We start from the raw sequence: 72,089 nt of genomic DNA, 5'->3' as shown, positions 1-72,089 counted from the left end.
TAATTTGACCCTCCCTGCTTTATAAAGGTCTTTTAAACTTGTCAGACCCCCAGTATCCAATGCAGGCTTTCTGTTTATATATTTTAAAGTCTCAAGCCTGATGACAGTACTATCACATCATACAGGATCCAGAGTCTTCCTTAGAACAGTAAGTATCTTATTCAAAACTATATTAAAGTTCGACAAATTAGAGACATACTGACAGGCCAATGTGCATCACTAGAAACAGACCCAGGACTCTGATATCACATATCATATAACTCACTAAAAGAAAGCAGCTGACTAATAGTCACAAAAGAAAGCCTGAGAACAGAGAGTCAGCTCGATTTATATTCTTGCAGATTGTTTAGAATTTGGCATGAGAGAAAACCTTAAAGCTATAAAGGGCTTCCTCCCCAGGCTTCTACTGCTCCACTGAAACTGCTCAGTGGCAATGAACAGACAGACTTTGGTTGTTCTGGGCAGTCCTGCAAAATACAAATGTCAAACTGTGTGAATGTCAAGTACGGCATTGCTGAAAAAAGAATCCATCCTCTGTAAATATTCCCCATCTAAAAATATAGAGGAATGTCTATAAATGTCTCACCAACAAAAACAGCCAGTCATTCCTGCAATGTGCTGAAATATGGATTACAGGCTGGTCCTGAAATAATGGGGTCATTGTAGTTTGTGTAACATCCAAAAGATGGTTAACATGATGATGTTTTTTTTTTTTACTTACAGTGGGTAGACAAAATCACAAAAACACACTCTAATGAAAACATCTTAAAATAACGCTATAAGCGGATTTAATAAGATTACTGCTTGTCAACTGGTATTGACAACACATGTCCATTATATCCTTGTCACGTACCTTTAAATACATCTCTTCTGCTCCTCTTTGTTAGACTAGTAACCATTTTGCATTTGTGTGAGTTATACACCTACAGCTTGTCTCTGGAGCTCTGTTAAGTGTTTTCTGTTGCCATGAATGCCTATTTCATGCTTCTAAATTGCAATTAAATGCATTTGACCCACCTTTGTAACGTGGTTTATAATTTAAGAAGAACCAAGAACTAAAGGAGCCCATCTTTTTTTAGGAGAATAAAGGTCAATGTATAAAATTAAATCAAACCACCAACGTCTCCCATCCACCAACCCACACAAACACACACTTTTATTTATTACACACCAGTGCTACCTCTAAGTTGTGTTTCTGCAGTGGCTGGATAGGCTCATATGGGTGTGACTGACACAATACTTTAACCGGAGAGGAGGTGGCTGGATAAAACCAGCAGTCCCTAACAGACCTGTGCTTACAGGAGAGCCTGAACAGGAAATAAAGTAGAGAAGAACCCATGTAGTCACATAAGGCTTTCACACTTCTTGTCATTTCCCATTTCTATCCATAGCTTTTTTCTCTATTCCTTTACATTTCTTCATTTGGCCTACACATTTCTATTATCTGTGCTAAACAGCACTATTGGCATTATTTTGATGAGATGGATCTGTGAAATGAATTACCTTTTCCAGATTGCCAATTTGACTGGGTTTGTAGTCACTACTGTCACTCAGTTTTTTGGGAAAGTAACCCCAAATGCCAACTGGTTCCATAGGATTGTCTCAAAGCATTTTCTGACCCCTGGTGACAGGAGCCAGTATTGCACCTCCACATCCAGGCCTGCAGAAGGGCAGAAGGCTTCAACAGGATGCAATTGAGGCCCATTTAAAACACGCATGTTTCTGATGGGGTTGAAGTAAGTGAGTTGAATATTTGCTGATTTTGCAGCTTTGACATAGAGGATTTATCCTCTATGGAGCTCTGATAGTCATCTTATGTTGCTGTGAACACTTGCATATCAAAGTGCAAATTGCCAGATATCCTTGACAAATGTTGCTAAAAAGCATTCATCCTAATATGACTTACCTTTGTTATCCTTCTGTTATCTTCAGATCAATACAAATAACTTTATAAAGGATCAAAAACCCAGTAAATTTGCATTGCATCATTCTGTAATAATAGCTCTGCAGTTTTCCTCATTCCTAGACAGTCTGATGGCTCGTGGGGTACGACTGTTAACTGCTCCTGTCAGATGAAATAGTTTCGGCACACATAGATGATGTAAATGTCTGAATAATTAGCAAGTCATCATCCAAGCAACAAGGAATGGAGACAAAGGATTTCCAACTGCAACACTGCTGATTCATCTCTAACAGGAGATTCTAGTTAGAAAAAATAGATTTTACTCTCTACTGTGGGAGCTGAAAAAGTCTAGTATGTCATTGAAAATGATAAATTTGTCAACCTTAGCCTTAACAGATATAATATGTGAATTAAAAATGAACAGTTTGATGTTTCTTTTATAATTTAAACAGGTCCATTGCTTTATAATTCTACTAGATCAAGTTTAAATGCAGCTAATGCCTTTATTTGTCTGGCAGTTGACTACCTGTTGTTGAAAGCAGATGTGGGTTTGAACCCCAGACCGCCAAAGTTGTAGGTACAGTTGAATGCTCCATGCCATGCAGCTGGAGCTGCTGTTCCACCTAGCTCACTAAAATGACGAGGAAAAAACAAGTCAGAATGAGTTCATAAACAACGATTTTGAAATGTAATAATTCCACAAGCAGATTTGTCTCATTACAAACCAGATTAGCCTGTAGGCATCCTCAAATCCTATTGGTTGAATTGGAATGGGAGGGATCCCTGTGATGTTCTCGGGTTGAAATTCTGTAGGTTTCATCTGCAAAATAATTTATTATTTTGAAGAATTTATAGAAAAGTGTAACTTTTTAAATGACCTGATTTAAATGACCTGATTTAATCTTTGTATGGATCTTGGAAGATGTTATAAAAGTCCCACCCTGGATTGTATTGGAGTCGAAGTGCAGCATTAGTAGAATAAGCACACAATAAAAAAGAAAAAAATATTGTGTTCAATTTTTACACAAGTCACGGGTTACCTTTGGCAGCCAGGTAGGGTGTGAGCAAGTCTCCATAGCGACTGTTGAAGGAGCCTCTCTCCACTCCAGACGGCGGCATGTACCAGGAGTGAGGATACGTCTCATTGATGTCTGACATGAGACCATCGTTGATGTCCAAAGGGTCTGTGTAGACAAGCACACCAATGACTCCGTAGGGGGCTGCGTTGAAGGCCTGCATGAGACACACATGGCATTTGATTAACAGCACAATTTTATTAACATGATTCATTAATTTAAAACTTGTAATGAACTTATTTTAACAGCCATTTCCACCTGGAAGCATTACACTGATATTATTCTTCTACTAATGGCCATTGAACTCCATTGAAAACCTCTCTGTATGTACGCTTCAACCAACCTTATATTTTGTGCTCAAAATGTGTGCATATTCTTTTTTTCTGTTCAGTGTTGACTCATCTGGCCATTTAACTGTCAAAAAAAATACCCTTTAGCTGATAGGAAGTGGTTCAAACTGTGGTGGTACAGACTAACATGGTGTCGATTGCTGATTGGTGCACTACAAACTTTACAGTCTGTAAGGAGGAGGAGGTTTCCTTGTGTTGACTCCTACTTATTAGGGTGTTTTATACTTCAATTACTCTTTGTAAAATTCATGTATACATATGTTTCACAGTGTTATTGCTACTTTTGACTATCTGTGTAAAGTTCCTCCATCTCTTCTAATATGTTGTTCAAATTTGAAATGACTGTCTTTTTATTAAAGCGGAAATAAAAAATAACTCTCGTCCACCGTCGGAACTTATCAGTGTGACATCCAGCGGAAGTAAACAACACAAGCGCCTGTATCGTCAGCTGCTCGCACGTGTGGAGCTGGCTGTAAAAAACGATATTGTAGACGTTGCGGAGGTAATTATTCCAACAATGTCCTCAGTTGAGTCTTTGAGAGAGTTTGTCACCGAGCGACTCACTGCCGCTGCTCAAGAAATATTCGGAGTCTTTGAAAAAACTATCTTCCAGTACGAGGAAGAGGTCGACCGTCAGCGCAGACTGCTGGATGTCGTTTGGAAACCTGCAATAAAGCTACACAGGATAGGTGTGTACAACTCAATCATTTAAAAACACTAAACAGAGTCATTCTCATTCATATTTAACAAAGTAATAACTCCTACATTTCTACCTTCAAATAGGTAATTTCTTTCATTTTTAAGGTGCTATATATATATATATATATATATATATATATATATATGATATTTTTCTAAATAATTCCAGACAATAACTGATGTTCATGTGTTCGCTCAAACTAAAAGTCAAACATTTTTATTGTACCAATTAAGAGATCTTTAGTCCTACATTTGTGCATTTAAAAAGATAATTTATGAATATTTAAGTTTCTACAACAATAGTTTTATCAATAATTCCAGACAATGACTCATCCAAGTGTGTTCACGACATCTTTGACTGTACATGTAAAGAAAACCAAACATTTTTACTGTACTAATTAAGAGATCTTCAAAGTAAAAGTCCTAAGTTTTTACCGAGAAATATCAAATTTATGAATATTTAAGGTGCTATTAAAAGAGTTTTCTCAATAATTCCAGTCAATGACTACTGCATATTTGTTAAGGATATCTCTGAATATACCCTCACTGAAAATCTGACATTTTTACTGTACCAAAGAAAAGATTTTACATGGTAAAAGTCCTACATTTATACGAAAACATATCTAATAACTGAATATCTTTGGGTGCTATAAAAGGTATTTTCTCAATAATTCCAAACTGACTGATGAATACAGCGGGTAAAATAAGTATTGAACACGTCACCATTTTTCTCAGTAAATATATTTCTAAAGGTGCTATTGACATGACATTTTCACCAGATGTTGGTAACAACCCAAGTAATCCATACACACAAACAAAACAAAACAAATAAATTCAGGAATTAAGTTATGTGTAATAAAATGGAATGACACAGGGAAAAAGTATTGAACACATGAAGAAAGGGAGGTGCAAAAAGGCATGGAAAGCCAAGACACCAGTTGAAATCTATCAGTAATCAGAAAGCAATCCTGACCCTTGTAAGTGCAAATTAATATCAGCTGGTTCAGTCCCGACTGATGGCCTATAAAAAGGTGTCTCATTACCAAGGTGTCCCACAAGAAAATCTCATGATGGGTAAAAGCAAAGAGCTCTCTCAAGACCTTTGCAACCTTATTGTTGCAAAACATACTGATGGCATTGGTTACAGAAGGATTTCTAAACTTCTGAATGTTCCCGTGAGCACTGTTGGGGCCATAATCCGGAAGTGGAAAGAACATCATTTCACCATAAACAGGCCACGACCAGGTGCTCCTCGCAAGATTTCTGACAGAGGAGTGAAAAGAATTATCAGAAGAGTTGTCCAAGAGCCAAGGACCACTTGTGGAGAGCTTCCAGTGATATATCCTGGTACAAATTTAGGACTTTTACTTTAAAATATCTCGTAATTGGTACAGTAAAAATGTTCGATTTTTAGTTTGAGTGAAGTCAGAGATTTCCTGAACACATATACATCAGGTATTGTCTGGAATTATTAAGAAAAATATGCTCATAGCACCTTTATAAATTAAAGAAATGACCTATTTGAAGGTACAAATGTAAGAGTTAATACTTTGTTAAATATAATATACAATTGGTACAGTGAAAATGTTAGTCAGTCACGACATGCAGGTAACTGGGTTCCATATATTTGGCTTGTTTACATCTTATTTTGAAAACCGGAAGTTATGTCACGTTGATCCTTCCGCCAACTTCACAAAGTCAATCGCACACTCCCGATTTGGGCCGTTTGAATGTGTTTACCATGAGTGTTAGTATTATAGGTGCACTAAAATTGCAGTGTCTGCTAACTTGACCACGGAGATCCGAGAGTCTGACGAGTTGACCGCAGTTCGTCTACTGTCGTGGTATCCAGGGTGCTGGATGGCTGGTTTCATGTGATAGCACTGTTTGCATTCTCTTCTTTACCGTCAGAGTATTCTCATATTTCTTTATGCTTCTTCCCTTCCAGAGCTCCCAAATAAACATGTCTGTAAGGAGGAGGAGGTTCTCTCTGACCAGCAGCTCTGTATTCAGGAGAGGAACTCCAGTCTGGACCAAGAGGACCCAGAGCCTCCACAGATTAAAGAGGAACAGGAGGAACTCTGCACCAGTCAGGAGGGAGAGCAGCTTGAACTGAAGCAGGAGACTGAGACCTTTATGTTGACTCCTAGTTATGAGGAAAGTGTGACATCCAGCGGAAGTAAACAACACAAGCGCTTGTATTGTCAGCTGCTCGCACGTGTGGAGCTGGCTGTAAAAAACGATATTGTAGACGTTGCGGAGGTAATTATTCCAACAATGTCCTCAGTTGAGTCTTTGAGAGAGTTTGTCACCGAGCGACTCACTGCCGCTGCTCAAGAAATATTCGGAGTCTTTGAAAAAACTATCTTCCAGTACGAGGAAGAGGTCGACCGTCAGCACAGACTGTTGGATATCGTTTGGAAACCTGCAATAAAGCTACACAGGATAGGTGTGTACAACTCAATCATTTAAAAACACTAAACAGAGTCATTCCATTGAAATCAAGTTGTCTAAATAAGTACTGGTATTAATTAATGCTGCATTTACATGAATTCAGGCAGATGATAGACAGCAAATCAGAACAGGTTGGTCAAATTATAATACATGGAAATAAGATTAAGTAAATTATATTCACATAAAAATGAACCCAGTTACCTGCATCTCGTGACTGACTAACATTTTAACTGTACCAATTGTATATTATATTTTATATTCAACAATGTAATAACTCCTACATTTCTATCTTCAAATAGGTAATTTCTTTCATTTTTAAGGTGCTATGAAAATATTTTTCTAAATAATTCCAGACAATAACTGATGTTCTTGTGTTCAGGAAATCTCTGACTCCGCTCAAACTAAAAGTCAAAATTTTTTGCTGTACCAATTTAGAGATCTTTAAAGTAAAAGTCGTACATTTTTGCATTTAAAAAGATCATTTATGAATATTTAAGTTGCTACAACAATAGTTTTATCAATAATTCCAGACAATGACTTATCCGAGTGTGTTCACGACATCTTTGACTATACTGTCAGTGAGTCAGTATCCAACAGATGGGAGAAGAATCCTGCTGAGATTCCATCCATCCATTTCCTTCCGCTTATCCGGGGCCGGGTCGCGGGGGCAGCAAGCTAAGGAGGGTCTTCCAGACGTCCTTCTCCCCGGCAACACTTTCCAACTCCTCCTGGGGAACCCAGAGGCGTTCCCAGGCCAGACGAGATATATAATCTCTCCAGCGTGTTCTGGGTCTACCCCGGGGCCTCTTACCAGTTGGATGTGCCTGGAAAACCTCTAAAGGGAGGCGTCCAGGAGGCATCCTGATCAGATGCCCGAGCCACCTCAGCTGGCCCCTTTCGACGCGAAGGAGCAGCGGCTCTACTCCGAGCTCCCTCCGGATGTCTGAGCTCCTCACCCTATCTCAAAGGCTGAGCCCAGCCACCCTACTAAGGAAGCTCATTTCGGCCGCTTGTATTCGCAATCTCATTCTTTCGGTCACTACCCAAAGCTCATGACCATAGGTGAGGGTTGGAACGTAGATGGACTGGTAAATCGAGAGCTTTGCCTTACGGCTCAGCTCCTTCTTCACCAAAACGGTCCGGTACAACGCCTGCATCACTGCTGACGCTGCACCGAACCGCCTGTCCATCTCCCGCTCCATTTTACCCTCACTCGTGAATAAGATCCCGAGATACTTGAACTCCCTCGCTTGGGGCAGTGACTCACTCCCAACCCAGAGGGTGCAATCCACCGTTTTCCGGAAGAGAACCATGGCCTCAGACTTGGAGGTACTGACTCTCATCCCGACCGCTTCACACTCGGCCCAGTCCGTGCTGAAGGTCACGTTCTGAAGAAGCCAACAGAACCACATCATCTGCAAAAAGCAGGGATGCGATTCTGAGGTCCCCAAACCGGAAACTCTCCTCCCCCGGCTGCGCCTTGAAATCCTGTCCATGAAAATCACAAACAGGATTGGTGACAATGGGCAGCCCTGGCGGAGGCCAACACGCACTGGGAACAAGCTCGACTTTGTGCCGAGTATCCGGACACAGCTCTCACTTTGGTCATACAAGGACCGAATGGCTCGTAGTAACGAACCAGGTGCAGCGGGGTGTGATGTCATTTCGCCGTGCGAGCAGAGGTTTACCCCATATTCCCGCAGTACCCCCGACAGGACTCCCCGAGGGACACGGTCGAAGGCCTTCTCCAAGTCCACAAAACACATGTAGACTGGATGAGCAAACTCCCATGCACCCTCCAACAGACCTGCAAGGGTAAAGAGTTGGTCCGCTGTTCCACGTCCAGGACGGAATCCGCATTGCTCCTCCTGAATCTGAGGTTCGACAATCGGACGGAGCCTCCTTTCCATTACCCTGGAGTAAACTTTCCCGGGGAGGCTGAGCAGTGTGATACCCCTATAATTGGAGCACACTCTCCGGTCCCCCTTTTTGAAAATGGGAACCACCACCCCGGTCTGCCACTCCACAGGCACTGTACCCGACTTCCACGCGACAGTGAAGAGACGTGTCAACCAAGACAGCCCAACAATGTCCAGAGCGTTTAGCATCTCCGGTCGAATCTCATCCACTCCTGGCGCTTTGCCGCTGAAGAGCTTTTTAACTACCTCAACGACCTCCGCCAGGCATATGGACGAGTCTTCCCCTGAGTCTTCAGACTCTGCCTCTTCCACAGAGGACATGTTGGTCGGGTTCAGGAGTTCCTCAAAGTGTTCTTTCCACCGCTCGACAATATCCCCAGTCCGGGTCTGCAGTTCTCCCCCCCTGCTGAGCACAGCCTGAGAAAAGCCCTGTTTCCCCTTTCTGAGTCGTGTCACGGTTTGCCAGAACTTCCTTGAGGCCATTCGAATGTCCTTCTCCATGGCCTCGCCGAACTCCTCCCACACCCGGGTTTTTGCCTCAGCAACCGCCGCAGCTGCAGCCCTTCTGGCCAACCGGTACCTGCCTGCTGATTCAGGAGACCCCTCGGCCAACCAAGCCCGAAAGGCCTCCTTCTTCAGCTTGACGGCCTCCTTCACCGCTGGTGTCCACCAGCGGGTTCTTGGATTGCCGCCACGACAGGCACCGATCGCCTTCCGACCACAACTCCTAGCAGCAGCTTCCACAATGGAGGATTTGAACATGGCCCACTCGGATTCCATGTCCCCAGCCTCCCCGGGATGCACGAGAAATTATTCCGGAGGTGGGAGTTGAAGACCTTGCGGACAGGATCCTCAGCCAGACGTTCCCAGTTCACCCTCACTACACATTTACCGGGTCTGTCCGGCAGCCTCCCCCGCCACCTGATCCAACTCACCACCAGGTGGTGATCAGTTGACAGCTCTGCTCCTCTCTTCACCCGAGTGTCCAAGACATACGGCCGCAGGTCTGATGACACAACTACAAAGTCGATCATAGACCTTTGGCCTAAGGTGTTCTGGTACCAAGTACACTTATGAACCTCCCTATGCTCAAACATGGTGTTTGTTATGGACAGTCCATGACTAGCACAGAAGTCCAACAACAAAGCACCACTCGGGTTCAGATCGGGCAGGCCGTTCCTCCCAATCACACCCCTCCAGGTTTCTCCATCGTTACCCACGTAAGCGTTGAAGTCTCCCAGAAGAACTATGGAGTCCCCTGGGTGGCGCCCTTTCCAGAACACCACCCAAGGACTCCAAGAAGGCCGCGTACTCCGAACTGCCGTTTGGTGCATAGGCACAAACAACAGTCAGAGACTTTCCTCTTGCGATTCCCTGTCGCAGAGAGGCGACCCTCTCGTTCTCCGGGGAGAACTCCAGAACAGCGGCGCTCAGCCGGGGGCTTGTGAGTATCCCCACACCCGCCCGGCGCCTCTCACCCTGGGCAACTCCGGAAAAGGAAAAAGTCCAGCCCCTCTCCAGGAGTTTGGTTCCAGAACCGGTGCTATGCGTGGAGGTGAGACCAACTATATCTAGTTGGTAGCGTTCCACCTCCCGCACCAGCTCCGGTTCCTTCCCCGCCAGAGAGGTGACATTCCACGTCCCTAGAGCTAGTCTGTGATGCCGGGGGTCAGCACACATTGCACCCGACCCCAATGCCTATCCCTGCGGGTGGTGGGCCCATAGGGTGGCGGCACGATGTAGCTTTTTTGGGCTGGGCCCCATGTGCCAAGGCCCAGCCACCAGACGCTCGCCGGCGAGCTCACCTACTGGGTCTGGCTCCAGGAGGGTGCCCCGGTTTCCCTTTTCCGGGCGAGGTGCCACTACCTTGCATCGTCCGATTCATTGAGGTTTTGTGAATCGCTCTTAGTCTGACCCCTCCCCCGAGACCACTTTGCCTTGGGAGACCCTACCAGGAGCTATTGCCCCCGACAACACAGCTCTCAGGATCACTGGGGCACACAAACCCCTCCACCACGATAAGGTGGCGATTCATTACATTACATTACAGTCATTTAGCAGACGCTTTTATCCAAAGCGACTTACAGGAAGTGTATTCAACATAGGTATTCAAGAGAACTACTAGTCACCAGAAGTCATAAGTGCATCTCCTTTCTTAAACAAGCATCAACCAGAGCAAAAGTATAGTGCAGAGGCAAATTACTACGAAAACAATAATTGCAACAGACTAATACGAATATAATAAGTGCTACAAACTACTACGAATAGGATAAGTGCAGTAAACGAATATGAATTCAATAAGTGCAGCGAACTGATACGAATACAGTGAGTGCAACAACTAATACGAATACAATAAGTGCTACGAGGAAGGCTCAGGGTAGTGCTTCTTGAAGAGGTGAGTTTTCAGCCTGCGCCAAAAGATGGGCAGCGACTCTGCTGTCCTGACGTCAGTGGGGAGTTCATTCCACCACTGAGGGGCCAGGACAGAAAAAAGCTGTGACCGGGTGGATCGGCCGCAGGGACCTCTGAGCGACGGGGCAACCAGTCGCCCCCGAGGCAGCAGAGCGAAGTGGTCGGGTGGGGGTGTAGGGCTTGACCAATGTCTGGAGATAGGAAGGAGCTGTTCCTTTCACTGCCCTGTAGGCTAGCACCAGAGTCTTAAACTGGATGCGAGCTCTTACAGGGAGCCAGTGTAGAGAACGGAGAAGGGAAGTTGTGTGGGAGAACTTGGGGCGATTGAACACCAGACGTGCTGCAGCTTTCTGAACAAGCTCCAGAGGTCTGATGGCCGACGCCGGGGCTCCGGCAAGTAGTGAGTTGCAGTAGTCCAGGCGGGAGATGACCAGAGCCTGGATGAGCACCTGCACCGTCTCCTCAGTGAGGAAGGGGCGAATCCTCCTGATGTTGTAGAGGAGGAATCTGCAGAAGCGTGTGACCTATGCAATGTTTGCTGAGAACGACAGTTGGTCGTCCAGGGTCACACCCAGATTCCTCACAGTCCGAGTTGGCGTCACCACGGCATCATCAATGGTGATGGACAGGTCTCGGTGCGGGCAACCCTTCCCCGGGAGGAACAGTAGCTCGGTTTTGTCCAGGTTGAGCTTCAGGTGGTGTGTCGCCATCCACTTCGAGATGTCAGCCAAGCACGCAGCAATGCGTGCCTCCAGTTGGGTGTCACCGGGAGGAAATGACAAGACCAGCTGGGTGTCATCGGCATAACAATGGTAAGAGAAGTCATGCGAGAAATAACAGAACCCAGAGATGTTGTGTAGAGCGAGAAGAGAAGGGGGCCCAGAACTGAACCTTGTGGAACCCCCTTAGTCAGCATGCGTGGTTCCGACACGGCCCCCCTCCATGTCACCTGGTAGGATCGGCCTGTCGGGTAGGATGCAAACAGGGAGAGTGCAGAGCCTGAGACGCCCATCTCCGCGAGGGTGGAGAGGAGGATCTGGTGGTTCACCGTGTCAAACACCGCTGACAGGTCCAGGAGAATCAGGACAGAGGAGAGAGAGTTCGCTCTCGCGGTGTGAAGCGACTCTGTCACCGCAAGGAGGGCCGTCTCTGACGAGTGACCCACCTTGAACCCGGACTGGTGGGGGTCCAAGAGGTTGTTCTGATGGAGGTGGAGGTAGGAAGACAGGTGGAGGTAGGAAGACAATATTCATTGGAGGAGTTTTGACTATACTTGTAAAGAAAATCAAACATTTTTACTGTACTAATTAAGAGATCTTAAAAGTAAAAGTCCTACATTTTTTCCGAGAAATATGAAATAACTGAATATTTGAGGTGCTATAAAAAGTATTTACTCAATAATTCCAGATAATGACTGATATATTTCTTTTCTGGACATCTTTAACTCCACCCATAAAGAAAATCAAACGTTTTTACTGTACCAATTAAGAGATCTTTCAAAGTAAAGGTCCTACATTTGTGCACTAAAAAAGCAAGTTTCTGAATATTTAAGGTGCTATTAAAAGAGTTTTCTCAATAATTCCAAACAATGACTGATGTATACAGCGGGTAAAATAAGTATTGAACACGTCACCATTTTTCTCAGTAAATGTATTTCTAAAGGTGCTGTTGACATGAAATTTTCTCCAGATGTTGGTAACAACCCAAGTAATCCATACATACAAAGGAAACAAAACAAATAAGTTCAGAAATTAAGTTATGTGTAATAGAATGGAATGACACAGGGGAAAAGTATTGAACACGCTTACTGAAATTTATTTAATACTTCGTACAAAAAGCCTTTGTTGGTAATGACAGCTTCAAGATGCCTCCTGTATGGAGAAACTAGTTGCATGCATTGCTCAGGTGATTAATAAAATGGAATGACGGGAAAAGTATTGAACACATGAAGAAAGGGAGGTGCAAAAAGGCATGGAAAGCCAAGACACCAGCTGAAATATATCAGTAATTAGAAAGCAATCCTGACCCTTGTAAGTGCAAATTAATATCAGCTGGTTCAGTCCCAACTGATGGCCTATAAAAAGGTGTCTCATTACCAAGGTGTCACACAAGAAACATCTCATGATGGGTAAAAGCAAAGAGCTCTCTCAAGACCTTTGCAACCTTATTGTTGTAAAACATACTGATGGCATTGGTTACAGAAGGATTTCTAAACTTCTGAATGTTCCCGTGAGCACTGTTGGGGCCATAATCCGGAAGTGGAAAGAACATAATTTCACCATAAACCGGCCACGACCAGGTGCTCCTCGCAAGATTTCTGACAGAGGAGTGAAAAGAATTATCAGAAGAGTTGTCCAAGAGCCAAGGACCACTTGTGGAGAGCTTTAGAAAGACCTGGAATTAGCAGGTACAATTGTTTCAAAGAAAACAATAAGTAATGCACTCAACCGCCGTGGCCTGTATGCACGCTCACCACGCAAGACTCCAGAAAAAGCATGTTGAAGCTCGTTTAAAGTTTGCTGCACAACATTTAGACAAGCCTGTGAGATACTGGGAGAATATAGTCTGGTCAGATGAGACCAAAATTGAACTCTTTGGATGCCATAATACACACCATGTTTGGAGGTCAAATGGCATTGCACATCACCCCAAAAACACATCATGGTGTGGGGCTGTTTTTCAGAGTACGGCACTGGCAAACTTCATCTAATTGAAGGAAGGATGAATGGAAAAATGTACCGAGACATTCTTGATAAAAATCTGCTGCCATCTTACAGGATGATGAAGATCAAACGAGGGTGGACATTTCAGCAAGACAATGATCCCAAACACACAGTCAAGGAAACTCTCAATTGGTTTCAGAGAAAGAAAATAAAGCTGCTAGAATGGCCCAGCCAATCACCTGACTTGAATCCAATAGAAAATCTATGGAAAGAACTAAAGATCAGAGTTCATAGAAGAGGCCCACGGAACCGTCAAGATTTGAAGACTGTTTGTGTGGAAGAATGGGCCAAAATCACACCTGAGCAATGCATGCGACTAGTTTCTCCATACAGGAGGCGTCTTGAAGCTGTCATTACCAACAAAGGCTTTTTGTACGAAGTATTAAATAAATTTCAGTAAGCGTGTTCAATACTTTTTCCCTGTGTCATTCCATTCTATTACACATAACTTAATTTCTGAACGTATTTGTTTTGTTTTGTTTGTATGTATGGATTACTTGGGTTGTTACCAACATCTGGTGAAAATTTCATGTCAATAGCACCTTTAGAAATGTTTACTGAGAAAAATGGTGACGTGTTCAATACTTATTTTACCCGCTGTATGTGTTCAGAACATCTGACTGCACTTATACAAAAAATGTTTACTGTACAAAGTGAGAGATCTTTCAAAGTAAAAGTCCTACACTTATACCGAGAAATATCCAATATTAATAAAAAGACTTGCCTCAATCATTCCAGAATAAGACTGATTCACATCTATACAAGATATCTCTGACTACACCCAAACTGAAAGTCAAACATTTTTACTGTACAAATTCAGCGATTTTTCAAAGTAAAAGTCTTACATTTGTACCGAGAAATATCTTATGAGTGAAAATTTGAGGTGCTACAAACATGTTAATAATAATTCCAGACAATGGAATTTAGTCAGAAATTTCGAACATGGTTTTATAATTCAAAGAAAGAGATTCAAACTGTTTCTTCTTGACTGGAGTTGCTGTCTGTCAATAATGATTCCACGAAAAGTCAGTTTTTTTTCTCTGCTACCCTTTTACCTTTTTATTTTGCAAGTGTTTTAATTGCTGCGTTCAATTTTTTTTATTTCATCATTGGTGTAGTCAGAGATGTCCTGAACAAAAATGAATGTCATTATCAAGAATTATCAAGGAAATAATTTTTATAGCATCTCAAATATTCTTAAATTGGGACTTCTACCATTGTAATATCTTTAAATTAGAACATTAAAACTGTTTGACTTTTTGTAAGCCTGTTGACAGAGAAGTCCTGAACACAACTCTGGAAATATTAAGAAAAAGTTATTTAATAAACACCTCAAGTATTCAGAAATGAGATATTTGAAGTTAGAAATGAAGGACTTTGGTACAGTAAAAATCTTTGATTTTCAGTAAAGGTGAAGTCTGAGACGTACTGAACACATATGCATTGGTCATTGTCTGGAATTATTGAGATAAGTATTTTTATATCACCTCAATTTTTCAGTTTTTAGATATTTCTCGGCACAGATGTAGGACTTTTAATTTGGAAAATCTTTAAATTGGTACAGTAAAATGTTTTGATTTTACATATCGGTTGAGTCAGAGATGTCCTCAAAAGAAATATATCAGTCATTGTCTGGAATTTCTGAGAACATACTTTTTAGAGCACCTTAAATATTCAGTTATTAGATATTTCTCCATTCAAATTTAGGACTTTACCTTTGAAAGATCTTGTAATTTGTACAGTAAAAAGGTTTGATTTTCTTAACAAGTATAGTCAAAGATGTCCTGAACACATAAGGATCTGTCATTGACTGGAATTATTGAGAATATTTTTTTCTAGCACCTTAAATATATGGAAATTAGCCTTTTTAAATGCACAAATATAGGACTTTTAATTGGAAAGATCTTCTAATTGCTACAGTAAAAATGTTTGATTTTCTGTATGGGTGGAGTTATAGATCTCCTGAGCAGATGTGAATCAGTCTTATTCTGGAACTATTGAGATAAGTTATTTGGATTTTCGATATGGGTGTAGTCAGATATGTCCTGAAAAGAAATGTACAGTCATTGTCTGGAATTATTGAGAAAACTAATTTTATAGAACCTAAAATATCAGTTATTACATATTTCTCAGTTCAAATGTAGGACTTTTACTTTGAAAGATCTTGAAAGAGTTTTTTTTTTTGTATAAGTGTAGTCAGAGCTGTCCTGAACACATATTAAGTAGTCATTGTCTGGAATTATTCAGAAAATTATTTTAATATCACTTATAATATTCAGAAGTTAGTTTTTGGAATGTACAAATTCAGGTCTTTTACTTTTGAATATATCTTAATTGGTAAAGTAAAAATGATTGATCTTTCTGTACAAGTTTAGTCAGATGTCCTGAACACGTATACATCATTCATTGGTTGGAATTATTGAGAAACTTTATTTAGAGCCCTGAAATAAAAAATTTTTTTAAAAAAAGTTTGATTTTCAGTATGGTTGGAGCTAGAGATGTCCTGAAAATAAATATATCAGTCATTATCTGGAATTAATCAATTATCAATTATCAATTATTTGATATATCCTGGTACAATTTTAGGACTTTTACTTTAAAATATCTCGTAATTGGTACAGTAAAAATGTTCGATTTTTAGTTTGAGTGAAGTCAGAGATTTCCTGAACACATATACACCAGGTATTGTCTGGAATTATTAAGAAAAATATGCTCATAGCACGTTATAAATTAAAGAAATTACCTATTTGATGGTACAAATGTAAGAGTTAATACTTTGTTAAATATAATATACAATTGGTACAGTGAAAATGTTAGTCAGTCACGACATGCAGGTAACTGGGTTCATTTTTGATGTGAATGAAATAAAATTAATCTTATTTCCATATATTTGTACATACGCTTTGTTTACATCTTATTTTGAAAACTGGAAGTTATGTCACGTTGATCCTTCCGCCAACTTCACAAAGTCAATCGCACGCTCCCGATCTGGGAAGTTTGAATGCGTTTACCATGAGTAATTGCAGTGTCTGCTAACTTGACCACGGAGATCCGAGAGTCTGACGAGTTGACCGCAGTTCGTCTACTGTCGTGGTATCCAGGGTGCTGGATGCCTGGTTTCATGTGATAGCACTGTTTGCATTCTCTTCTTTACCATCAGAGTATTCTCATATTTCTTTATGCTTCTTCCCTTCCAGAGCTCCCAAAGCAACATGTCTGTAAGGAGGAGGAGGTTCTCTCTGACCAGCAGCTCTGTATTCAGGAGAGGAACTCCAGTCTGGACCAAGAGGACCCAGAGCCTCCACAGATTAAAGAGGAACAGGAGGAACCCTGCACCAGTCAGGAGGGAGAGCAGCTTGAACTGAAGCAGGAGACTGAGACCTTTATGTTGACTCCTAGTTATGAGGAAAGTGACCACGGTAAAGATCAGACTCTGTACATAAGTATCGATGAAAATCAGAGCGTGGTGGAAGAAACACCTCTAGGCTACACTTCAGTTGAAAGCTCTGTAGTACCGGAACCAAACGAAGACCACCAGCTCCTCTCACACAACTCTCATGCAGATAAAGGCCAAGATCAGAAAGGAGGCAAGCATGGATACTCTGAATCCACTAGTAATGCAGAGCCAAAACCGTTATTCCAGTGTGACACATGTGCAAAAGAATTCAAGTTTCAGTCTCATTTTTACAGACATCTGAGAACACACACAGGTGAGAAGCCACATTCTTGCAAAACATGTGGGACACGATTCAGTCAGAAAGCAACATTGAAACTTCATATGAAGATCCACTCAGGTGAGAAGCCACATTCTTGCAACGTCTGTGGGAAACGATTCAGTCAGACAGCAACATTGAAACTTCATATGAAAATCCACACAGGTGAGAAGCCACATTCTTGCAACGTCTGTGGGAAACGATTCAGTCAGACAGCAACATTGAAACTTCATATGAAAATCCACACAGGTGAGAAGCCACATTCTTGCAACGTATGTGGGAAACGATTCAGTCAGAAAACAACATTGAAACTTCATATGAAGATCCACACAGGTGAGAAGCCACATTCTTGCAACGTATTTGGGAAACGATTCAGTCAGAAAGCAACATTGAAACTTCATATGAAAATCCACACAGGTGAGAAGCCACATTCTTGCAACGTATGTGGGAAACGATTCAGTCAGAAAGCAACATTGAAAATCCACATGAGAACACACACAGGTGAGAAGCCATATTCTTGTAACGTATGTGGGGAAACGATTCAGTCAGAAATCAGCAGTGAACTTTCATATGAAAATCCACACAGGTGAGAAGCCGTATTCTTGCAAAACCTGTGGAAAAGATTTTCGACGTAATAGTCACTTGATGAACCACATGATAACACACACAGGTGGCATCTTGAAGCCACATTCTTGCAAAACATGTGGAAACACTTTTCAAATGAATGGTAACTTGGTGGTCCAAATGAGAACACACACAGGTGAAAAGGCATTGTCTTGTGAAACCTGTAGAAAAGATTTTCGAAATAACAGTAACTTATTGTATCACACGAGAAGAGCCCACAACGGGGAGAAACCGTTCATCTGCAAGACCTGCGGGAACAGATACTTCACGGCGTTTCAATTGTCAAGGCATGTAAGATTGCATACAGACAAGTAGCCTTGTATTTGGAAAATACATGGGAGCTCACTCAGTTCTTGAGTACATAATTACTGCAAATGTTAGACCAATTTGATTTTTCTTTTGGTTTTAGAATTGGTATATACTTCAGTAATATGAATGGATTGTGAACACAGATGTTTAGGCTGAGAAACACTCTCTGTATTGTTGAGTCAGTTATGTTGTCATCACTACAATGAGACAACTTTTCTTTTTTTGTCTATAATGTGTCATTTATTTTATAATTTTGTGTTTTGGATTTTATAGGTGGCACAGAAATAGAAATTGTAGATGGAGTGCTACATTGTGCTGTCAAAAATCAGCCTCTACAATAGTAATGAAAAGTGAATGAATTGTAATGATCAGTGCTCAAAGGGAAGTGAGCAATGAAACAGTGTTTTTCGATCTCTTGTATGTATTCTAACAATAAAACTTCATGAGGTGATGAGGTAAGAATTCATGATTCACACTGAGGTCTCAAACTTTAATTATATTCCGTTCATCAAAGCTGCAGATGTGTTTCACTCACATCAAGAGTAAAAACAGTCATTGTGAAGAAGTGTCCTTTTACGAGTGTCTAAATACGTACTGGTATTAATTAATGCTGCATTTTCATGAATTCAAGTAGATGGTAAAGAGCAAATCAGAACAGGTTGGTAAAATTAGGTGAGGCAGGCAGAGAATACCGGATACGGTACACTTGCCTTCCAAAGTTAATATATTTTAACTTTTTGCAATCATCAAAGAGGATATATTTAATACAATTATTCCCTGTCAGTTGTGTAATTTATATTTTTAGGGAATTTACCGTTATATAACAAGATAGTTGTGCTTCCCCTTGTTATTCTATTGCAAAAAAGTAACTAATGTGAGGGAGCTACGTAACATCTGTTTGCAAATTCAGATGGCAATAAGTTAAAATATTTTATCCAAGACCGATGTTATTCTCTTCCGGGTTCACCTAATTTTACCGTCGTGTCCTCGTCTACTGTCGTGGTATCCAGTGTGCTGTATGCCTGGTTTCATGTGATTGCACTGTTTGCATTCTCTTCTTCACCATCAGAGTATTCTCATATTTATTTTGGTGTCTTCCCTTCCAGAGCTCCCAAAGCAACATGTCTGTAAGGAGGAGGAGGTTCTCTCTGACCAGCAGCTCTGTATTCAGGAGAGGAACTCCAGTCTGGACCAAGAGGACCCAGAGCCTCCACAGATTAAAGAGGAACAGGAGGAACCCTGCATCAGTCAGGAGGGAGAGCAGCTTGAAGTGAAGCAGGAGACTGAGACCTTTATGTTGACTCCTAGTTATGAGGAAAGTGACCACACTAAAGATCAGACTCTGTACATGAGTATCGATGAAAATCAGAGTGTGGTGGAAGAAACACCTCTAGGCAACACTTCAGTTGAAAGTTCTGTAGTACAGGAACCAAACGAGGACCACCAGCTCCTCTCACACAACTCTCATGCAGATAAAAGCCAAGATCAGAAAGGAGGCAAGCATGGATACTCTGAATCCACTAGTAATGCAGTGCTTAAACCGTTATTCCAGTGCGACACATGTGGGAAAGAATTCAAGTTGAAGTATAATTTTTACAGACATCTGAGAATCCACACAGGTGAGAAGCCATATTCTTGCAACGTATGTGGGAAACGATTCAGTCAAAAATCAGCATTGACCTTTCATATGAAAATCCACACAGAGGAGAACTTCAAGCCATATTCTTGCAAAACATGTGGAAAAGATTTTCGACTTAATAGTTACTTGGTCAACCACATGAGAACACACACAGGTGAGAAGTTGTATTCTTGCAAAACCTGTGGAAAAGATTTTGGACGTAACATTCAGTTGGTGAACCACATGAGATCACACACACGTGAGAACTTGAAGCCACGTTCTTGCAAAACATGTGGAAAAGAATTTCGAACGCATAGTAACTTGGTGCGCCACATGAGAACACACACAGGTGAGAAGCCATATTCTTGCATCGAATGTGGGAAACGATTCAGTCAGAAATCAGCATTGAAAGGTCATATGAACATCCACACAGGTGAGAACTTGAAGCCACATTCTTGCAAAAAATGTGGAAACACTTTTCGGACGAATAGTAACTTGGTGGTCCACATGAGAACACACACAGGTGAAAAGCCATATTCTTGCGAAACCTGTGGAAAAGATTTTCGACATAGCAATGTCTTATTGGTTCACACGAGAAGAGCCCACAACGGGGAGAAACCGTTCATCTGCAAGACCTGCGGGAACAGATACTTAGCTGCGTTTCAATTGGCAAGGCATGTAAGATGGCATACAGACAAGTAGCCTTGTAGTTGGAAGATACATGGGAGCTAATTTAGTTCTTGAGTTAATAATTCCTGTAAATGTTTGACCAATTTGATTTTTCTTTTGGTTTTAGAATTGGTATATACTTCAGTAATATGAAGGGATTGTGAACACAGATGTTTAGGCTGAGAAACACTCTGTATTGTTGAGTCAGTTATGTTGTCACTACAATGAGACAACTTTTCTTTTTTGTCTACAATGTGTCATTTATTTTATATTTTTATGTTTTGGATTTTATAGATGGCACAGAAATAAAAATTGTAGATGGAGTGCTACATGTTGCTGTCAAAAATCAGCCTCTACAATAGTAATGAAAAGTGAATGAATTGTAATGATCAGTGCTCAAAGGGAAGTGAGCAATGTAACAGTGTTTTTCGATCTCATGTACAGTGGTTACGGGAAGTATTCAGACCCCTTTAAATTTTTCACCCTTTGTTTCATTGCAGCCATTTGCTAAAATCGAAAAAGTTCATTTTTTTTCACATTAATGTACACTCAGCAACCCATCTTGACAGAAAAAACCAGAAATGTAGAAATTTTTGCAAATTTATTAAAAAAGAAAAACTGAAATATCACATGGTCATAAGTATTCAGACCCTTTGCTCAGTATTGAGTAGAATTACCCTTTTGAGCTAGTACAGCCATGAGTCTTCTTGGGAATGATGCAACAAGTGTCTCACACCTGGATTTGGGGATCCTCTGCCATTCTTCCTTGCAGATCCTCTCCAGTTCTGTCAGGTTGGATGGTGAACGTTGGTGGACAGCCATTTTCAGGTCTCTCCAGAGATGCTCAATTGGGTTTAGGTCAGGGCTCTGGCTGGGCCAGTCAAGAATGGTCACAGACTTGTTCCGAAGCCACTCCTTTGTTATTTTAGCTGTGTGCTTCGGGTCATTGTCTTGTTGGAAGGTGAACCTTCGGCCCAGTCTGAGGTCCTGAGCACTCTGGAGGAGGTTTTCTTCCAGGATATCTCTGTACTTGGCCGCATTCATCTTTCCTTCAATTGCAACCAGTCGTCCTGTCCCTGCAGCTGAAAAACACCCCCATAGCATGATGCTGCCACCACCATGTTTCACTGTTGGGATTGTATTGGGCAGGTGATGAGCAGTGCCTGGTTTTCTCCACACATACCGCTTAGAATTAACGCCAAAAAGTTCAATCTTGGTCTCATCAGACCAGAGAATCTTATTTCTCATAGTTTGGGAGTCCTCCATGTGTTTTTTGGCAAACTCTATGCGGGCTTTCATATGTCTTGCACTGAGGAGAGGCTTCCGTCGGGCCACTCTGCCATAAAGCCCCGACTGGTGGAGGGCTGCAGTGATAGTTGACTTTGTGGAACTTTCTCCCATCTCCCTACTGCATCTCTGGAGCTCAGCCACAGTGATCTTTGGGTTCTTCTTTACCTCTCTCACCAAGGCTCTTCTCCCACGATTGCTCAGTTTGGCTGGACGGCCAGGTCTAGGAAGAGTTCTGGTCATCCCATACTTCTTCCATTTAAGGATTATGGAGGCCACTGTGCTCTTAGGAACCTTGAGTGCTGCAGAAATTATTTTGTAACCTTGGCCAGATCTGTGCCTTGCCACAATTCTGTCTCTGAGCTCCTTGGGCAGTTCCTTCGACCTCATGATTCTCATTTGTTCTGACATGCACTGTGAGCTGTAAGGTCTTATATAGACAGGTGTGTGCCTTTCCTAATCAAGTCCAATCAGTTTAATTAAACACAGTTGGACTCCAATGAAGGAGTAGAACCATCTCAAGGAGGATCAGAAGAAATGGACAGCATGTGAGTTAAATATGAGTGTCACAGCAAAGGGTCTGAATACTTATGACCATGTGATATTTCAGTTTTTCTTTTTTAATAAATTTGCAAAAATTTCTACATTTCTGTTTTTTTCTGTCAAGATGGGTTGTTGAGTGTACATTAATGCGAAAGAAAAATGAACTTTTTCGATTTTAGCAAATGGCTGCAATGAAACAAAGAGTGAAAAAATTTAAAGGGGTCTGAATACTTTCTGTACCCACTGTATGTATTCTAACAATTAAGCTTCATGAAGTGATGAGTTAAGAATTCATGATTCACACTGAGGTCTCAAGCTTTAAGTATATTCCGCTCATCAAAGCTGCAGATGTGTTTCACTCACATCAAGAGTAAAAACATTGTGAAGAATTGTTTTTTTATCAGTGTCTAAATATGTACTGGTATTAATTAATGCTGCATTTAAATGAATTCAGGTAGATGGTAGACAGCAAATCAGAACAGGTTGGTAAAATTAGATGAGGCGGGCAGAGAATACCCGTAACGGTACACTTGCCGTCCAAAGTTAAAATATTTTAACTTTTTGCCATCATCAAAGAGGATATATTTAATACAATTATGCCGTGTCAGTTGTGTCATTTATATTTTTAGGGGATTTACCATTGTATAACGAGATAGTTGTGCTTCCCCTTGTTATTCTATTGCAAAAAAGTAACTCTAGTGTGAGGGAGCTACGTAACATCCGTTTGCAAATTCAGATGGCAAAAAGTTAAAATATTTCATCCAAGACCGATGTTATTCTCTTCCGGGTTCACCTAATTTTACCGTCCTGTCCTCGTCTACTGTCGTGGTATCCAGTGTGCTGTATGCCTGGTTTCATGTGATTGCACTGTTTGCATTCTCTTCTTTACCATCAGAGTATTCTCATATTTATTTTGGTCTCTTCCCTTCCCAAGTTCCCAAATCAACATGTCTGTGAGGAGGAGGAGGTTCTCTCTGACCAGCAGCTCTGTATTCGGGAGAGGAACTCCTGTCTGGACCAAGAGGACCCAGAGCCTCCACAGATTAAAGAGGAACAGGAGGAACCCTGCACCAGTCAGGAGGGAGAGCAGCTTGAACTGAAGCAGGAGACTGAGACCTTTGTGTTGACTCCTAGTTATGAGGAAAGTGACCACGGTAAAGATCAGACTCTGTACATGAGTATCGATCAAAATCAGAGTGTGGTGGAAGAAACACCTCTAGGCTACAATTCAGTTGAAAGCTCTTTAGTATCGGAACCAAACAAGGACCACCAGCTGCTCTCACACAACTCTCATGCAGATAAAAGCCAAGATCAGAAAGCAGGCAAGCATGGATACTCTGAATCCACTAGTAATGCAGAGCCAAAACCGTTATTCCAGTGCGACACGTGGGAAAGGATTTAATGTTAAGTCAAATTTTTACAGACATCTGAGAATCCACAAAGGTGAGAAGCCACATTCTTGCAAAACATGTGGAAACACTTTTCGAGGTAATAGTCGGTTGTTGGTCCACATGAGAAAACACACACAGGTGAGAACTTGAAGCCACATTCTTGCAAAACATGTGGAAACACTTTTCGACTTAATAGTCAGTTGATGGTCCACATGAGAACACACACAGGTGAGAAGCCACATTCTTGCAACCTATGTGGGAAACGATACAGTCAGAAATCAACATTGAACTTTCATATGAAGATCCACACAGGTGAGAACTTGAAGCCACATGTGGAAACACTTTTCGATGGAATAGTGAATCGTTGTCCCACATGAGAACACACACAGGTGAGAAGCCATATTCCTGCAAAACCTGTGGAAATGATTTTCGACATAGCAGTGCCTTATAATAATAATAATAATAAATGTAGCCTTTATTAGTCCCACAATGGGGAAATTACAATTCTCTGCATTTAACCCATCCCGGAGGAGCAGTGGGCTACTAAGAAGCGCCCGGGGAGCAACTGTGGGTTAGGTGTCTCACTCAAGGAGACCTTGGCATGTTGACTGTAGAGGGATTCGAAACACCAACCTTGTGGTTACGGGACAAGCGTTCTACCTCGTGTGCCACAGCTGCCCTTTTATTGGTTAACACGAGAAGAGCCCACACCGAGTAGAAACCGTTCATCTGCAAGTCCTGTGGGAACAGATACTTCACGGCGTTTCAATTGTCAAGGCATGTAAGATTGCATACAGAGAAGTAGCCTTGTATTTGGAAAATACATGGGAGCTAACTCAGTTCTTGAGTTCATAATTCCTGCAAATGTTTGACCAATTTGATTTTTCTTTTGGTTTTAGAATTGGTATATACTTCAGTAATATGAATGGATTGTGAACACAGATGTTTAGGCTGAGAAACACTCTCTGTATTGTTGAGTCAGTTATGTTGTCATCACTACAATGAGACAACTTTTCTTTTTTGTCTATAATGTGTCATTTATTTTATATTTTTATGTTGTTTTGGATTTTATAGGTGGCACGCAAACAAAAACTGTAGATGGTGTGCTACATGGTGCTGTCAAAAATCAGCGAAAGCAATAGTAATGAAAAGTGAATGAATTGTAATGATCAGTGATAAACGGGAAGTGAGCAATGAAACGGTGTTTTTCGATCTCATGTATGTATTCTAACAATAAAGCTTCATGAGGTGATGAGGTAAGAATACCAGATTCACACTGAGGTCTAAAGCTTTAAGTATATTCCGTTCATCAAAGCTGCAGATGTGTTTCACTCACATCAAGAGTAAAAACAGTCATTGTGAAGAATTGTTCTTTTACGAGTGTTAAGTTATACCACGCAAGAGGTGTTTTAATGTTGCAAATCACCGGCTTTAGATTGTTAATTTTTTATTTTAATACCGTAGCTGATGCATATCAATAGTTTGAGCAGTGGGGCTGCCTCGAGTTGAACAAGCTGTGGTGGAATGTAACTGCATGTACGCAAATGCTGTATTGATGAACCTGGAAGCATTACACTGCTATTATTTTTCTACTAATGGACATTAAACTCTGAAACCACTCTCTACGCACGCTTTACCCAACCTTATGTTTTGTGTTCAAAATGTATGCATATTTTTTTTCTGTTCAGTGTTGACCTATCTGGGCATTTACTGGCAAAATAATAGCCTTTAGCTGATAGGAAGTGGTTCAAACTGTGGTGGTACAGACTTAAATATTGCCGATTTGTTCACTAACAACTTTACATTCTGTAACGAGGAGGAGGTTCTTTTTATGTTGACTACTACTTATTAGGGTGTTTGTATGCTTCAATAAATTTTTGGCTGGTAGTAATTTGTTAAGATTACTAACATGTTTAATTCATGTATATTTTTCACAGTGTTATTGCTACTTTTACCTACCTGTGTAAAGTTCCTCCATCTCTTCTTATCTTTTTTATTATTAATTTAAATGTTTGCCTCAAAATAACAAAAAAAAAGACATCAGTTGATGCAGAGAGAAAATAGATTCATGTCCCTGTGAGGTGAAACCAGACAGATGTTCAAGCACAACCTTTTTTGTTTTTTTATTAAATCGGAAAGATAAAATAACTCTCGTCCACCGTCGGAACTTATCAGTGTGACATCCAGCGGAAGTAAACAACACAAGCGCCTGTATCGTCAGCTGCTCGCACGTGTGGAGCTGGCTGTAAAAAACGATATTGTAGACGTTGCGGAGGTAATTATTCCAACAATGTCCTCAGTTGAGTCTTTGAGAGAGTTTGTCACCGAGCGACTCACTGCCGCTGCTCAAGAAATATTCGGAGTCTTTGAAAAAACTATCTTCCAGTACGAGGAAGAGGTCGACCGTCAGCGCAGACTGCTGGATGTCGTTTGGAAACCTGCAATAAAGCTACACAGGATAGGTGTGTTTAATATGAATGGTTCTTGAATTTTTTTTTAAAATTTGATTCATATATGATCCTGATAGTTAAAATAGAACACGCATTGCATTTGTTTGTTCAGTCAAATTTCTATCATCCCAGTAGTATCCTATTTATTTTGTTTTCTGTCCCTCCAGAGCTCCCAAAGCAACATGTCTGTGAGGAGGAGGAGGTTCTCTCTGACCAGCAGCTCTGTGTTCAGGAGAGGAACTCCAGTCTGGACCAAGAGGACCCAGAGCCTCCACAGGTTAAAGAGGAACAGGAGGAACCCTGCACCAGTCAGGAGGGAGAGCAGCTTGAACTGAAGCAGGAGACTGAGACCTTTGTGTTGACTCCTAGTGATGAGGAAAGTGACCACAGTAAAGATCAGACTCTGAACATGAGTAACGATGAAAATCAGAGTGTGGTGGAAGAAACACCTCTAGGCTACACTTCAGTTGAAAGCTCTGTAGTACCGGAACCAAACGAGGACCACCAGCTCCTCTCACACAACTCTCATGCAGATAAAAGCCAAGATCAGAAAGGAGGCGAGCATGGATACTCTGAATCCACTAGTGATGCAGAGCCAAAACCGTTATTCAAGTGCGACACATGTGGGAAAGAATTCAAGTTTAAGTCAAATTTTTTCAGACATCTGAGAACACACACAGGTGAGAAGCCACATTCTTGCAACGTATGTGGGAAACGATTCAGTCAGAAAGCAGCATTGAAACTTCATATGAAGATCCACACAGGTGAGAACTTGAAGCCACATTCTTGCAAAACATGTGGAAACACTTTTCGATGGAATAGTCACTTGGTGCGCCACATGAGAACACACACAGGTGAGAAGCCACATTCTTGCAATGTATGTGGGAAACGATTCAGTGAGAAATCAACATTGAAAGATCACATGAAGATCCACACAGGTGAAAACATGAAGCCACATTCTTGCAAAACATGTGGAAAGACTTTTCCATCTAATAGTCACTTGGTGGTCCACATGAGAACACACACAGGTGAGAAGCCATGATGAAGATCCACACAGGTGAGAAGCCATGTCTTGGGAAACGATTCATGTGGAAATCATTTCAGTTACAAATCCACACAGGTCATTGACGTATGTGGGAAACATTTCAGTTACAAATCATCATTGACATTTCATATGAAATCCCACACAGGTGAGATCTTGAAGCCACATTCTTGCAAAACCTGTGGGAAATGTTTTACCCATAATAGTGCCTTATTGCGTCACACGAGAAACGTCCACACCGTGGAGAAGCCGTTCATCTGCAAGACCTGCGGGAAGAGATGCTTATCTGCGTCTCATTTGGCAAAGCATGTAAGATTGCATACAGACAAGTTATTTTGTATTTGAAAAATATATGGGAGACAATTCAGTTCCTGAGTTGATGGTTCCTAAAAATGTTTGACCAATTATATTTTTCTTTTGGTTTTAGGATTTGTATATTCTCTAGTAATATGAGTGGATTGTGAACGTTGTTGTTAGCGAGAGAAACCCTCTCTCTGTATTGTCATCTGTTGTCATCATTACAATGAGACAACTACTTTTTTATCTACAAAGTATCATTTATTTTATGTTTGTATGTATTTTGTAATCGTATGAACTTGATGAAATTGTAGTTGTTTTTGATTTTAAAGGTGGCACACAAACAAATATTGTAGATGGAGTGCTACATGGTGCTGTCACAAATCAACCAAAGCAATGATAATGAAAAGTGAATGAATTGTAATGATCAGTGCTCAAAGGGAAGTGAGCAATAAAACGGTGTTTTTCGATCTCATGTATGTATTCTAACAATAAAGCTTTGTGAGGTGATGAAGTAAGAATACCAGATTCACACTGAGGTCTAAAGCTTTAAGTATATTCCGTTCATCAAAGCTGCAGATGTGTTTCACTCACATCAAGAGTAAAAACAGTCGTTGTGAAGAATTGTTCTTTTACGAGTGTTATACCATGCAAGAGGTGTTTTAATGTTGCAAATCACCGGCTTTAGATATTTAATTTTTGATTTAATACCGTAGCTGATGCATATCAATAGTTTGAGCAGTGGAGCTGCCTCGAGTTGAGCAAGATGTGGTGGAATGTAACTGCATGTACGCAAATGCTGTATTGATGAACCTGGAAGCATTACACTGCTATTATTTTTCTACTAATGGACATTAAACTCTGAAACCACTCTGTACGCACGCTTTACCCAACCTTATGTTTTGTGTTCAAAATGTATGCATATTTTTTTTCTGTTCAGTGTTGACCTATCTGGGCATTTACTGGCAAAATAATAGCCTTTAGCTGATAGGAAGTGGTTCAAACTGTGGTGGTACAGACTTAAATATTGCCGATTTGTTCACTAACGACTTTACAATCTGTAACGAGGAGGAGGTTCTTTTTATGTTGACTACTACTTATTAGGGTGTTTGTATACTTCAATACATTTTTGGCTGATAGTAATTTGTTAAGATTACTAACATTTTTAATTCATGTATATTTTTCACAGTGTCATTGCTACTTTTACCTACCTGTGTAAATTTCCTCCATCTCTTCTTATATCTTTGTTATTATTTTCAATGTTTTCCTCAAAATAACTAAAAAAATAGATTCATGTCCCTGTGAGGTGAAACCAGACAGATGTTCAAGCACAACCTTTTTTGTTTCTTTAAAGCGGAAATAAAAAATAACTCTCGTCCACCGTCGGAACTTATCAGTGTGACATCCAGCGGAAGTAAACAACACAAGCGCCTGTATCGTCAGCTGCTCGCACGTGTGGAGCTGGCTGTAAAAAACGATATTGTAGACGTTGCGGAGGTAATTATTCCAACAATGTCCTCAGTTGAGTCTTTGAGAGAGTTTGTCACCGAGCGACTCACTGCCGCTGCTCAAGAAATATTCGGAGTCTTTGAAAAAACTATCTTCCAGTACGAGGAAGAGGTCGACCGTCAGCGCAGACTGCTGGATGTCGTTTGGAAACCTGCAATAAAGCTACACAGGATAGGTGTGTTTAATATGAATGGTTCTTGATTTTTTTTTTTTAATTTGATTCATATATGATCCTGATAGTTAAAATAGAACACGCATTGCATTTGTTTGTTCAGTCAAATTTCTATCATCCCAGTAGTATCCTATTTATTTTGTTTTCTGTCCCTCCAGAGCTCCCAAAGCAACATGTCTGTGAGGAGGAGGAGGTTCTCTCTGACCAGCAGCTCTGTGTTCAGGAGAGGAACTCCAGTCTGGACCAAGAGGACCCAGAGCCTCCACAGGTTAAAGAGGAACAGGAGGAACCCTGCACCAGTCAGGAGGGAGAGCAGCTTGAACTGAAGCAGGAGACTGAGACCTTTGTGTTGACTCCTAGTGATGAGGAAAGTGACCACGGTAAAGATCAGACTCTGAACATGAGTATTGATGAAAATCAGAGTGTGGTGGAAGAAACACCTCTAGGCTACACTTCAGTTGAAAGCTCTGTAGTACCGGAACCAAACGAGGACCACCAGCTCCTCTCACACAACTCTCATGCAGATAAAAGCCAAGATCAGAAAGGAGGCGAGCATGGATCCTCTGAATCCACTAGTAATGCAGAGCCAAAACCGTTATTCAAGTGCGACACATGTGCGAAAGAATTCAAGTTTAAGTCTAGTTTTCACAGACATCTGAGAACACACACAGGTGAGTCATTCTCATTCATATTTAACAAAGTAATAACTCCTACATTTCTACCTTCAAATAGGTAATTTCTTTCATTTATAAGGTGCTATGATATATATATATTATATATATATATATGATATTTTTCTAAATAATTCCAGACAATAACTGATGTTCATGTGTTCAGGAAATCTCTGACTCCGCTCAAACTAAAAGTCAATCATTTTTACTGGACCAATTAAGAGATCTTTCAAAGTAAAAGTCCTACATTTGTGCACAAAAAAAGAAAATTTCTGAATATTTAAGGTGCTATTAAAAGAGTTTTCTCAATAATTCCAGTCAATGACTACTGCATATTTGTTAAGGATATCTCTGAATATACCCTCACTGAAAATCTGACATTTTTACTGTACCAAAGAAAAGATTTTACATGGTAAAAGTCCTACATTTATACGAAAACATATCTAATAACTGAATATTTTTGGGTGCTATAAAAGGTATTTTCTCAATAATTCCAGACAATGACTATTGTTTATGTGTTCAGAACATCTCTGACTGCACTGATACAAAAAATGTTTACTGTACAAAGTGAGAGATCTTTCAAAGTAAAAGTCCTACACTTATACCGAGAAATATCCAATAACAGAATATTTGAGTTGATATAAAAAGACTTGCCTCAATCATTCCATAATAAGACTGATGCACATCTATACAAGATATCTCTGACTACACCCAAACTGAAAGTCAAACATTTTTACTGTACAAATTCAGAGATTTTTCAAAGTATAAGTCTCACATCTCGTCATTATCAAGAATTATCAAGGAAATTATTTTTATAGCATCTCAAATATTCTTAAATGTACCGAATTATGATTAAAAATTGGGACTTCTACCATTGTAATATCTTTAAATTAAAACATTAAAACTGTTTGACTTTTTGTAAGCCTGTTGACAGAGAAGTCTTGAACACAAATCTGGAAATTTTAAGAAAAAGTTATTTAATAAACACCTCAAGTATTCAGAAATTAGATATTTGAAGTTAGAAATGAAGGACTTTGGTACAGTAAAAATCTTTGATTTTCAGTATAGGTGAAGTCTGAGACGTACTGAACACATATGCATTGGTCATTGTCTGGAGTTATTGAGATAAGTCTTTTTATATCACCTCAATTTTTCAGTTATTAGATATTTCTCGGCAAAGATGTAGGACTTTGAATTTTGAAAATCTTTAAATTGGTATAGTTAAATGTTTTGATTTTACATATCAGTTGGGTCAGAGATGTCCTCAAAAGAAATATATCAGTCATAGTCTGGAATTACTGAGAAAATACTTTTTAGAGCACCTTAAATATTCAGTTATTAGATATTTCTCCATACAAATTTAGGACTTTACCTTTGAAAGATCTTGTAATTTGTACAGAAAAAAGGTTTGAATTTCTTAACAAGTATAGTCAAAGATGTCCTGAACACATATGGATCCGTCATTGGCTGGAATTATTGAGAAAAATATTTTCCAGAACCTTAAATGGAAATTAGCCTTTTAAATGCACAAATATAGGACTTTTAACTTGAAATATCTTCTAATAGCTACAGTAAAAATGTTTGATTTTCTATATGGGTTGAGTAATAGATTTCCTGTGCAGATGTGAGTCAGTCATATTCTGGAACTATTGAGATAAGTCATTTTGTTGCACCTCAAATATTCAGAAAAATAAAATCTAAAATCTCTGAATTTTTACAGTAAAATTTTTTGATTTTCAATATGGATGTAGTCAGATATGTCCTGAAAACAAATATATCAGTCATTGTCTGGAATTATTGAGAAAACTAATTTTATAGAACCTAAAATATCAGTTATTACATATTTCTCAGTTCAAATGTAGGTATTTTACTTTGAAAGATCTTCTAATTGCTACAGTAAAAAATTAGGTTATTTTTTTTGTATAAGTGCAGTCAGAGATGTCCTGAACACATATACATCAGTCATTATGTGGAATTATTGAGAAAATACCTTTTTATAGCACTTAAAATATTCAGAAATGACCTGTTTCTCTGTACAAATTTAGGACTTTTACTTAGAAAAATGTCTTAATTGGTTCTGTAAAAAAGTTAGATGTTATGTACCAGTGGAGTCAGAGATGTCCTGAACACATATTAAGTAGTCATTGTCCGGAATTATTCAGAAAAGTATTTTAATATCATTTAAAATAGTCAGAAATTAGTTTTTGGAATGTACAAATTTAGGACTTTTAATTTGGAAACTATCTTAATTGGTACTGTAAAAATGTTTGATTTTCAGTATGGGTTGAGTTAGAGATGTCCTGATCTGGGCCGTTTGAATGCGTTTACCATGAGTGTTAGTATTATAGGTGCACTAAAATTGCAGTGTTGGCTAACTTGACCACGGAGGTCCAAGTGTCTGCCGAGTTGACCACAGTTCGTCTACTGTCGTGGTATCCAGTGTGCTGGATGCCTGGTTTCATGTGATTGCACTGTTTGCATTCTCTTCTTTACCATCTGAGTATTCTCATATTTATTTTGGCTTCTTCCCTTCCAGAGCTCCCAAAGCAACATGTCTGTAAGGAGGAGGAGGTTCTCTCTGACCAGCAGCTCTGTGTTCAGGAGAGGAGCTCCAGTCTGGACCAAGAGGACCCAGAGCCTCCACAGATTAAAGAGGAACAGGAGGAACCCTGCACCAGTCAGGAGGGAGAGCAGCTTGAACTGAAACAGGAGACTGAGACCTTTATGTTGACTCCTAGTTATGAGGAAAGTGACCACAGTAAAGATCATACTCTGAACATGAGTAGCGATGAAAATCAGAGTATGGGCAAGCATGGATACTCTGAATCCACTAGTAATGCGGAGCCAAAACCGTTATTCAAGTGCGACACATGTGCTAAAGAATTCAAGTTTAGGTATAGTTTTTACAGACATCTGAGAACACACACAGGTGAGAAGCCATATTCTTGCAACGAATGTGGGAAACGATTCAGTCAGAAAGCAACATTGAAACTTCATATGAAGGTCCACACAGGTGAGAAGCCACATTCTTGCAACGTATTTGGGAAACGATTAAGTCAGAAATCAACATTGAAGGTTCATATGAAAATCCAAACAGGTGTGAACTTGAAGTCACATTCTTGCAAAACATGTGGAAAGACTTTTCGATTTAATAGTCCATTAGTGGTCCACATGAGAACACACACAGGTGAGAAGCCACATTCTTGCAATGTATGTGGAAAACAATTCAGTGAGAAATCAGCTTTGAAATTTCATATGAAGATCCACACAGGTGAGAACATGAAGCCACATTCTTGCAAAACATGTGGAAAGACTTTTCGATCTAATAGTCAGTTGTTGGTCCACATGAGAAAACACACAGGTGAGAAGCCATATTCTTGCAACATATGTGGGAAAGGATTCAGTGTGAAATCAACATTGAAAGGCCATATGAAGATCCACACAGGTGAGATCTTGAAGCCACATTCTTGCAAAACATGTGGAAAAGATTTCCGACTTAATGGTCACTTGGTGCTCCACATGAGAACACACACAGGTGAGAAGCCACATTCTTGCAACGTATGTGGGAAAGGATTCAGTCAGAAATCAGCATTGACCTTTCATATGAAAATCCACACAGAGGAGAACTTCAAGCCATATTCTTGCAAAACATGTGGAAAAGATTTTCGACTTAATAGTTACTTGGTGAACCACATGAGAACACACACAGGTGAGAAGCCGTATTCTTGCAAAAGCTGTGGAAAAGATTTTGGACGTAAAAGTCAGTTGGTGAACCACATGAGAACACACACACGTGAGAACTTGAAGCCACGTTCTTGTAAAACATGTGGAAAAGATTTTCGAACACATAGTAACCTGGTGGTCCACATGAGAACACACACAGGTGAGAAGCCATATTCTTGCAACGAATGTGGGAAACGATTCAGTCAGAAATCATCATTGAAAGGTCATATGAAGATCCACACAGGCGAGATCTTGAAGCCACATTCTTGCGAAACATGTGGAAACACTTTCCGAACGAATGGTATCTTGGTGCGCCACATGAGAACACACACAGGTGAAAAGCCATATTCTTGCGAAACCTGTGGAAAAGATTTTCGAAATACCAGTAACTTATTGGATCACACGAGAAGAGCCCACACTGGGGAGAAACCGTTCATCTGCAAGACCTGCGGGAACAGATACTTTACGGCGTTTCAATTGTCAAGGCATGTAAGATGGCATACAGACAAGTAGCCTTGTAGTTGGAAGATACATGGGAGCTAATTCAGTTCTTGATTTCATAATTCCTGCAAATGTTAGACCAATTTGATTTTTCTTTTGGTTTTAGAATTGGTATATACTTCAGTAATATGAATGGATTGTGAACACAGATGTTTAGGCTGAGAAACACTCTCTCTGTATTGTTGAGTCAGTTATGTTGTCATCATTACAATGAGACAACTTTTCTTTTTTGTCTACAATGTGTCATTTATTTGATATTTTGATGTTTTGGATTTTATAGGTGGCACCCAAACAAAAACTGTAGATGGTGTGCTACATGGTGCTGTCACAAATCAGCCAAATCAATAGTAATGAAAAGTGAATGAATTGTAATGATCAGTGCTCAAAGGGAAGTGAGTAATTAAAAGCTGTTTTTTGGTCTTAAGTATGTATTCTAACAATAAAGCTTTGTGAGGTGATGAGGTAAGAATACCAGACTCACACTGAGGTCTAACGCTTTAAGTATATTCTTTTCATCAAAGCTGCAGATGCGTTTCACTCACATCAAGAGTAAAAACGGTCATTGTGAAGAAGTGTTCTTTCACGAGTTAAGTTATTCCACGCAAGAGGTGTTTTAATGTTGCAAATCACCGGCTTTAGATATTTAATTTTTGATTTAATAGTTTAGTTTGAGCAGTGGAGCTGCCTCGAGTTGAACAAGCTGTGGTGGAATGTAACTGCATGTACTCCAATGCTGTATTGATGAACCTGGAAGCATTACACTGCTATTATTTTTCTACTAATGGCCATTAAACTCTGAAACCACTCTGTATGCATGCTTTACCCAACATTATATTTTGTGCTCAAAATGTATGCATATTTTTTTTATCTGTTTAGTGTTGACCCATCTGGGCATTTACTGGCAAAATAATAGCCTTTAGCTGATAGGAAGTGGTTCAAACTATGGTGGTACAGACTTAAATGTTAATCCTTTTAGACCTAAGTGCAGCCTTTGACACAGTAGACCATGCCATTTTAATCAACCGTCTTAAAAACCGGGTTGGCAACAAGGACTCTGCACTTAGTTGGTTTTATTCTTACCTCTCAGACAGAACCCACTCGGTCACCATAGGTAATTACTCATCTTCTACTCCTAACATTCAATCAAATCATCCAACGACACAATGTCTCTTTTCATTGCTATGCAGACGACACACAGATATGCCTTCCACTGAGACCTGACGAACCAACAAGCCTAGCTGCTATTTTAGACTGTCTTAAGGACATCAACTGTTGGATGGCACAACATTTTCTTCAACTCAATAATTCCAAATCAGATATCATTTTATTTAGTCCCCCATACCCCACCACACCTATTGTAAGTGCCCTTGGTCCTCTGTCTGTAAATATAAAATCCACTGCAAGAAACTTAGGAGTCCTTCAAATCAGAACCACCTCCAAAATAAAACCAATCCTCACCCTGACCTGGAAAAAAATCATCCATCCATTTATCTTTTCAAGACTGGACTACTGTAACTCCCTCCTCTCTGGCATCAACCACAAGTCACTCTCTCGCCTCCAACTAGTTAAGAACTCAGCAGCCAGGCTTCTTACTGGTTCTAACAGACGACATCACATCACCCCAATCCTGGCTTCTCTTCATTGGCTCCCTGTTCGTTTTAGAATTGATTTAAAGATTTTACTGATCACTTTTAAAGCACGTCTGGGTCAGGCCCCAACATATATATTAGAAATGTTGACCCCGTATGAGCCAGCTCACAACCTTAGATCCTCAGGTGGGGCCCTTCAGGCTGTTCCAAAGTCGAGGCTGAAAACTAAAGGCGACTGTGCTTTTGCCATAAGGGCCCCTCGGCTTTGGAACGACCTGCCTGAGAAGATAAGGCTTGCAAAATCAGTAATCACATTTTTACAGAATGGCTTTCATGTGATGTCGTCGGTTTAATGTTTCATTTTATTATTGTCTTATTTGATTTTAATATACTATTTTATCTTTATTTATTTTATTTATTTTATTTATTTTTTTATTTATTTATTTATTTATTCTATTTATTCTCACTTATTTCATTTCATTTCTTAGTCTAGTTTTATCCTATCGATTGTTTTTATTGTTTCATCTATTGTACTGTTTTATCTTTATCAGGGTGTAAGTCTTACCTTAGTTTGTCTTAGCTTTCTTTTGTTTAATTGCCTTCATTTTGCTGCCTTGTCTGTCAAAGCACTTTGTAACTTCTGTTTTTAAAGGTGCTGTATAAATAAAGTTATTATTATTATTATTATTATTAAATGGTGCCGATTGCTGATTTGTGCACTAAAAACTTTACAATCTGTAATGAGGAGGAGGTCCTCTTTATGTTGACTACTACTTATTAGGGTGTTTGTATACTTCAATTAATCTTTGGCTGATAGTCATTTGTTAAGATTACTAACATTTCTAATTAATGTTTATTTTTCACAGTGTCATTGCTACTTTTACCTAGCTGTGTAAGGTTCCTTCATCTCTTATATGTTTTTTATAATTATTTTAAATGTTTGCCTCAAAATAACTCAAAGAATACATCAGTTGATGTAGAGAGAAAATCGACTAATGTCATGAATTCAGGCAAATGGTAGACAGCAAATCAGAAGAGGTTGGTAAAATTAAGTGAGGCAGGCAGAGAATACCGGTAATGGTACACTTGCCATCCAGAGTTAAAATATTTTAAGTTTTTGCCATGATCAAAGAGGATATATTTAATACAATTATTCCGTGTCAGTTGTGTAATTATATTTTTAGGGACTTTGCCGTTATATAACTATATAATTGTGCTTCCCCCTTGTTATTCTATTGCAAAAAAGTAACTCTAGTGTGAGGGAGCTACGTAACATCCGTTTGCAAATTCAGATGGCAAAAAGTTAAAAATATTTTATCCAAGACCGATGTTGGTATTCTCTTACGGGTTCACCTAATTTTACCGTCCTGTCCTTGTCTACTGTCGTGGTATCCAGTGTGCTGTATACCTGGTGTCATGTGATTGCACTGTTTGCATTCTCTTCTTTACCATCAGAGTATTCTCATATTTATTTTGGTGTCTTCCCTTCCAGAGCTCCCAAAGAAACATGTCTGTAAGGAGGAGGGGGAGGTTCTCTCCGACCAGCAGCTCTGTATTCAGGAGAGGAACTCCAGTCTGGACCAAGAGGACCCAGAGCCTCCACAGGTTAAAGAGGAACAGGAGGAACCCTGCACCAGTCAGGAGGGAGAGCAGCTTGAACTGAAGCAGGAGACTGAGACCTTTATGTTGACTCCTAGTGATGAGGAAAGTGACCAACGTGAAGATCAGACTCTGAACATGAGCAGCGATGAAAATCAGAGTGTGGTGGAAGAAACACCTCTAGGCTACACTTCAGTTGAAAGCTCTGTAGTACCGGAACCAAACGAGGACCACCAGCTCCTCTCACACAACTCTCATGCAGATAAAAGCCAAGATCAGAAAGGAGGCGAGCATGGATCCTCTGAATCCACTAGTAATGCAGAGCCAAAACCGTTATTCCAGTGCGACACATGTGGGAATGAATTCAATGTTAAGTTTTATTTTTACAGACATCTGAGAACACACACAGGCGAGAAGCCACATTATTGCAACGTATGTGGGAAACGATTCAGTCAGAAAGCAACATTGACCTTTCATATGAAAATCCACACAGGTGAGAACATGAAGCCACATTCTTGCAAAACATGTGGAAACACTTTTCGATGGAACAGTGAATTGTTTTCCCACATGAGAACACACACAGGTAAGAAGCCGTATTCTTGCAAAACATGTGGAAAAGATTTTCGACACAGCAGTGCCTTATTGGTTCACACCAGAAGATCCCACACCGAGGAGATGCCGTTCATCTGCAAGACCTGCGGGAACAGATACTTTGCAGCCTTTCAATTGTCAAGGCATGTAAGATGGCATACAGACAAGTAGCCTTGTAGTTGGAAGATACATGGGAGCTAACTCAGTTCTTGAGTTCATAATTCCTGCAAATGTTAGACCAATTTCACTTTTCTTTTGGTTTTAGAATTGGTATATACTTCAATAATATGAATGGATTGTGAACACAGATGTTTAGACTGAGAAACACTCTCTGTATTGTTGAGTCAGTTATGTTGTCATCATTACAATGAGACAACTTTTCTTTTTGTCTACAATGTGTCATTTATTTTATATTTTTATTTTTTGGGGGGATTTTATTGGTGGCACAGAAACAAAAATTGTAGATGGAGTGCTACATGGTGCTGTCACAAATCAGCCAAAGCAATAGTAATGAAAAGTGAATGAATTGTAAAGATCAGTGCTCAAAGGGAAGTGAGCAATGAAACTGTTTTTTGATCTCATGTATGTATTCTAACAACAAAGCTTCATGAGGTGATGACCAGTCATTGTGAAGAATTGTTCTTTTACGAGTGTTAAGTTATACCACGCAAGAGGTGTTTTAATGTTGCAAATCACCGGCTTTAGATGGTTCATTTTTGATTTAATACCGTAGCTGATGCATATCAATAGTTTGAGCAGTGGAGCTGCCTCGAGTTGAGCAAGATGTGGTGGAATGTAACTGCATGTACGCAAATGCTGTATTGATGAACCTGGAAGCATTACACTGCTATTATTTTTCTACTAATGGACATTAAACTCTGAAACCACTCTGTATGCACGCTTTACCCAACCTTATATTTTGTGTTCAAAATGTATGCATATTTCTTTTCTTTTCAGTGTTGACCTATCTGGGCATTTACTGGCAAAATAATACCCTTTAGCTGATAGGAAGTGGTTCAAACTGTGGTGGTACAGACTTAAATATTGCCGATTTGTTCACTAACAACTTTACATTCTGTAACGAGGAGGAGGTTCTTTTTAAGTTGACTCCTACTTATTAGGGTGTTTGTATACTTCAATAAATTTTTGGCTGATAGTAATTTGTTAAGATTACTAACATTTTTAATTCATGTATATTTTTCACAGTGTCATTGCTACTTTTACCTACCTGTGTCAATTTCCTCCATCTCTTCTTATATCTTTGTTATTATTTTCAATGTTTTCCTCAAAATAACTAAAAAAAATAGATTCATGTCCCTGTGAGGTGAAACCAGACAGATGTTCAAGCACAACCTTTTTTGTTTCTTTAAAGCGGAAATAAAAAATAACTCTCGTCCACCGTCGGAACTTATCAGTGTGACATCCAGCGGAAGTAAACAACACAAGCGCCTGTATCGTCAGCTGCTCGCACGTGTGGAGCTGGCTGTAAAAAACGATATTGTAGACGTTGCGGAGGTAATTATTCCAACAATGTCCTCAGTTGAGTCTTTGAGAGAGTTTGTCACCGAGCGACTCACTGCCGCTGCTCAAGAAATATTCGGAGTCTTTGAAAAAACTATCTTCCAGTACGAGGAAGAGGTCGACCGTCAGCGCAGACTGCTGGATGTCGTTTGGAAACCTGCAATAAAGCTACACAGGATAGGTGTGTTTAATATGAATGGTTCTTGAATTTTTAAAAAAAATTTGATTCATATATGATCCTGATAGTTAAAATAGAACACGCATTGCATTTGTTTGTTCAGTCAAATTTCTATCATCCCAGTAGTATCCTATTTATTTTGTTTTCTGTCCCTCCAGAGCTCCCAAAGCAACATGTCTGTGAGGAGGAGGAGGTTCTCTCTGACCAGCAGCTCTGTGTTCAGGAGAGGAACTCCAGTCTGGACCAAGAGGACCCAGAGCCTCCACAGGTTAAAGAGGAACAGGAGGAACCCTGCACCAGTCAGGAGGGAGAGCAGCTTGAACTGAAGCAGGAGACTGAGACCTTTGTGTTGACTCCTAGTGATGAGGAAAGTGACCACGGTAAAGATCAGACTCTGAACATGAGTATTGATGAAAATCAGAGCGTGGTGGAAGAAACACCTCTAGGCTACACTTCAGTTGAAAGCTCTGTAGTACCGGAACCAAACGAGGACCACCAGCTCCTCTCACACAACTCTCATGCAGATAAAAGCCAAGATCAGAAAGGAGGCGAGCATGGATCCTCTGAATCCACTAGTAATGCAGAGCCAAAACCGTTATTCAAGTGCGACACATGTGCGAAAGAATTCAAGTTTAAGTCTAGTTTTTACAGACATCTGAGAACACACACAGGTGAGAAGCCATATTCTTGCAACGAATGTGGGAAACGATTCAGTCAGAAAGCAACATTGAAACCTCATATGAAAATCCACACAGGTGAGAACATGAAGCCACATTCTTGCAAAACATGTGAAAAGACTTTTCCATCTAATAGTCAGTTGCTGGTCCACATGAGAAAACACACAGGTGAGAAGCCATATTCTTGCAATGTATGTGGGAAAGGATTCAGTGTGAAATCATCATTGACCTTTCACATGAAAATCCACACAGAGGAGAACTTCAAGCCACATTCTTGCAAAACATGTGGAAAAGATTTTCGACATAGTGGTAACTTGGTGGTCCACATGAGAACACACACAGGTGAAAAGCCATATTCTTGCGAAACCTGTGGAAAAGATTTTCGACATAGCAGTGTCTTATTGGTTCACACGAGAAGAGCCCACAAGGGGGAAAAACCGTTCATCTGCAAGACCTGCGGGAACAGATACTTAGCTGCGTTTCAATTGGCAAGGCATGTAAGATGGCATACAGACAAGTAGCCTTGTAGTTGGAAGATACATGGGAGCTCACTCAGTTCTTGAGTTAATAATTCCTGCAAATGTTTGACAAATTAGATTTTTCTTTTGGTTTTAGAATTGGTATATACTTCAGTAATATGAGTGGATTGTGAACACAGATGTTTAGCTTGAGAAACACTCTCTGTATTGTTGAGTCAGTTATGTTGTCATCATTACAATGAGACAACTTTTCTTTTTTGTCTACAATGTGTCATTTATTTTATATTTTTATTTATTTTTTGGATTTTATTGGTGGCACAGAAACAAAAATTGTAGATGGAGTGCTACATGGTGCTGTCACAAATCAGCCAAAGCAATAGTAATGAAAAGTGAATGAATTGTAAAGATCAGTGCTCAAAGGGAAGTGAGCAATGAAACTGTTTTTTGATCTCATGTATGTATTCTAACAACAAAGCTTCATGAGGTGATGACCAGTCATTGTGAAGAATTGTTCTTTTACGAGTGTTAAGTTATACCATGCAAGAGGTGTTTTAATGTTGCAAATCACCGGCTTTAGATGGTTAATTTTTGATTTAATACCGTAGCTGATGCATATCAATAGTTTGAGCAGTGGAGCTGCCTCGAGTTGAGCAAGATGTGGTGGAATGTAACTGCATGTACGCAAATGCTGTATTGATGAACCTGGAAGCATTACACTGCTATTATTTTTCTACTAATGGACATTGAACTCTGAAACCACTCTGTATGCACGCTTTACCCCACCTTATATTTTGTGTTCAAAATGTATGCATATTTCTTTTCTTTTCAGTGTTGACCTATCTGGGCATTTACTGGCAAAATAATACCCTTTAGCTGATAGGAAGTGGTTCAAACTGTGGTGGTACAGACTTAAATATTGCCGATTTGTTCACTAACAACTTTACATTCTGTAACGAGGAGGAGGTTCTTTTTATGTTGACTCCTACTTATTAGGGTGTTTGTATACTTCAATAAATCTTTGGCTGATAGTAATTTGTTAAGATTACTAACATTTTTAATTCATGTATATTTTTCACAGTGTCATTGCTACTTTTACCTACCTGTGTCAATTTCCTCCATCTCTTCTTATATCTTTGTTATTATTTTCAATGTTTTCCTCAAAATAACTAAAAAAATAGATTCATGTCCCTGTGAGGTGAAACCAGACAGATGTTCAAGCACAACCTTTTTTGTTTCTTTAAAGCGGAAATAAAAAATAACTCTCGTCCACCGTCGGAACTTATCAGTGTGACATCCAGCGGAAGTAAACAACACAAGCGCCTGTATCGTCAGCTGCTCGCACGTGTGGAGCTGGCTGTAAAAAACGATATTGTAGACGTTGCGGAGGTAATTATTCCAACAATGTCCTCAGTTGAGTCTTTGAGAGAGTTTGTCACCGAGCGACTCACTGCCGCTGCTCAAGAAATATTCGGAGTCTTTGAAAAAACTATCTTCCAGTACGAGGAAGAGGTCGACCGTCAGCGCAGACTGCTGGATGTCGTTTGGAAACCTGCAATAAAGCTACACAGGATAGGTGTGTACAACTCAATCATTTAAAAACACTAAACAGAGTCATTCTCATTCATATTTAACAAAGTAATAACTCCTACATTTCTACCTTCAAATAGGTAATTTCTTTCATTTATAAGGTGTGCTATATATATATATATATATATATATATATATGATATTTTTCTAAATAATTCCAGACAATAACTGATGTTCATGTGTTCAGGAAATCTCTGACTCCGCTCAAACTAAAAGTCAAACATTTTTACTGGACCAATTAAGAGATCTTTCAAAGTAAAAGTCCTACATTTGTGCACAAAAAAAGCAAATTTCTGAATATTTAAGGTGCTATTAAAAGAGTTTTCTCAATAATTCCAGTCAATGACTACTGCATATTTGTTAAGGATATCTCTGAATATACCCTCACTGAAAATCTGACATTTTTACTGTACCAAAGAAAAGATTTTACATGGTAAAAGTCCTACATTTATACGAAAACATATCTAATAACTGAATATTTTTGGGTCTATAAAAGGTATTTTCTCAATAATTCCAGACAATGACTATTGTTTATGTGTTCAGAACATCTCTGACTGCACTTATACAAAAAATGTTTACTGTACAAAGTGAGAGATCTTTCAAAGTAAAAGTCCTACACTTATACCGAGAAATATCCAATAACAGAATATTTGAGTTGATATAAAAAGACTTGCCTCAATCATTCCATAATAAGACTGATGCACATCTATACAAGATATCTCTGACTACACCCAAACTGAAAGTCAAACATTTTTACTGTACAAATTCAGAGATTTTTCAAAGTATAAGTCTCACATCTCGTCATTATCAAGAATTATCAAGGAAATTATTTTTATAGCATCTCAAATATTCTTAAATGTACCGAATTATGATTAAAAATTGGGACTTCTCCCATTGTAATATCTTTAAATTAAAACATTAAAACTGTTTGACTTTTTGTAAGCCTGTTGACAGAGAAGTCTTGAACACAAATCTGGAAATTTTAAGAAAAAGTTATTTAATAAACACCTCAAGTATTCAGAAATTAGATATTTGAAGTTAGAAATGAAGGACTTTGGTACAGTAAAAATCTTTGCTTTTCAGTATAGGTGAAGTCTGAGACGTACTGAACACATATGCATTGGTCATTGTCTGGAGTTATTGAGATAAGTCTTTTTATATCACCTCAATTTTTCAGTTATTAGATATTTCTCGGCACAGATGTAGGACTTTGAATTTGGAAAATCTTTAAATTGGTATAGTTAAATGTTTTGATTTTACATATCGGTTGGGTCAGAGATGTCCTCAAAAGAAATATATCAGTCATAGTCTGGAATTACTGAGAAAATACTTTTTAGAGCACCTTAAATATTCAGTTATTAGATATTTCTCCATACAAATTTAGGACTTTACCTTTGAAAGATCTTGTAATTTGTACAGTAAAAAGGTTTGATTTTCTTAACAAGTATAGTCAAAGATGTCCTGAACACATATGGATCCGTCATTGACTGGAATTATTGAGAAAAATATTTTCCAGAACCTTAAATGGAAATTAGCCTTTTAAATGCACAAATATAGGACTTTTAACTTGAAATATCTTCTAATAGCTACAGTAAAAATGTTTGATTTTCTATATGGGTTGAGTAATAGATTTCCTGTGCAGATGTGAGTCAGTCATATTCTGGAACTATTGAGATAAGTCATTTTGTTGCACCTCATATATTCAGAAAAATAAAATCTAAAATCTCTGAATTTTTACAGTAAAATTTTTTGATTTTCAATATGGGTGTAGTCAGATATGTCCTGAAAACAAATATATCAGTCATTGTCTGGAATTATTGAGAAAACAAATTTTATAGAACCTAAAATATCAGTTATTACATATTTCTCAGTTCAAATGTAGGTCTTTTACTTTGAAAGATCTTCTAATTGCTACAGTAAAAAAATAGGTTATTTTTTTTGTATAAGTGCAGTCAGAGATGTCCTGAACACATATACATCAGTCATTATGTGGAATTATTGAGAAAATACCTTTTTATAGCACTTAAAATATTCAGAAATGACCTGTTTCTCTGTACAAATTTAGGACTTTTACTTAGAAAAATGTCTTAATTGGTTCTGTAAAAAAGTTAGATGTTATGTACCAGTGGAGTCAGAGATGTCCTGAACACATATTAAGTAGTCATTGTCCGGAATTATTCAGAAAAGTATTTTAATATCATTTAAAATAGTCAGAAATTAGTTTTTGGAATGTACAAATTTAGGAATTTGGAAACTATCTTAATTGGTACTGTAAAAATGTTTGATTTTCAGTATGGGTTGAGTTAGAGATGTCCTGATCTGGGCCGTTTGAATGCGTTTACCATGAGTGTTAGTATTATAGGTGCACTAAAATTGCAGTGTTGGCTAACTTGACCACGGAGGTCCAAGTGTCTGCCGAGTTGACCACAGTTCGTCTACTGTCGTGGTATCCAGGGTGCTGGATGCCTGGTTTCATGTGATTGCACTGTTTGCATTCTCTTCTTTACCATCTGAGTATTCTCATATTTATTTTGGCTTCTTCCCTTCCAGAGCTCCCAAAGCAACATGTCTGTAAGGAGGAGGAGGTTCTCTCTGACCAGCAGCTCTGTGTTCAGGAGAGGAGCTCCAGTCTGGACCAAGAGGACCCAGAGCCTCCACAGGTTAAAGAGGAACAGGAGGAACCCTGCACCAGTCAGGAGGGAGAGCAGCTTGAAGTGAAGCAGGAGACTGAGACCTTTATGTTGACTCCTAGTGATGAGGAAAGTGACCACAGTAAAGATCATACTCTGAACATGAGTATTGATGAAAATCAGAGTGTGGTGGAAGAAACACCTCTAGGCTACACTTCAGTTGAAAGCTCTGTAGTACCGGAACCAAACGAGGACCAACAGCTCCTCTCACACAACTCTCATGCAGATAAAAGCCAAGATCAGAAAGGAGGCAAGCATGGATCCTCTGAATCCGCTAGTAATGCGGAGCCAAAACCGTTATTCAAGTGCGACACATGTGCGAAATAATTCAAGTTTAAGTCTGGTTTTTACAGACATCTGAGAACACACACAGGTGAGAAGCCATATTCTTGCAACGAATGTGGGAAACGATTCAGTCAGAAAGCAGCATTGAAACTTCATATGAAAATCCACACAGGTGAGAACATGAAGCCACATTCTTGCAAAACATGTGAAAAGACTTTTACATCTAATAGTCAGTTGCTGGTCCACATGAGAAAACACACAGGTGAGAAGCCATATTCTTGCAATGTATGTGGGAAAGGATTCAGTGTGAAATCATCATTGACCTTTCACATGAAAATCCACACAGAGGAGAACTTCAAGCCACATTCTTGCAAAACATGTGGAAAAGATTTTCGACTTAAAAGTCACTTGGTGGTTCACATGAGAACACACACAGGTGAGAAGCCACATTCTTGCAACGTATGTGGGAAACGATTCAGTCAGAAAGCAACATTGACCATTCATATGATAATCCACACAGGGGAGAACTTCAAGCCATATTCTTGCAAAACATGTGGAACAGATTTTCGACATAGTAGTAACTTGGTGCGCCACATGAGAACACACACAGGCGAGAAGCCGTATTCTTGCAAAACCTGTGGAAAAGATTTTCGACGTAATAGTCAGTTGGCGGTCCACATGAGAACACACACAGGCGAGAAGCCGTATTCTTGCAAAACGTGGAAAAGATTTTCGACGTAATAGTCACTTGGTGGTTCACATGAGAACACACAGGTGAGAAGCCATATTCTTGCAACGAATGTGGGAAACGATTCAGTCAGAAATCATCAGTGAAAGGTCATATGAAAATCCACACAGAGGAGAATTTCAAGCCATATTCTTGCAAAACATGTGGAAAAGATTTTCGACGTAATAGTAACTTGGTGGTCCACATGAGAACACACACAGGTGAAAAGCCATATTCTTGCGAAACCTGTGGAAAAGATTTTCGACATAGCAGTGTCTTATTGGTTCACACGAGAAGAGCCCACAAGGGGGAGAAACCGTTCATCTGCAAGACCTGCAGGAACAGATACTTAGCTACGTTTCAATTGTCAAGGCATGTAAGATGGCATACAGACAAGTAGCCTTTTAGTTGGAAGATACATGGGAGCTCACTCAGTTCTTGAGTTCGTAATTCCTGCAAATGTTTGACAAATTTGATTTTTCTTTTGGTTTTAGAATTGGTATATACTTAAGTAATATGAGTGGATTGTGAACACAGATGTTTAGCTTGAGAAACACTCTCTGTATTGTTGAGTCAGTTATGTTGTCATCATTACAATGAGACAACTTTTCTTTTTTTGTCTACAATGTGTCATTTATTTAATATTTTTATGTTGTTTTGGATTTTATAGGTGGCACAGAAACAAAAATTGTAGATGGAGTGCTACATGGTGCTGTCACAAATCAGCCAAAGCAATAGTAATGAAAAGTGAATGAATTGTAATGATCAGTGCTCAAAGGGAAGTGAGCAATGAAACTGTTTTTTGATCTCATGTATGTATTCTAACAACAAAGCTTCGTGAGGTGATGACCAGTCATTGTGAAGAATTGTTCTTTTACGAGTGTTAAGTTATACCACGCAAGAGGTGTTTTAATGTTGCAAATCACCGGCTTTAGATGGTTCATTTTTGATTTAATACCGTAGCTGATGCATATCAATAGTTTGAGCAGTGGAGCTGCCTCGAGTTGAGCAAGATGTGGTGGAATGTAACTGCATGTACTCCAATGCTGTATTGATGAACCTGGAAGCATTACAGGGCTATTATTTTACTACTAATGGACATTAAACTCTGAAACCACTCTGTATGCACGCTTTACCCCACCTTATATTTTGTGTTCAAAATGTATGCATATTTTTTTTCTGTTCAGTGTTGACCTATCTGGGCATTTACTGGCAAAATAATACCCTTTACCTGATAGGAAGTGGTTCAAACTGTGGTGGTACAGACTTAAATATTGCCGATTTGTTCACTAACAACTTTACAGTCTGTAACGAGGAGGTTTCCTTGTCTTGACTCCTACTTATTAGGGTGTTTGTATACTTCAATTAATCTTTGGCTGATAGTAATTTGTTAAAATTACTAACATTTTTTATTCACCTATATTTTTTCACAGTGTCATTGCTACTTTTACCTACCTGTGTAAAGTTCCTCCATGTCTTCTTACATGTTTTTTATAATTATTTTAAATGTTTTCCTCAAAATAACTCAAAAAATAGATTCATGTCCCTGTGAGATGAAACCAGACAGATGTTCAAGCACAACCTTTTTTTTTTTTATTAAATCGGAAAGATAAAATAACTCTCGTCCACCGTCGGAACTTATCAGTGTGACATCCAGCGGAAGTAAACAACACAAGCGCCTGTATCGTCAGCTGCTCGCACGTGTGGAGCTGGCTGTAAAAAACGATATTGTAGACGTTGCGGAGGTAATTATTCCAACAATGTCCTCAGTTGAGTCTTTGAGAGAGTTTGTCACCGAGCGACTCACTGCCGCTGCTCAAGAAATATTCGGAGTCTTTGAAAAAACTATCTTCCAGTACGAGGAAGAGGTCGACCGTCAGCGCAGACTGCTGGATGTCGTTTGGAAACCTGCAATAAAGCTACACAGGATAGGTGTGTACAACTCAATCATTTAAAAACACTAAACAGAGTCATTCTCATTCATATTTAACAAAGTAATAACTCCTACATTTCTACCTTCAAATAGGTAATTTCTTTCATTTTTAAGGTGCTATGATATATATATATATCATATATATATATATGTGTATATATGTATATATATATATGTATATGTATGTATATATGATATTTTTCTAAATAATTCCAGACAATAACTGATGTTCATGTGTTCGCTCAAACTAAAAGTCAAACATTTTTACTTTACCAATTAAGAGATCTTTAAAGTAAAAGTCCTACATTTGTGCATTTAAAAAGATAATTTATGAATATTTAAGTTTCTACAACAATATTTTCTATCAATAATTGCAGACAATGACTCATCCAAGTGTGTTCACGACATCTTTGACTGTACTTGTAAAGAAAACCAAACATTTTTACTGTACTAATTAAGAGATCTTCAAAGTAAAAGTCCTACGTTTTTACCGAGAAATATCAAATTTATGAATATTTAAGGTGCTATTAAAAGAGTTTTCTCAATAATTCCAGTCAATGACTACTGCATATTTGTTAAGGATATCTCTGAATATACCCTCACTGAAAATCTGACATTTTTACTGTACCAAAGAAAAGATTTTACATGGTAAAAGTCCTACATTTATACGAAAACATATCTAATAACTGAATATCTTTTGGTGCTATAAAAGGTATTTTCTCAATAATTCCAAACTGACTGATGTATACAGCGGGTAAAATAAGTATTGAACACGTCACCATTTTTCTCAGTAAATATATTTCTAAAGGTGCTATTGACATGAAATTTTCACCAGATGTTGGTAACAACCCAAGTAATCCATACATACATACAAACAAAACAAAACAAATAAATTCAGGAATTAAGTTATGTGTAATAAAATGGAATGACACAGGGAAAAAGTATTGAACACATGAAGAAAGGGAGGTGCAAAAAGGCATGGAAAACCAAGACACTAGCTGAAATATATCAGTAATTAGAAAGCAATCCTGCCCCTTGTCAGTGCAAATTAATATCAGCTGGTTCAGTCCCAACTGATGGCCTATAAAAAGGTGTCTCATTACCAAGGTGTCCCACAAGAAAATCTCATGATGGGTAAAAGCAAAGAGCTCTCTCAAGACCTTTGCAACCTTATTGTTGCAAAACATACTGATGGCATTGGTTACAGAAGGATTTCTAAACTTCTGAATGTTCCCGTGAGCACTGTTGGGGCCATAATCCGGAAGTGGAAAGAACATAATTTCACCATAAACAGGCCACGACCAGGTGCTCCTCGCAAGATTTCTGACAGAGGAGTGAAAAGAATTATCAGAAGAGTTGTCCAAGAGCCAAGGACCACTTGTGGAGAGCTTCCAGTGATATATCCTGGTACAAATTTAGGACTTTTACTTTAAAATATCTCGTAATTAGTACAGTAAAAATGTTCGATTTTTAGTTTGAGTGAAGTCAGAGATTTCCTGAACACATATACATCAGGTATTGTCTGGAATTATTAAGAAAAATATGCTCATAGCACCTTTATAAATTAAAGCACTTATTATATTCGTATTAGTCTGTTGCAATTATTGTTTTCGTAGTAATTTGCCTCTGCACTATACTTTTGCTCTGGCTTATGCTTTAAGATGCTTGTTTAAGAAAGGAGATGCACTTATGACTTCTGGTGACTAGTAGTTCTCTTGAATACCTATGTTGAATACACTTCCTGTAAGTCGCTTTGGATAAAAGAGTCTGCTAAATGACTGTAATGTAACGTAATGTAAAGAAATGACCTATTTGAAGGTACAAATGTAAGAGTTAATACTTTGTTAAATATAATATACAATTGGTACAGTGAAAATGTTAGTCAGTCACGACATGCAGGTAACTGGGTTCATTTTTGATGTGAATAAAATAAATCTTATTTCCATATATTTGGCTTGTTTACATCTTATTTTGAAAACCGGAAGTTATGTCACGTTGATCCTTCCGCCAACTTCACAAAGTCAATCGCACACTCCCGATCTGGGCCGTTTGAATGTGTTTACCATGAGTGTTAGTATTATAGGTGCACTAAAATTGCAGTGTCTGCTAACTTGACCACAGAGATCCGAGAGTCTGACGAGTTGACCGCAGTTCGTCTACTGTCGTGGTATCCAGGGTGCTGGATGCCTGGTTTCATGTGATAGCACTGTTTGCATTCTCTTCTTTACCGTCAGAGTATTCTCATATTTCTTTATGCTTCTTCCCTTCCAGAGATCCCAAATAAACATGTCTGTAAGGAGGAGGAGGTTCTCTCTGACCAGCAGCTCTGTATTCAGGAGAGGAACTCCTGTCTGGACCAAGAGGACCCAGAGCCTCCACAGATTAAAGAGGAACAGGAGGAACTCTGCACCAGTCAGGAGGGAGAGCAGCTTGAACTGAAGCAGGAGACTGAGACCTTTATGTTGACTCCTAGTTATGAGGAAAGTGTGACATCCAGCGAAAGTAAACAACACAAGCGCCTGTATTGTCAGCTGCTCGCACGTGTAGAGCTGGCTGTAAAAAACGATATTGTAGACGTTGCGGAGGTAATTATTCCAACAATGTCCTCAGTTGAGTCTTTCAGAGAGTTTGTCACCGAGCGACTAACTGCCGCTGCTCAAGAAATATTCGGAGTCTTTGAAAAAACTATCTTCCAGTACGAGGAAGAGGTCGACCGTCAGCGCAGACTGTTGGATATCGTTTGGAAACCTGCAATAAAGCTACACAGGATAGGTGTGTACAACTCAATCATTTAAAAACACTAAACAGAGTCATTCCATTGAAATCAAATTGTCTAAATAAGTACTGGTATTAATTAATGCTGCATTTACATGAATTCAGGCAGATGATAGACAGCAAATCAGAACAGGTTGGTCAAATTATAATACATGGAAATAAGATTAAGTAAATTATATTCACATAAAAATGAACCCAGTTACCTGCATCTCGTAACATTTTAACTGTACCAATTGTATATTATATTTTATATTCAACAATGTAATAACTATGAAAATATTTTTCTAAATAATTCCAGACAATAACTGATGTTCTTGTGTTCAGGAAATCTCTGACTCCGCTCAAACTATAAGTCAAAAATTTTTGCTGTACCAATTTAGAGATCTTTAAAGTAAAAGTCGTACATTTTTGCATTTAAAAAGATCATTTATGAATATTTAAGTTGCTACAACAATAGTTTTATCAATAATTCCAGACAATGACTGATCCGAGTGTGTTCACGACATCTTTGACTATACTGTCAGTCAGTCAGTATCCAACAGATGGGAGAAGAATCCTGCTGAGAGTCCATCCATCCATCCATTTCCTTCCGCTTATCCGGGGGCGGGTCGCGGGGGCAGCAAGCTAAGGAGGGTCCTCCAGACGTCCTTCTCCCCAGCAACACTTTCCAGCTCCTCCTGGGGAACCCCGAGGCGTTCCCAGGCCAGACGAGATATATAATCTCTCCAGCGTGTTCTGGGTCTACCCCGGGCCTCTTACCAGTTGGACGTGCCTGGAAAACCTCTAAAGGGAGGCGTCCAGGAGGCATCCTGATCAGATGCCCGAGCCACCTCAGCTGGCCCCTTTCGACGCGAAGGAGCAGCGGCTCTACTCCGAGCTCCCTCCGGATGTCTGAGCTCCTCACCCTATCTCTAAGGCTGAGCCCAGCCACCCTACGAAGGAAGCTCATTTCGGCCGCTTGTATTCGCGATCTCATTCTTTCGGTCACTACCCAAAGCTCATGACCATAGGTGAGGGTTGGAACGTAGATGGACTGGTAAATCGAGAGCTTTGCCTTTCGGCTCAGCTCCTTCTTCACCAAAACGGTCCGGTACAACGCCCGCATCACTGCTGACGCTGCACCAAACCGCCTGTCCATCTCCCGCTCCATTTTACCCTCACTCGTGAATAAGATCCCGAGATACTTGAACTCCCTCGCTTGGGGCAGTGACTCACTCCCAACCCAGAGGGTGCAATCCACCGTTTTCCGGAAGAGAACCATGGCCTCAGACTTGGAGGTACTGACTCTCATCCCGACCGCTTCACACTCGGCTGTGAACCGCCCCAGTGCGTGCTGAAGGTCACGTTCTGAAGAAGCCAACAGAACCACATCATCTGCAAAAAGCAGGGATGCGATTCTGAGGTCCCCAAACCGGAAACTCTCCTCCCCCGGCTGCGCCTTGAAATCCTGTCCATGAAAATCACAAACAGGATTGGTGACAATGGGAAGCCCTGGCGGAGGCCAACACGCACTGGGAACAAGCTCGACTTTGTGCAGAGTATCCGGACACAGCTCTCACTTTGGTCATACAAGGACCGAATGGCTCGTAGTAATGAACCAGGTACCCCATATTCCCGCAGTACCCCCCACAGGACTCCCCGAGGGACACGGTCGAAGGCCTTCTCCAAGTCCACAAAACACATGTAGACTGGATGAGCAAACTCCCATGCACCCTCCAACAGACCTGCAAGGGTAAAGAGTTGGTCCGCTGTTCCACGTCCAGGACGGAATCCGCATTGCTCCTCCTGGATCTGAGGTTCGACAATCGGACGGAGCCTCCTTTCCAGCACCCTGGAGTAAACTTTCCCGGGGAGGCTGAGCAGTGTGATACCCCTATAATTGGAGCACACTCTCCGGTCCCCCTTTTTGAAAATGGGAACCACCACCCCGGTCTGCCACTCCACAGGCACTGTACCCGACTTCCACGCGACAGTGAAGAGACGTGTCAACCAAGACAGCCCAACAATGTCCAGAGCCTTTAGCATCTCTGGTCGAATCTCATCCACTCCTGGCGCTTTGCCGCTGAAGAGCTTTTTAACTACCTCAACGACCTCCGCCAGGCATATGGACGAGACTTCCCCTGAGTCTTCAGACTCTGCCTCTTCCACAGAGGACGTGTTGGTCGGGTTCAGGAGTTCCTCAAAGTGTTCTTTCCACCGCTCGACAATATCCCCAGTCCGGGTCTGCACTGCCGTGCTAAGGCAAAAGACCATAACTTCAAGTTTGGTCAAAAATGAGTTTTTGACGTATTTGGAACCACACGCCTTAGTTTTATCATGTACACAAATATCAAGCCCAAATTCGGTTGTTTTCGGGCAAAAAACAAGATGGTGTTTTGCCGTAAGTTCAAAAGTGCAAGGCGAAACTGAGGCAGAAGCCCGTAACTTCAGATACGCCTTTTTGCCTTCCTCTCACCCTTGTCCTGAGCATTCGAATGAAGTTACTGTGCGCCGCCCCGAAGTTACGGCTCTATGCCTTAGTATGACTGACCAACCGTAACGTCAGATACACCTTTCTGCCTTCTTATCACCCACTCCTGAACATTCCAATGGAGCCACAGTGCACTGCCCCGAAGTTACGGCACTCTGCCTTAGTATGACTGCCATCAAAATATTCCCGCGCTGGAGTTACGGTGCACTGTCATACTGTTAAATCACCTCATACACACATAAATAATAAAGTTGTTCTGTACATGCAATACGTGGCTTGCTGTGTTTGGCTTTGTGAAGAGTTTTTACTAGTTCTAGGTTGTGAAGAATGGCATTCTCTCGAGGGAAAATGATGCTGGAGATGGCATTGAAACGTAAATACCAAGATGAAGGTAAGAACATTGGTGTATAAAAAAAAAAAGTTAATCTTGTTAATCTAATCTTACTTTATGTAGCAGTGATGAACAGGTAGCGTTAGCGAAGAAGCAAATGTTATCATACTCGGCTAACCTACTTTACAAACTAGACTTAATGTACACCACACACAATAAGTGTCATCTTCCCCGTTATCAAGCGATGTATTAGGGTATATTACGCGATGTTTCAATTCCTAGCCCATGAAACCAGTTTATGAAATACACTATATTTTGTCGGTCAATGACAGTCCACTGACGGCAAGCTAAGGAATTGCTGTTGCAATGACGAACACACACACACACACACACACACACACACACACACACACACACACACACACACACACACACACACAACAACAACAACACCGGCAGCAGCATTAAATCCACCACGAGCTTTTAAAACTTTCTGCCGGATAGTTATGGGCTATGTGGGAAAGTCGAGGCTAGTCGAAGCCAGCAAAAGGTCGATCATGGCGTTAAGGGAAATGTGCATGGCCTGACAATGACAGAAGGGCTTATCTGACCGCAAAGCAAACTGCTAGTTGAAGCCATGACAAAACGACACACACATGCACACAACCAGCAGGGAATATAGTAAACCAATGCCTACCTTTGGACGCTGATTTAAATCCATGGTAAACAATCGACAAGAGGGGGAAATCCATTAAATCCACCACCAGGCATGAAAATCACTCACCTTTCGGCGAAATTCGCCGTTTTGAAACCAAAATAGGTGACCTCCGTGAATCGTGTAGATTCGATGAAAAAATATTTGGGGGGGGGGGTAGGTTCAGAGGCCGGCCAGTTTATAGTCCTCCGTAAAGTGCTTTACTCTAGACACGGAGAGCCTGTCGGAGAACCTTTCCGTAGTTTACGTGCGCATCCAATATATCAGTCGACGCAACAGAGACGGTAAGGGCTGTGATTGGTCCTCTAACAAAATCATTTCCGGAAACACTACTCGGTTTGACTTTGGACCTTATTTACTTTGTACGTTGTTTACTTTGCACAGGACCAATAAAATACCAAATAGGATTTTTAAAGCTTTGGAAGTTTATTTACAAAACTATTTACAAATATTTTGTTGTCAACATATAAGATCGATCGGGCGGAGAATTGCAATGCGATTCTAAATTTGCCCATTAATGTACAAGTCCGAATTTTGCGATTTTCACTGGCTACAATATTGCATCTGTCAGTTGTCAAATTTGCTGAACAAATTGTTAAACTTCAATAATTATTCATAGTCAACTTATATAGTGCATTTATTTAAGCTCTCAACAGCATAACCATACAGCTTCGCCACATCGAGGGGAAAACACGGCACACGCAAAGTAGGTGGAATCAGCCGTTCAAAACCAGTCTGCATGAATCGTATGACAACTGGATGCGAGCAAGGAATACATCGAAGGGGAGACCATGAGAGCCCCAGCTCGCCGCATAGTAGCCTGGGTGCTTTAAGCGTGGAAGAAGCTGGATACGGAGTGGGTGAAAAACTATGTGTGTGTGTGTGTGTGTGTGTGTGTGTGTTTGTGTGTCTCTGTTCGAGCCTGCATGAGAGTTCAATGTTGTCATTAGCTGTTGCGTCTTTCTGACCAATCGCAGTTCAAGGCCGACCTGGGCTGAATTTGCAACATTTTGCAACAAATTATTCTAAATCTGCCCATACATGGACACGGCAGAATTTTGCGGTTTTCACTCGCTACAATGTTGCATCTGTGGCTGCTGGTAATTCAATCATAAAGAAGTAAACTCTACGGGGCTATTTTCAGCATTATGTTGTTTTTTTTACGGCACAGCGATCCGGGGCTATTGGCAAAAACACACAATACATAACACAAACATTAAACTTTAATGTTTGTGTTATGTATTGTGTGTTTTTGCCAATAAAAAATATGGAATATTCAAATTTTTCTACCGGGGGAGGACCCCCCGGACCCCCCTAGAGGGATAATATCCTTCTCACCTTTTTCACCCCTGACCCGTTTTCATGCCTGCACCACGAGTGATTCACTTGCACTGACCAGCAAATTAGTGTGCGGTCTGTACGTGGTATAAATAATGTTGACTAAGCGAATGCAACTTCCTTAACTGGATGTCACCCACGTTTGAATTCGCAACAAAAGTAAACAAAATTGGTCATTGGATGGATCTGATCATGTGACTCACAGAAGCTGGGAATCAACTGCGGTTTTTTGCCTGATGCACTGTGATTGGATTAGGCCATTGACATGGGATTTAACCCTTTGCCGTCCCTAAATTATGCTTTCCACAGGCTACTATCTACTCAGTTGTATCTACTCAGTTAATATAAGTATGACACACACACACACACACACACACACACACACACACACACACACACACACGTCTGATGTCAGGTGGTGCAGCGGCATCTAATGCCCATGATTTAATCAGTAATTGGTTGATATGCTACATTGAATATGCCTTGTTCACTAAAAACAAACAAGAAAATCCATAGCCTAGTGGCAATGTCTGCCGTTGCACCGCCCTGAAGCGTGCTACTGTGACACACACACACACACACACACACACACACACACACACACACACACACACACACACACACACACACACACACACACACACACACAATAACATTAGCTATACGTTTACACACAAAGTATCATCATTTTTGAATCCTTAGAATATGCTGAATACTTTCTGGGAGCACAGTGGTTCATACTACTTAGATGGAGAAGACTAACACAAAGTCATAATAAGTGCACACTGAATACTTCTTAGGATACCTTGTGGTTCAAGCTAGTCTATGTGCTGTATGGAGAAGACTAGAACAGCAAGCCTGTCTGCCAGTAGGCATAAATAAACACATTTCAGAAAGGATGTTCATGTTTTTTGTCCAGGTTTTTCTGTTTTAATAAGAATAACCTGCACCAGCTAAGTCATGTTTTTTTCTTCTTGATTTCAGTGTCTGTTCCACGAGCAGCTCCACCAGCTCCTTCGTCTGATTCTCAGCAGCAAGTCTGGACCGTGCTGAACAGTGCTTTAGATATCAGTGATATTTTAAGTGATGACCTGTGCTTCGGAGAAGATGGCAGGCTTGTGACCAGCACACCAAATGGAACCTTGCCAATTTTCGAAGACTCCCTCCAACTAGGGCCTTCTATTGATGCAATCGCCGACCTCATTTCTGTGCCTGAGCTCATGGATATGGACTTACAACCTCCATCTGCGACCGCCTCTGATCCTCAACCATCTGCGACCGCCTCTGATCCTCAACCATCTGCGACCGCCTCTGATCCTCAACCATCTGCGACCGCCTCTGATCCTCAACCATCTGCGACCGCCTCTGATCCTCAACCATCTGCGACCGCCTCTGATCCTCAACCATCTGTGACCGCCTCTGATCCTCAACCATCTGTGACCGCCTCTGATCCTCAACCATCAGCGCCCGCCACTGATCCTCAACCATTTGCGCCTAGAATGAGACCACGGGCCCCCTGTGGAGTGAAGTGTCGGCGTCAGTGCTCTACACACTTTTCAGAGGAACGAAGGATGACCATTTGTAGGGAGTTTTGGGGCCTGAGCTACAAGGACAAGCGAGCCTTTGTTTTTCATTCTGTCAGTCAAATGGGGAGGGAGAAGGTCTGTGCCCGCCCCAGCAGGAGAGGCAGGACCTTTGTTTACCGGCTGAAGGATGCCAAAGAAAATCCCCACCAGGTGTGCAAGCTGTTCTACCTTTCCACTCTCGGCTACCACCCTGGGAATGACAGCATCGTGCTGTCTGTCATGCAAAGAAATGTCAACAGCCCTAGCCCCACCGCGAGATGGAAGAGGTAGACATGCTCCAGCAAACAAGCTGGACATGGAGCAGCTCTATTTACACATAGAGTCCTTCAGGCCGACCATCAGCCACTACAGGAGGGAGCACGCACCCTGCCGCCGGTACCTCCCCAGTGACATCACCATTAAACTTATGTTTGCTGATTTCCAAGACAAAGGCCACCAGTGTGGGTATGATACGTATCGCAAAGCAGTGAGAGCGAAAAATATCAGCTTCGCTAAGTTGGGAGAGGAGGAGTGTGAGGCCTGTTTGCGTCAGGAGCAGCACACCAAGGAGGCGCAGCACACAGAGGATGTGGACTGTCCACAGTGTCAGCAGTGGAAAAAGCACAAAGAGGAGGCCATTGAGACCCGGCAACACTACCGCAGTGATGCGGAAAGTGACTGGCCTGCCGGCACAAGTGTCAGGAGTGTAGATTTGCAGAAGGTCATCATGCTACCGAGGATGCCTGGTGTAAAATCGGCACTTTTCACCAGGCGTCTCTCTGTGTACCACGAGACCTTTGCCACGGTGGGAGGAAAGACAGAGAAGAAGGACAACATCAGTGTGGTGTGGCATGAGGGCGTAGCAGGGCGCAGTGCCAAGGAAGTGACGTCTGCTTATCTGGAGGCGCTTGAGAAGGACCGTGACTGCGAGCATGTGATCTTCTGGGTTGACAACTGTAGCGCTCAAAATAAGAACTGGTGCCTCCTGTCCTCGCTGGTTGTGCTGATGAACTCTGACCTGGTGGCCATGGATGATGTGACCCTGAAGTACTTTGAGCCGGGTCACACATTCATGTCAGCAGACAGCGTGCACCATGGTGTGGAGCAGGAAATGAAAAGACGACCGGGAGGATTCATCCACGACTTCGAAGACTTCCTCTCGGTCGTGAAGTCATCCAATTCCAAGAAGATGGAGGTTGTGGAGATGACTAATGACAACATCATGGACTGGGCTAGTGGCCAATCCACAGCAAAGCTGAGGAAGGCTCCAAAACTTGCCGACCTGAAAGTCATCCAGCTGAGGCGTGGGTCAAGGTCCATGTGGGTGAAGACCACACATGGACAGGAGCAGTTCGTGGAGGTGGACTTCCTGAAGAAGAAGTTTGACACGAGCATGCCTTCCACTCTGAGGTTGCGGGATGTTGGTGTGGAGGAGGCGAAAAAGGACGACATCATCCTGAAACTGGTCCCCCTGATGCCAGCCTCCAGAACCGATTTCTGGAGGTCACTGAAAGTGCATGTCCCCAATGGAGATGAAGAGTAGGGAGGGGGAAAATGGGCCTCATTCTCTATCGTTCTCTCTCTCTTCTCTCTCACACACACACACACACACACACACACACACACACACACGCTCACTCTCTCTCTCTCTCTCTCTCTCTCTCTCTCTCACACACACACACACACACACACACACACACACACACGCTCACTCTCTCGTTCTCTCTCTCTCTCTCTCACACACACACACACACACACACACACACACACACACACACACACACACACTGCACCCACCCCAAAGGATTGACATGGACGTTTTATGTGTTTAATGTGACAATTGACAATTGACAAGTTCATTGTTGTACAGTATGTGCTTAATATGATAATTCAGTGGTGTGTGTGTGTGTGTGTGTGTGTGTGTGTGTGTGTGTGTGTGTGTGTGTGTGTGTGTGTGATGTGTTTTGGATAATCTGTTTTTATAGGCTGTTTTTATAAGTATTGGACATTTTTTCTTGCTCCGTTACAAAGAAGAGTGTTCATACATTGTGCTCAAAAGCTTGTTTGATGGTGAACACTGTAAATAAACATGATTATTGAAATTGTTGTCAGAAACCTTTACTTTAAGTTACACATACAGACAAGTAATTTCAATTATTTCAGTCAGATACATAAATACAGTATATGACACTGAGGTCGGTCAGAGAGTTTGTGTCAGTAATGTGACTACCCGTGTTGAAATACAAAAAAAATATGATAAATGTGAAGTCACATTATGATAATCATGGTATTGGTAATTGTGATAAATGAAATAGTATTACTATTGATTAATTAATAGGGTCATTATTCCATTGTTATCATACCACTGAGCTTTAACATAGAAGTTACTGCCTTCTGCCTTAGTATGACAAATCAACATTCCGAAGGCAATGCTAAGGCAGAACACAGTAACTTCCAAAAAAGGTCAAAGGTCAAATTTGAGTTAATTTTTTTCTCAATGAATAGATTAAGACAGGCATACACTACAAACTGTGAAAATTACAACATTGTAGCTATAACCACATTGTGTGGACATTAGGATAACTTTAAAGCCATTTTTTTCAGTTTCACACTCTGGTGAGTTACTGCCTTTTGCCTTAGCAGGGCAGTGCAGTTCTCCCCCCCTGCTGAGCACAGCCTGAGAAAAGCCCTGTTTCCCCTTTCTGAGTCGTCTCACGGTTTGCCAGAACTTCCTTGAGGCCATTCGAAAGTCCTTCTCCATGGCCTCGCCAAACTCCTCCCACACCCGGGTTTTTGCCTCAGCAACGGGCCGGGCCCCATGTGCCAAGGCCCGGCCACCAGACGCTCGCCGGCGAGCTCCCCTACCAGGTCTGGCTCCAGGAGGGGGCCCCGGTTTCCCTATTCCGGGCGAGGTGCCACAACCTTGCATCGTCCGATTCATTGGGGTTTGGTGGGGTTTGGTGGTATAGTTAAATGTTTTGATTTTACATATCGGTTGGGTCAGAGATGTCCTCAAAAGAAATATATCAGTCATAGTCTGGAATTACTGAGAAAATACTTTTTAGAGCACCTTAAATATTCAGTTATTAGATATTTCTCCATACAAATTTAGGACTTTACCTTTGAAAGATCTTGTAATTTGTACAGAAAAAAGGTTTGAATTTCTTAACAAGTATAGTCAAAGATGTCCTGAACACATATGGATCCGTCATTGGCTGGAATTATTGAGAAAAATATTTTCCAGAACCTTAAATGGAAATTAGCCTTTTAAATGCACAAATATAGGACTTTTAACTTGAAATATCTTCTAATAGCTACTGTAAAAATGTTTGATTTTCTATATGGGTTGAGTAATAGATTTCCTGTGCAGATGTGAGTCAGTCATATTCTGGAACTATTGAGATAAGTCATTTTGTTGCACCTCAAATATTCAGAAAAATAAAATCTAAAATCTCTGAATTTTTACAGTAAAATTTTTTGATTTTCAATATGGGTGTAGTCAGATATGTCCTGAAAACAAATATATCAGTCATTGTCTGGAATTATTGAGAAAACAAATTTTATAGAACCTAAAATATCAGTTATTACATATTTCTCAGTTCAAATGTAGGTATTTTACTTTGAAAGATCTTCTAATTGCTACAGTAAAAAATTAGGTTATTTTTTTTGTATAAGTGCAGTCAGAGATGTCCTGAACACTTATACATCAGTCATTATGTGGAATTATTGAGAAAATACCTTTTTATAGCACTTAAAATATTCAGAAATGACCTGTTTCTCTGTACAAATTTAGGACTTTTACTTAGAAAAATGTCTTAATTGGTTCTGTAAAAAAGTTAGATGTTATGTACCAGTGGAGTCAGAGATGTCCTGAACACATATTAAGTAGTCATTGTCCGGAATTATTCAGAAAATTATTTTAATATCATTTAAAATAGTCAGAAATTAGTTTTTGGAATGTACAAATTTAGGACTTTTAATTTGGAAACTATCTTAATTGGTACTGTAAAAATGTTTGATTTTCAGTATGGGTTGAGTTAGAGATGTCCTGATCTGGGCCGTTTGAATGCGTTTACCATGAGTGTTAGTATTATAGGTGCACTAAAATTGCAGTGTTGGCTAACTTGACCACGGAGGTCCAAGTGTCTGCCGAGTTGACCACAGTTCTACTGTCGTGGTATCCAGTGTGCTGGATGCCTGGTTTCATGTGATTGCACTGTTTGCATTCTCTTCTTTACCATCTGAGTATTCTCATATTTATTTTGGCTTCTTCCCTTCCAGAGCTCCCAAAGCAACATGTCTGTAAGGAGGAGGAGGTTCTCTCTGACCAGCAGCTCTGTGTTCAGGAGAGGAGCTCCAGTCTGGACCAAGAGGACCCAGAGCCTCCACAGATTAAAGAGGAACAGGAGGAACCCTGCACCAGTCAGGAGGGAGAGCAGCTTGAAGTGAAGCAGGAGACTGAGACCTTTATGTTGACTCCTAGTGATGAGGAAAGTGACCACAGTAAAGATCATACTCTGAACATGAGTATTGATGAAAATCAGAGTGTGGTGGAAGAAACACCTCTAGGCTACACTTCAGTTGAAAGCTCTGTTGTACCGGAACCAAACGAGGACCAACAGCTCCTCTCACACAACTCTCATGCAGATAAAAGCCAAGATCAGAAAGGAGGCGAGCATGGATCCTCTGAATCCACTAGTAATGCAGAGCCAAAACCGTTATTCAAGTGCGACACATGTGCGAAAGAATTCAAGTTTAAGTCTAGTTTTTACAGACATCTGAGAATCCACACAGGTGAGAAGCCATATTCTTGCGACGTATGTGGGAAACGATTCAATGAGAAATCAAATTTGAAACTTCATATGATGATCCATACTGGTGAGAAGCCACATTCTTGCAACGTATGTGGGAAACTATTCGGTCCGAAAGCAACTTTGAAACTTCATATGAAGATCCACACAGGTGAGAACTTGAAGCCACATTCTTGCAAAACATGTGGAAAAGATTTTCGACGTAAAAGTCACTTGGTGGTTCACATGAGAACACACACAGGTGAGAAGCCATATTCTTGCAACGAATGTGGGAAACGATTCAGTCAGAAATCATCATTGAAATGTCATATGAAGATCCACACAGGTGAGATCTTGAATCCACATTCTTGCAAAACATGTGGAAACACTTTTAGAACGAATGGTAACTTGGTGGCCACATGAGAAGAATCCACACTGGAGAGAAACCGTTCATCTGCAAGGCCTGCGGGAACAGATACTTTGCGGCGTTTCAATTGTCAAGGCATGTAAGATGGCATACAGACAAGTAGCCTTGTAGTTGGAAGATACATGGGAGCTCACTCAGTTCTTGAGTTCGTAATTCCTGCAAATGTTTGACAAATTTGATTTTTCTTTTGGTTTTAGAATTGGTATATACTTCAGTAATATGAGTGGATTGTGAACACAGATGTTTAGCTTGAGAAACACTCTCTGTATTGTTGAGTCAGTTATGTTGTCATCATTACAATGAGACAACTTTTCTTTTTTGTCTACAATGTGTCATTTATTTTATATTTTTATGTTTTTTTGGATTTTATAGGTGGCACAGAAACAAAAATTGTAGATGGAGTGCTACATGGTGCTGTCACAAATCAGCCAAAGCAATAGTAATGAAAAGTGAATGAATTGTAATGATCAGTGCTCAAAGGGAAGTGAGCAATGAAACTGTTTTTTGATCTCATGTATGTATTCTAACAATAAAGCTTCATGAGGTGATGACCAGTCATTGTGAAGAATTGTTCTTTTACGTGTGTTAAGTTATACCACGCAAGAGGTGTTTTAATGTTGCAAATCACCGGCTTTAGATGGTTCATTTTTGATTTAATACCGTAGCTGATGCATATCAATAGTTTGAGCAGTGGAGCTGCCTCGAGTTGAACAAGCTGTGGTGGAATGTAACTGCATGTACGCAAATGCTGTATTGATGAACCTGGAAGCATTACACTGCTATTATTTTTCTACTAATGGCCATTAAACTCTGAAACCACTCTCTACCACGCTTTACCCAACCTTATATTTTGTGCTCAAAATGTATGCATATTTTTTTTTTCTGTTTAGTGTTGACCCATCTGGGCATTTACTGGCAAAATAATAGCCTTTAGCTGATAGGAAGTGATTCAAACTCTGGTGGTACAGACTTAAATGTTAATCCTTTTAGACCTAAGTGCAGCCTTTGACACAGTAGACCATGCCATTTTAATCAACCGTCTTAAAAACCGGGTTGGCAACAAGGACTCTGCACTTAGTTGGTTTTATTCTTACCTCTCAGACAGAACCCACTCGGTCACCATAGGTAATTACTCATCTTCTACTCCTAACATTCAATCAAATCATCCAACGACACAATGTCTCTTTTCATTGCTATGCAGACGACACACAGATATGCCTTCCACTGAGACCTGACGAACCAACAAGCCTAGCTGCTATTTTAGACTGTCTTAAGGACATCAACTGTTGGATGGCACAACATTTTCTTCAACTCAATAATTCCAAATCAGTTAGTCCCAAGCCGTATTCTTGCAAAACATGTGGAAAAGATTTTCGACACAGCAGTGCCTTATTGGTTCACACCAGAAGATCCCACACCGAGGAGATGCCGTTCATCTGCAAGACCTGCGGGAACAGATACTTTGCAGCCTTTCAATTGTCAAGGCATGTAAGATGGCATACAGACAAGTAGCCTTGTAGTTGGAAGATACATGGGAGCTAACTCAGTTCTTGAGTTCATAATTCCTGCAAATGTTAGACCAATTTCACTTTTCTTTTGGTTTTAGAATTGGTATATACTTCAATAATATGAATGGATTGTGAACACAGATGTTTAGGCTGAGAAACACTCTGTATTGTTGAGTCAGTGATGTCATCATTACAATGAGACAACTCATTATTTGTCTACAATTTCTCATTTATTTGATATTTTGTTGTTGTTTTGGATTTTGTGGGGGAAACAGAAACAATTGTAGATGGAGTGCTACATGGTGCTGTCACAAATCAGCCAAAGCAATAGAAATAAAAAGTGAATGAATTGTAATGATCAGTGATAAACGGGAAGTGAGCAATGAAATGGTGTTTTTCGATCTCATGTATGTGTTCTAACAACAAAGTCTCATGAGGTGATGAGGTAAGAATACCAGATTCACGCTGAGGTCTAAAGCTTTAAGTATATTCCGTTCATCAAAGCTGCAGATGTGTTTCACTCACATCAAGAGTAAAAACATTCATTGTGAAGAATTGTTCTTTTATGTCTAAATACGTACTGGTATTAATTAATGCTGCATTTAAATGAATTCAGGCAGATGGTAGACAGCAAATCAGAACAGGTTGGAATACATATGTTTCACAGTGTTATTGCTACTTTTACCTACCTGTGTAAAGTTCCTCCATCTCTTCTTACATGTTTTTTATAATTATTTTAAATGTTTTCCTCAAAATAACTCAAAAAATAGATTCATGTCCCTGTGAGATGAAACCAGACAGATGTTCAAGCACAACCTTTTTTGTTTCTTTAAAGCGGAACGAATAAATAACTCTCGTCCACCGTCGGAACTTATCAGTGTGACATCCAGCGGAAGTAAACAACACAAGAGCCTGTATCGTCAGCTGCTCGCACGTGTGGAGCTGGCTGTAAAAAACGATATTGTAGACGTTGCGGAGGTAATTATTCCAACAATGTCCTCAGTTGAGTCTTTGAGAGAGTTTGTCACCGAGCGACTCACTGCCGCTGCTCAAGAAATATTCGGAGTCTTTGAAAAAACTATCTTCCAGTACGAGGAAGAGGTCGACCGTCAGCGCAGACTGCTGGATGTCGTTTGGAAACCTGCAATAAAGCTACACAGGATAGGTGTGTACAACTCAATCATTTAAAAACACTAAACAGAGTCATTCCATTGAAATAAAATGGAAAAATCATTTTTCATCAAAGAGGATATATTTAATACAATTACTCCGTTTCAATTGTTTATTTTATATATTCAGGGTATTTACTGTTATCATCCCAAGTCTCTTAAATTGCCTCCTGGATTCCCTCACTTGCGTCTTAGTCCCTCCCACCAGGGATGCATGGAGAGACGCGAGGAAACCAGGCGAGGAGAGAGGAAACGAGGAAATGTGTTTTAAGAGACATGAGACGTCCTTCCCTCTGAAGCGTCACGTGACGCGACGTCTGTTTCTGATGACGACGCCAGCTGATCACATGATCACTGTACTAATAATAATATCATCATAATAATGATGACACAAAGTAATCATCACTGTACTAATAATAATAATGACACAAAGTAATCATCACTGTACTAATAATAATAATGACACAAAGTAATCATCACTGTACTAATAATAATAATGACACAAAGTAATCATCACTACTAATATTAATAATGACACAAAGTGATCATCACTGTACTAATATTAATAATGACACAAAGTGATCATCACTACTAATATTAATAATGACACAAAGTGATCATCACTGTACTAATATTAATAATGACAAAGTAATCATCACTGTACTAATAATAATAATAAAGACAAAGTAATCATCACTGTACTATTAATAATGACACAAAGTAATCATTACTGTACTAATATTAATAATAACACAAAGTGATCATCACTGTACTAATATTAATAATGACAAAGTAATCATCACTGTACTAATAATAATAATAAAGACACAAAGTGATCATCACTGTACTAATATTAATAATGACACAAAGTAATCATCACTGTACTAATAATAATAATAATAATAAAGACACACAGTAATCATCACTGTACTAATATTAATAATGACACACAGTAATCATCACTGTACTAATATTAATAATGACACAAAGTAATCATCACTGTACTAATATTAATAATGACACAGTAATCATCACTACTAATATTAATAATGACACAAAGTAATCATCACTGTACTAATATTAATAATGACACAAAGTAATCATCACTGTACTAATATTAATAATGCCACAAAGTAATCATCACTGTACTAATATTAATAATGAAACACAGTAATCATCACTGTACTATTAATAATGACACAAAGTAATCATCACTGTACTAATATTAATAATGACACAAAGTAATCATCACTGTACTAATATTAATAATGACACAACGTAATCATCACTGTACTAATATTAATAATAAAGACACAAAGTAATCATCACTGTACTATTAATAATGACACAAAGTAATCATTACTGTACTAATATTAATAATAACACAAAGTGATCATCACTGTACTAATATTAATAATGACAAAGTAATCATCACTGTACTAATAATAATAATAAAGACACAAAGTAATCATCACTGTACTAATAATAATAATAAAGACACAAAGTAATCATCACTGCCAGAGTAGAAATGTATTTCTCTCTGCAGCCTGTATGTATACTGTGTTCTGAGTATTTATACTGTGTTCTGTGTATTTATACTGTGTTCTTAGTATTTTTTACTATGTTCTGTGTCCTGCTCATAAGCGCAGCGCACCGATTTCTACCGGCGAAATACGTTTGTCTTATTTATTAATTATTAACGTCTGTATGTTAAGAATTCGGATTGTGATGTCATTATTAAATAATCCAGAATATGATTATGTTTTCTCCTAAACACTGGAATTAATTTATGAGGCTCAATGTTTAGGGGTAAATTGGAATTACATTACTCATCCAACCTGACACTCAGGAATTATCAGCCTCATATGAATGAATGGAAATTAAGATAAATTATGTATAAAGTGTTTCTACTGACAAACAGACAGATTCTCAAACTCTCTTTCTCTGACTTTTTAATCCATTCAGTCTGTGATCTGTCATCACTCTGGTATTAAACTCCAGTGATGATGAGCTATATCAGATCAGTACGATCGGCTGCAGCGTCCAATCATAACTTATTAACGATGAGGGGGCGTGTCGGCCCTCACAACACTTCCTGAAAGGATGATGTCGTGCATCCTCGCTCATGGCTCCTCGGTGATCCCTCCTCGATCCTCGCTCCTCAGTGCCGAAATAAGAGCTTTGGGACGGCCGGCAATATGGCGGCGCAGAATGACTTCCAGTTCAAGTGAGACTTGGGATGTACCCCAAGACCAATGTTGGTATTCTCTTTTCCGGGTTCACCTTATTTTACCATCCTGTCCTCGTCTACTGTCGTGGTATCCAGGGTGCTGGATGCCTGGTTTCATGTGATTGCACTGTTTGCATTCTCTTCTTTACCATCAGAGTATTCTCATATTTATTTTGGCGTCTTCCCTTCCAGAGCTCCCAAAGCAACATGTCTGTAAGGAGGAGGAGGTTCTCTCTGACCAGCAGCTCTGTATTCAGGAGAGGAACTCCAGTCTGGACCAAGAGGACCCAGAGCCTCCACAGATTAAAGAGGAACAGGAGGAACCCTGCACCAGTCAGGAGGGAGAGCAGCTTGAACTGAAGCAGGAGACTGAGACCTTTGTGTTGACTCCTAGTGATGAGGAAAGTGACCACAGTGAAGATCAGACTCTGTACATGAGTAGCGATGAAAATCAGAGCGTGGTGGAAGAAACACCTCTAGGCTACACTTCAGTTGAAAGCTCTGTAGTACCGGAACCAAACGAGGACCACCAGCTCCTCTCACACAACTCTCATGCAGATAAAAGCCAAGATCAGAAAGGAGGTGAGCATGGATACTCTGAATCCACTAGTAATGCAGAGCCAAAACCGTTACTCCAGTGCGACACATGTGCGAAAGAATTCAAGTTTAAGTCTAATTTTTACAGACATCTGAAAACACACACAGGTGAGAAGCTACATTCTTGCAACGTATGTGGGAAACGATTCAGTCAGAAAGCAACATTGAAACTTCATATGAAGATCCACACAGGTGAGAACATGAAGCCATATTCTTGCAAAACATGTGGAAAAGATTTTCGACGTAATAGTAACTTGGTGGTCCACATGAGAACACACACAGGTGAAAAGCCATATTCTTGCGAAACCTGTGGAAAAGATTTTCGACATAGCAGTGTCTTATTGGTTCACACGAGAAGAGCCCACAAGGGGGAGAAACCGTTCATCTGCAAGGCCTGCGGGAACAGATACTTAGCTGCGTTTCAATTGGCAAGGCATGTAAGATGGCATACAGACAAGTAGCCTTGTAGTTGGAAGATACATGGGAGCTCACTCAGTTCTTGAGTTCATAATTCCTGCAAATGTTTGACCAATTTGATTTTTCTTTTGGTTTTAGAATTGGTATATACTTCAGTAATATGAGTGGATTGTGAACACAGATGTTTAGGCTGAGAAACACTCTCTCTGTATTGTTGAGTCAGTTATGTTGTCATCATTACAATGAGACAACTTTTCTTTTTTTGTCTACAATGTGTCATTTATTTAATATTTTTATGTTGTTTTGGATTTTATAGGTGGCACAGAAATAAAATTGTAGATGGAGTGCTACATTGTGTTGTCACAAATCAGCCTCTACAATAGTAATGAAAAGTGATTGAATTGTAATGATCAGTGCTCAAAGGGAAGTGAGCAATGAAACCGTTTTTCGATCTCATGTATGTATTCTAACAATAAAGCTTCATGAGGTGATGAGGTAAGAATTCATGATTCACACTGAGGTCTAAAGCTTTAAGTATATTCCGCTCATCAAAGCTGCAGATGTATTTCACTCACATCAAGAGTAAAAACATTGTGAAGAATTGTTTTTTTATGAGTGTCTAAATATGTACTGGTATTAATTAATGCTGCATTTAAATGAATTCAGGCAGATGGTAGACAGCAAATCAGAACAGGTTGGTAAAATTAGGTGAGGCAGGCAGAGAATACCGGATACTTTTTGGTACACTTGCAGTGTCAAAGTTAAAATATTTTAACTTTTTGCCATCATCAAAGAGGATATATTTAATACAATTATGCCGTTTCAGTTGTGTAATTTATATTTTTAGGGAATTTACCGTTATATAACTAGATAGTTGTGCTTCCCCTTGTTATTCTATTACAAAAAAGTAACTCTAGTGTGAGGGAGCTACGTAACATCTGTTTGCAAATTCAGATTGCAAAAAGTTAAAATATTTTATCCAAGACCGATGTTGTTATTCTCTTCCGGGTTCACCTAATTTTACCGTCCTGTCCTCGTCTACTGTCGTGGTATCCAGGGTGCTGGATGCCTGGTTTCATGTGATTGCACTGTTTGCATTCTCTTCTTTACCATCAGAGTATTCTCATATTTATTTTGGTGTCTTCCCTTCCAGAGCTCCCAAAGCAACATGTCTGTAAGGAGGAGGAGGTTCTCTCTGACCAGCAGCTCTGTATTCAGGAGAGGAACTCCAGTCTGGACCAAGAGGACCCAGAGCCTCCACAGATTAAAGAGGAACAGGAGGAACCCTGCACCAGTCAGGAGGGAGAGCAGCTTGAACTGAAGCAGGAGACTGAGACCTTTATGTTGACTCCTAGTTATGAGGAAAGTGACCACAGTGAAGATCAGACTCTGTATATGAGTAGCAATGAAAATCAGAGGTTGGTGGAAGAAACACCTCTAGGCTACACTCCAGTTGAAAACTCTGTAGTACCGGAACCAAACGAGGACCACCAGCTCCTCTCACACAACTCTCATGCAGATAAAAGCCAAGATCAGAAAGGAGGCAAGCATGGATCCTCTGAATCCACTAGTAATGCAGAACCAAAACCGTTATTCCAGTGCGACACATGTGGGAAAGAATTCAATGTTAAGTCAAATTTTTACAGACATCTGAGAATCCACACAGGTGAGAAGCCACATTCTTGCAACGTATGTGGGAAACGATTCCGTGACAAATCAGCATTGAAAGTTCATATGAAAATCCACACGGGTGAGAACTTGAAGCCACATTCTTGCAAAACATGCGGAAACACTTTTCGACGTAATAGTGACTTGGTGTTCCACATGAGAACACACACAGGTGAGAACTTGAAGCTATATTCTTGCCAAACATGTGGAAACGCTTTTCGACGTAATAGTCACTTGGTGGTCCACATGAGAACACACACAGGTGAGAAGCCACATTCTTGCAACGTATGTGGGAAACGATACAGTCAGAAATCAACATTGAACTTTCATATGAAGATCCACACAGGTGAGAACTTGAAGCCACATTCTTGCAAAACATGTGGAAACACTTTTCGATGGAATAGTGAATTGTTGTCCCACATGAGAACACACACAGGTAAGAAGCCGTATTCTTGCAAAATATGTGGAAACAGTTTTCGAAAAAATAGTCACTTGGTGGTCCACATGAGAACACACACAGGTGAGAAGCCACATTCTTGCAACGCATGTGGGAAACGATTCAGTGTGAAATCAGCATTGAAAGTTCATATGAAGATCCACACAGGTGAGAAACCATATTCTTGCGAAACCTGTGGAAAAGATTTTCGACATAGCAGTGCCTTATTGGTTCACACGAGAAGAGCCCACAACGGGGAGAAACCGTTCATCTGCAAGACCTGCGGGAACAGATACTTTACGGCCTTTCAATTGTCAAGGCATGCAAGATTGCATACATACAAGTAGCCTTGTATTTGGAAGCTTACTCAGTTCTTGAGTTCATAAAAAAAAATCATTAAAATACATGATTCTTTACAGACGTCATGGTTTACAACAAATCTGATTTTGAAGGCCTGACCTTTAACCCTTTTGATCCCTCTAACATTGACTCTTATAATTTTGATGTTGACCCAGATTTAAAAAAAAAAAAAAAAAAAATGTCATCATTTGATGATGAAGCCCAGTTTAATGACTTATGTGTTTCTTTGCCTCCTAATAAGTCTTTCTAGCAATTATGACTATTATTTATCTTTATAATGATTTTTCAGTTATTGCCTTATCAGAAACATGGCTTACTGAGGACTAAAGAAATCTTTAAAATACCAAAATACAGTTCAGTTTACTATGTAATAGATTTGGAGGTGGAGTATCTCTGTTTATTCATGGTGATTATGAATTTGAAATTAGGGATGATCTAATTTTGAAGTTAGATGAGGCTGATGTGGAATCTGTTTTTTTAGAGCTCTCTGGTGGAAAGAATGAAATTGTTGGTGCTATTTATCGACCACCTGACTCTGTCATCAAAGATTTCAATGAAAGTCTGTTTAGTTCTCTTGACATGATAAACTATGAGGATAAACCTTGTTACATTTTTGGAGATTTTAATATTAACCTTTTAAAAAATAGACTACATAGTCCTACTGGGGATTTTCTCAATTTTCTTTCCTCTAGTTACTTTTTCCCTCTTATTTATAAATCAACACGAGATGATGTGTCTTTGATTGATAACATCATAACCAATTCTTTGAGTGAGGTAACAAAATCTGGAGTTTTGTATTCAGATTTGTCAGATCATTTTCCTATTTTTCAGTACTCCTTAAGCAGGAATAATAAAGCTAAATATACTAAGACAATAATGCACAAAAGTATTATGACCAAGTCAAACCTTTCCAAATTTAAATACACGCTTGCCCGTATTTCATGGGATGATGTATATGAAGAGAAAAACGCTGATTTGGCATATCAAAAGTTTATGAAAGTTATTAACTTTAGTTTTAATGATTGTTTTCCAATTCGTAGTTCTACCAAGATAACAATCAAGATCTGAGTAAGCCTTGGTTTACACTACTTTTACGGAAACTGCTGAGGGAAAAAAACCAAAACTGTACAGGAAAATATCATTAAAATCCTACTCCTCTTACTCATGGTGTTTATAAATCCTATAGAAATACCATTACCATTAGATCAGCAAAAAAGAAATATTTCAGCGAAAAGTTTATGAAGTGTTCAAAAGATATTAAAACCACGTGGAAAATAATAAATCAGATGTTGCAAAGAGAAAAGACTACCCTAGAGATTCCTTCAGTCTTTTTGGATGGTGAACATTATCTGGATGATCCAATTGATATAGCTCAAAAATGT

At 39.9% G+C, this 72,089-nt stretch overlaps 7 protein-coding genes across 8 annotated transcripts in view; all 7 read left to right on the top strand.

Moving 5' to 3' along the window:
- The window catches only part of LOC129101684 (atos homolog protein B), a 25,668-nt gene extending 24,661 nt beyond the window's left edge, over positions 1-1,007 (top strand). For both annotated transcript variants that reach the window (XM_054611588.1, XM_054611587.1), the window contains one exon: positions 1-1,007. This exon is cut by the window's left edge and continues 1,529 nt beyond it. The gene's annotated coding sequence lies outside the window, so the exon portion shown is untranslated.
- A 2,741-nt stretch (positions 1,008-3,748) lies between these two features.
- Positions 3,749-21,042, top strand: LOC129101497 (zinc finger protein 665-like). The gene is made up of 4 exons (XM_054611337.1): positions 3,749-4,018; positions 5,977-6,011; positions 16,763-17,750; positions 19,289-21,042. Exons 1-4 carry the CDS (start codon positions 3,847-3,849, stop codon positions 20,500-20,502), a joined length of 2,409 nt encoding a protein of 802 aa, XP_054467312.1. The 5' UTR covers positions 3,749-3,846; the 3' UTR covers positions 20,503-21,042.
- Positions 21,043-25,882: 4,840 nt separating this feature from the next.
- LOC129101492 (zinc finger protein 883-like) lies at positions 25,883-34,612 on the top strand. Its single transcript, XM_054611331.1, has 4 exons — positions 25,883-26,152; positions 26,308-27,078; positions 32,761-32,856; positions 32,947-34,612. The coding sequence occupies exons 1-4, from the start codon at positions 25,981-25,983 to the stop codon at positions 34,065-34,067; spliced, it is 2,160 nt and encodes a 719-aa protein (XP_054467306.1). The 5' UTR covers positions 25,883-25,980; the 3' UTR covers positions 34,068-34,612.
- A 4,618-nt stretch (positions 34,613-39,230) lies between these two features.
- On the top strand, positions 39,231-47,036 carry LOC129100708 (zinc finger protein 345-like). Its single transcript, XM_054610149.1, is given in 6 exon segments — positions 39,231-39,536; positions 39,692-40,730; positions 41,976-42,075; positions 45,300-45,970; positions 45,972-46,016; positions 46,018-47,036. Coding segments are annotated over 6 exon segments (2,388 nt in total). The 5' UTR covers positions 39,231-39,364; the 3' UTR covers positions 46,379-47,036.
- Positions 47,037-50,315: 3,279 nt separating this feature from the next.
- Positions 50,316-57,396, top strand: LOC129100707 (uncharacterized). The gene is made up of 2 exons (XM_054610147.1): positions 50,316-50,683; positions 56,525-57,396. Exons 1-2 carry the CDS (start codon positions 50,371-50,373, stop codon positions 57,394-57,396), a joined length of 1,185 nt encoding a protein of 394 aa, XP_054466122.1. The 5' UTR covers positions 50,316-50,370.
- Positions 57,397-67,238: 9,842 nt separating this feature from the next.
- Positions 67,239-68,599, top strand: LOC129100706 (zinc finger and SCAN domain-containing protein 2-like). The gene is made up of 2 exons (XM_054610146.1): positions 67,239-67,317; positions 67,422-68,599. Exons 1-2 carry the CDS (start codon positions 67,239-67,241, stop codon positions 68,285-68,287), a joined length of 945 nt encoding a protein of 314 aa, XP_054466121.1. The 3' UTR covers positions 68,288-68,599.
- Positions 68,600-68,913: 314 nt separating this feature from the next.
- On the top strand, positions 68,914-70,694 carry LOC129100703 (gastrula zinc finger protein XlCGF57.1-like). The gene is made up of 2 exons (XM_054610144.1): positions 68,914-68,941; positions 69,397-70,694. Exons 1-2 carry the CDS (start codon positions 68,914-68,916, stop codon positions 70,692-70,694), a joined length of 1,326 nt encoding a protein of 441 aa, XP_054466119.1.
- Positions 70,695-72,089: the final 1,395 nt, after the last annotated feature.

The sequence above is a fragment of the Anoplopoma fimbria genome, chromosome 13 (assembly GCF_027596085.1).
Source record: "Anoplopoma fimbria isolate UVic2021 breed Golden Eagle Sablefish chromosome 13, Afim_UVic_2022, whole genome shotgun sequence".
Classification (NCBI taxonomy): domain Eukaryota; kingdom Metazoa; phylum Chordata; class Actinopteri; order Perciformes; family Anoplopomatidae; genus Anoplopoma; species Anoplopoma fimbria.
Note: the sequence above shows the minus strand (reverse complement) of the source record. Positions and strands in the feature narration are given on the sequence as shown.

Bases quoted from the DNA above. Each gene is read 5' to 3' on its own strand.
- LOC129101497 (XM_054611337.1), top strand. From the start codon at position 3,847: ATGTCCTCAGTTGAGTCTTTGAGAGAGTTTGTCACCGAGCGACTCACT. The intron at 4,019-5,976 runs GTGTGTACAACT...CTTCCCTTCCAG, and splicing joins AATAAAGCTACACAGGATAG to AGCTCCCAAATAAACATGTC. The intron at 17,751-19,288 runs GTGAGAAGCCAT...CTTCCCTTCCAG, and splicing joins CCACATGAGAACACACACAG to AGCTCCCAAAGCAACATGTC.
- LOC129100706 (XM_054610146.1), top strand. From the start codon at position 67,239: ATGTACCCCAAGACCAATGTTGGTATTCTCTTTTCCGGGTTCACCTTA. The intron at 67,318-67,421 runs GTATCCAGGGTG...CTTCCCTTCCAG, and splicing joins TGTCCTCGTCTACTGTCGTG to AGCTCCCAAAGCAACATGTC.
- LOC129100703 (XM_054610144.1), top strand. From the start codon at position 68,914: ATGGTAGACAGCAAATCAGAACAGGTTG. The intron at 68,942-69,396 runs GTAAAATTAGGT...CTTCCCTTCCAG, and splicing joins CAGCAAATCAGAACAGGTTG to AGCTCCCAAAGCAACATGTC.
- LOC129101492 (XM_054611331.1), top strand. From the start codon at position 25,981: ATGTCCTCAGTTGAGTCTTTGAGAGAGTTTGTCACCGAGCGACTCACT. The intron at 27,079-32,760 runs GTGAAAACATGA...GAACACACACAG, and splicing joins TCACATGAAGATCCACACAG to GTGAGAAGCCATATTCTTGC. The intron at 32,857-32,946 runs ATTCTTGCAACG...ACTTGAAGTCAC, and splicing joins CCACACAGGTGAGAAGCCAC to ATTCTTGCAAAACATGTGGA.
- LOC129100707 (XM_054610147.1), top strand. From the start codon at position 50,371: ATGTTGACTCCTAGTTATGAGGAAAGTGTGACATCCAGCGAAAGTAAA. The intron at 50,684-56,524 runs GTGTGTACAACT...TCTTGATTTCAG, and splicing joins AATAAAGCTACACAGGATAG to TGTCTGTTCCACGAGCAGCT.